The following is a 72,089-nucleotide window of genomic DNA, read 5'->3' as shown; positions in this document are numbered from 1 at the left end:
ACGCGCTCCCCTTCACTGTCAGTCACACCCCCTCTACAGGAGTACTGTGTGGCAACTAAAGATCTATGTCAAGACAGACATCAGAGGTATTCAAATATAGCACGGTGCTTTCCCACCACAGCCATGCCATAGCAGGCCTCACAGACTGACAGGGAGGAGAGTACTGGAAAAGTGATCATGTGATATGAAAGCTCAAGGACAAAGTGAAGTTTGACACACTGATGTGATGTGCGAGCCAGCTAAAGCATGAATGCAGATCGCAGTAATAAAACTGATAAAACACAAAGATTTCTGAAATCAAGTATATCACGCTTTCCACAAAAATATTAAGCAGGGATATGAAAACCTTGTATCCCTGCTTAATGTTTTTGTGGAAAGCGTGATACACTTTTTTCAGAATTCTTCGATAATTAAAAGGTAAAAAGGAAAAGGAATTTGGTACATTATAAATGTCTTTATTGTCTATTATAAATGTTTTATTTGTCTATCAATGTACTTTAATAATCCTTGCTGAATAAAAGTATTATTATTTTTTAATACATATTTATGAAACCAAACATTTGAACAGTAGCACATACTTATTGAATAAAACAAGTTATTTTCATTTGAATATTTACTCGAAAACTGTACTGATAAAGCTGTGAGAAGAATTTGGAACTGACCAAGTGAAAAGATAAACTGCTGTTTGTTGTTAATGAAAGTGGCCAAATATTGTGTGATTAATGTTCCTGGCCGATTAACTTTACAGTAGGTCTAAATCACTAAATCTTTTTTTATTCTGCTGCCTCTTAGATCAAAGCAAATGTGTAACACATTGTGAAAGGAAGGTGTCCAAGTCGTTTCCTCTCTAAACAAAACTAATGTTCTAATAAACTGTACACTAAACAGAGAGAGGGATCTCTGGAGTAAACGTGATGACAGTGTGCAGAACAGAGTCTAGGTGTCAGCATGAGATAAAACAGATCAAGGCTGTTTAAGATTACTGCAATCTGTGAGAGTGAGGAGTAACAAGGGATAGCAAATGAGTGTGTGAGAGATATAGATATCACACAAATAACACAGAGAAAAACACTGAATATGGCTGAGATCGTCACCTGAAAGAATCCAGAGCTCCACCTAGTGCCCCTTCTCAAACCCTCACACAAACATGCAAATTCAACTATTTTTCCTTTTCCTTATTGTCTTCACTTGTGCAAATAGGTCAAGTAAACAACTTATCAGTAACCTTTGAGGAAAGTTAACTTTGGACAGAATTAGTCAACAGCCTCTCCAGCAAATACTTGAATTGTCGAGCTAAATAAAACAAAACATTCCTTTGGAGACAGAATTCATTATATACTTTTTGTAATATTTTTGTAAAAGTGAAAAAAAAGAAAGAAAAAAAATGTATACATAAAGTACTTTGTCCTCATTTAGATAAATAATTAAGTCCTCAAACAGCAATTAAACTGATAATGACTTAATTCAGTTGGGCAAAAGCCAAGACATATCAGTGAATTTCAGTTATAAAAAAATTAAAAATAACATGACAAGTGGCAGGACAGTTTTCCGGTTACTTGTTTTCTACTTTGTGGAGTTGTGTTTTCACTTTTAGTCCAATTACTATAGTGTCTTCGCATGCTTTACCCATAAACCAGTAAATACTCTCAAACCACTCCTAAATCAACAGAATAATCCTTACATAGTAAATTGTGTTCACACAAAATCATCACAATGTAATCAACTGGTTATTTTGATTTTTGTTCTTGGCTCAAAGCAGGACACTCTTACACCGTTCAAAATACTAATATGACAATGTATTTTTGTAGGCAACCTTGGAGCCCTGAATAAACATTTCTCTGTCACTAGAAGAAAAAATAATAATCTTATTAATCTTATAATACCTTATTAAATATAGTATTAGGCAAAGCAAGTTTGAGTGACAATGCATATTTATAGGGGAATTGGAACAATTATGAGTTAAACTCCAACACACAAAAACGCATTCTTTCATATGCCTCATTCAAATTTGCAAAACCAAATGAGGCTTTATAACACACAACAAGAAACAACGATAAACAGCACAAGAAAGAGATCTCTGGATAAGCATTATCTGCATAACTTATCAAGATTAGATAAGCAAAAATATGACAGCATGGAAACAGAGTAAGAAAGATATGTTGAATAAGCACTTTACCTCTCAACATGCTCTCTCCCTTTAGCATTTCTCTCTTTGCACATGGACACCAGAGTGAAATCTAGGATCAGATCTGATCCATCCTACAAAGACTGTAGTCACTGTACACAAGCATGCCAAATGGGATGGTCTGGGAAGGACAAGACAGCTCAGTGAACTGAGAAACACGTGACAGGACAATGTGCCCAAAACCATGATGTGGTTTCACACCAGAGCAGCTTTGATACCACAGAGTGTTTTTGTTAGAGGTTAACTCTTTATGACCGGTAAGATGCGAGAGAGTTTTAGGGTAGCAGAAAACAGACACTGGACCTTGCCAAAGCTACAACGGCTGGCCCAAAACAGGGGCACAAAGGGATAACAAAAACCTGGCCAATTCATCAAGAACTCAAAATGAATGGAGATAACAGTTCATTAGTGCTGCAATGTTGATAGAGGCACAAATCATCACGGAAAACTTTTAATGAGGGTAACAAGTGGGTCACGGCAGGAAAACATTTCGTTTTAAATATCATGGAACGATGCCAGTTGGTCCATCTGGCTAGACACACAATCAGTGTAGCCGCTTTATTCGTTGGGACATCTGCATCTTCCTGTGTCAGCAAGGAACTGAAAACTCAGTCCTTGCCAAAAACAACCAGATCTGATCTGTGAACAAGCCTGATGCTTATTATGAATAAACAAACATAGAGGGACACTTAAAAAGGCACTTACTCTATACTGTACATTTAAAATAATCACACATGAAATTGGGAAAGATTTTATAGGAAAGTTTTATTTTAGGCATAACAGGTGGATAGAGGGAAAAAATGTAAATGACCAATAATATCACAGTTGTCAATCTGTTGTATCTGGGAAAAGCTGACTTGAGTCTTTTGAATTGATGACAAGACATTCTTAGAAAATAATAAATCAACAAATAAATGTTTTTAACAAGACCGACTGACAGATACTGTTGTATATTATGAATAGCAATATTGATTTTTCTAAATATTTAAGTCTGATAACCAATATGCAGAATTGCTTTTTGCTTTTTGACAAGTAACTAGACAATCATTAGACAACAACAGTAAAATGTAAAATGATATTATTTTCAGTGGTGGCCCCAAAGCGTTGGAATAGCTTGCCCATACATCTTAGACTATTTCCCACACTGAGTTCTTTTAAAAGAAATTTGAAATTGTACTTGCTAGAGTTATAGCCTTTGGCTCTACACATTGAGTAAACAAAGCAGGTCTTGTTCTTTGCTATGATGTTTGTTTTACTTGTTTATTTGTTTTATTACTCTTTCCTTCTGTGCTGTTGGTCTCCTTTTACTATTGTACAGCACATTATGGTCAACCTTGTGTTGTTTTAATTGTGCTCTATAAATAAATAAAAATAAAATATTTAAAATTAATAATATATGTAATTTAAGATAATTTACAAATTTAAATTTAACTCTGATTAATAATTTGAATGGATGTTCGTGAAAAAAATAGTAAGTTAATTTACCTGTGAAACACCATTGGAATTTTTTTGTTTGTTTGTTTTTTAATACACAATAGTACATTTTCTGTTGTTGGATATTTTGTTGCGTTAGAACAACTCTCCCACATTAAAAAACAATGACATGGAGTGCAAATATTGGTGAAAAATATTCTAGTCAAACCAATAATAATTAGTGCCAAAATACCAATTTATTTTGATAAAACAAGATCACAACATTCACATCATGTTTTAGCCTTTAAAATGAAAGACACTTTAAGCTAAAACACAAAAGGAGTATTATATCCAGTTATATAAATTAGTACCCCCCTTGTCCGTCCCACCTCAAATGTTTCATGCTTAAATGTTAGAATATTTTTGGGATATTTTAGAATATATAGATTTATAGAATATAGTTAGAATATATAGGGGTGGTGGCGCAATGGATAAGACACATGCCTTTGGCGTGAGAGACCCGGGTTCGAATCCACTGTGAGACACCAATGTGTCCCTGAGCAAGACACTTAACCCCTAGTTGCTCCAGAGGCGTGCGACCTCTGACATATATAGCAATTGTAAGTCGCTTTGTATAAAAGCGTCAGCTAAATGAATAAATGTAAATGTAAATGTAAAATGTTAGAAACCTATTCTATTACTAGATTAAGACAGGTAAAATATATACAGCTTGACATTACTGTATATATGCACAGCATGGGGCAGGAAAACAAATATAGTTAAATGTGCATCACTTTATCTCTGTGAATGCTTTTCAAAAGGCCAACCATAGCAACAGAACAGGAACGGATAATAAAAGAGTGTGAAAAAGACATTTGTATCCACCCGTCCTCTTTCCAAGTCTCTCCTCAGGCAATTTATCCATCTCCGCTTCTCCATCGATCAAATGAAACTTAGAGACTTATCTCTCCATTACAGCATTATGTCTGACAGATATATTGAACAAAGATAAGGCCTAATCTTTTGATAAGCATTACTGGAAGAAAAGACAGTGGTCTCATAAAACTGTAAAGTGGCCAATTTCCTGTGCCTTTTTTTTTTTTTTAGCTACTCTAATGTCAAACTAGTACATTGAAGTCAACATGATTCCAATGTTTTACCAAATTATATTGTAACTTATGGCTTGTATGTTAAGGACAGTATAGAGAACTCAAACATAATGAGGTCAGAAAGTCTGAGACCAACGAAAAACTATAAAAAGACGACAACAGAAGCATTTTCACTAGCGTCTCAGACTTTTAGACAACAAAGTACACTAAATAGAGAGGACATTGTGTAAAGATATATTTACATAACTACGTAATTTACACATGGAAACTATTTTTTGCATATGGATTACTAGTATGTACAAACTTTAATATGGAAACTATGCAAAGGTTTATGCAGAAGCACCTGGAGACACAACACTCTTTTCTGCATAGTGCCAAAAAGCAAGAATTGAATCAAGGAACAGGTTATTTCCAGTAAAAGTGTATTATACTACATAAACTGAAGGTACACTATATGGGCCAATGACAATTAAAGAGCTTTAAAACTACACTGATGTTTATCGAAAGGTTTCAAACAAAATTAAGCCATAGTATTTTATTTTGAACTTATCAAAATATTTTCTTAGTCTGTTAATTTGTGCGGACTGGTGTGCCACCTGACATTTTGGTTTTAGTTTAATAGAATAAAGTGATAGGCCTACATGTCTTGAATATATCAAATTATTATAAAAGAAAATAATGCACTTGGACACAAAAAGATGCACGTCATGTCATTGACCCATATGTGAAATCAACACAACCCTCTTGCAAGTAAATTACTTGAATATTCCTCCTAAATTTCATGCTAGAAGCCTAAATAATGTCTGTCCAATTGCTAATTGTTGGATTTCACTCGGCAGATTGAGCTATACGTTACTGTAGCTCATTTAGGAAGGTGTGGAGAGAGCAGTTCAATATTTAAATAAAGCAGGAATACAGCAAATTGGGTCGCAAGTTCGCAACAATTGGGTTTTCCCTCTCCATATTTACAGAGCACATGTATTGATATCAGTGATTCGGTGCTACTAGCTTACAGGGTTGAATATGAAGTCATTGTCAATATACCACACAACATGAGCTGTGAAATATTTAACATGGACTTGAGACTATTGGCATTCTACTTAAATTATGTTGAAGAGAAAGATTTTAAACACAATGGGGTGGGTTCTTTGTGTGCGCGTGCGTGTGCGTGTGTGTGTGTGTGTGTGTATATAATTTAACATGCACTAACTTGGGTGGAGGTTTGATCTCCCTCCAGATCTGGCTTTTTGCACTCTTACGAAGAAAATTCTGAGGGGAGCCTTAATTGAAAAATCATGTTCGCTCTCTTTCTCTCGCTCAACCACAGGCTGAACCCATCACCTCTGCAAAAAACTGCCTCCTTCCTTTTTTCCTCTGTGACATCCACTTTGCTTAAGCTTAGTGCCATTTGCACAGGCAAAAGTTTGCAGCCGACAAGGCTGTATATCGACAAATCGATATGAAAAACAGAGTTGCATTTAGAGTGCAATCCATCCACAACAAACCATACAGAAGGCAACCAGGAAAAATAAGACGTGCGTCTCCAAAGCATGTTAGTATTTTTCTGAAGTGTGTCCTCATGACATGCAGGGATTACTAGATAACCTCAGGTGCATCCAATAAAAAGCTTGGATCAATCTCCACTTAAACAATACCAAATAAACGATCTCATTCTCATTTTGTGTTTCTTGGCAAACTGATTTAATTGGCATCTTTGATTTACTTCAAGCTACAATAAGTTACAGAAACAAAAACCATCCACGTAAAAGTTCCGCTAATAAAATTACTGCTGACTACCTGCCAAAGTCGAATGATTTCGCTGAGAGCAAAAGAAAGGCTAAACTATCCAGCCAGGAAAAAATTAACACAACTGTGCCTGCATATTCCACATTAAGAAACTAACAAAATGCCATTTGCAAACCACACATACTGTAGTTTAACAACTGTCTGGAGTTGTTAACTTCCATCAAGTGGGCACCAATATTTTAAACAAATGCAATTAGATTTAACCTCCTCAAAGCAAGCATTCAAACAGCTGACGTCGCACACAAAGAATCAACCTAAACACTGCCGTCTCTAAATGAAGTCACAACAGCAGCAAAAGGAACGAGTTGAAGAAAAACAAAGATATGACCCTTCCTAACCTCGAAACGGATGTGCTTATTCTGCTGTGACCCACTTTCACAAACACATAGATTTGAGCAAGCAAATTACTCAAGAACAATAACAGTCGTTGCCCCCATAAGAGGACAATGTCTTCATTAGGCCTTAGAAACAGACTGTTTTTCCCAGAGTTCCAGAACTCATGTGGCCCACAGCCAGAGAACATTCTGAGCGATCAACACATCTGGGATCCTCATGTGAGCACTAAGTATACGTTTTTAACTACGTGTGTCTGGGCAGAAGGTATGTCAGTGTGTAAATATGGTGCCAAGTCAGTCTATGGTCAGGAGCGTATGATTGTGTTTATACTCTGCAATGAGAAGCTTAAAATGGGTCATATCACGAGGAATCAGATTTTCCTTGAAATTTGCAGAAAGAGTTCAGTGTACTGTAAAAACATACTATGTAATAACTATGTATAACTTTCAAAAACTTTAAACTTCCTCCCCTGTTAAATTAAGCTGCATGTCTCCTGCTACTTCTGTAAATGAAACATCAGCAATGGTATTGAGAAGCGCTACCTGACCAAAGACAGAGATGTTATATGGAGAAAGTTGGATAAACTATTGTTCCTAACAACAAATTAACAGAAATAATAACATGTAGCACCTACAGCTCTGCACTTGCTTTTGTTCTGAAGAACAACAGCATTATTTTTTAACAAGATCCCTGATCAATTTCCCAAAGGTTATGTCCAGGAAAAATCTTTCAACGGAGAAACCAAATACAAAGGCACACCCACCAAGCTACAGTTTGGCCTACAAGCAAAACGCAAAAGCCAGGTGCTTGTTGTGCTTCAGTTTATACTATTTCACAATCTTTTCATGCCTCAGGAGCCCCAGCTGCTCCTCATCCCAGTGCAGGGGGAGATTTGATGGCCCCACACCGGTTCACGCTGCCTTCAAACCCCAGTGCTGGGTCTCTAACAATGATGTCAGCCTCTGCGCTTATGCAACAGGGTCAGCCATTACTCAGAAAGAAAGCAGGAGGGTCTACAGAAATGTTTTGCTCTGGTATAACACTGGGACTGTTTAAAAGAAGGCTCAGGGGCACTAGAAAGGGCACTTTTAAGAACATTAAAGTTCAAATTTTTTTTACTTTAGAACGAGCAATTGTATCTGTAACATTGTATGAGCCTGTCATGTTTATATAATATTGTAGGCAAACTTAAAGGAAATATTTATTTTGTAAATGTACTCATTTTATTCCACACTGCTCCTCAGAGTGAGACATTGTAGAGTTAGTTCAATAGTAAGATTTGAAAAGGACAGATGAACAAAGAAACAATGATGTGTACCGTCTTCCTGTCATATGATAAAAAACAATGACAGACTTTGTGAAGGAAATCACAATATTAATCAAGGGTAACAGGAAGTATACTGTTGGCAAAATGAAAACAATTGTCTCACTGACTGGTGCTCTGGTGTTCTCTCCTTGCGCAGACCAGAGCAGGACTACAAGCTGCTATTATTTTGTTTTATTCTGATTAATAAGCAGTTGCTTCAGTAGGCCCTCTGTGTCTGTTGAATGATGGGTACGGGTGTTACTGTGCCAACATCGACACATGGTAATACCCCCATTAAGCAGACATATGGTCTGAGAAGTGTGTGTGAACTGAAACATCAAAGCAAAATGAAACTGATGTATTACTCATGCAAAATATTTTAGGATGGATATTTCTTTTTTTAAGCCATTTACAAGTACAATAAAACAGTTTTGTCAAACATTTTAGGCCCCACTGTTAATTTAAAACAAAAGTAAACAAGGAAAGTCAGGTAACAACAGAAATACCATGACAGTACCATATCAGTAATTGATAGAATTTTTCAGTATCAATAAAGTAAAACTATTTTTAAACAATTGTTAACCGAAATATTTAAATGCTAGTGCTACCGATCCATAATCTGGTTCTGACTTGTGACGTAGCCTGAATCACAAACCTGGTTTCTCCCAAGATTTTTTTTCGGGTTCGGGTTCGGGTTCGGGTTCCTTGACACTGTCGCCTCTGGCTTGCTTAGTTAGGGACACTTAATATTCAACGATATTATTGTTTTGACTGCACTGACACTATTGGATGAGAACTGAACTGAGCTGGATGATGACATCACTGTTTTCTACAGAACTGCTTTAATGAAGTAATTTAATCATTTATGATCTTTACAATGGAACTGAATCAACAGTGAACTGACTTCAGCTGAACAATGACACTATTTTCTTTTAGAGCTGCTGTACAGCCGAAATGAACTGTTTGCATCACTGAATCATTTTCCTGTTCTCACTGTAAAGCTGCTTTGAAACAATCTGTATTGTATAGCGCTACATAAATAAAGGCTAAATATTAGATAAAAAACAAACAAACTAAAGTTAGAAATATTGCCTTGGCAACTAATTAAACATTTGAACTATAAAAAACTAAATCTAAAATAAAAATAAATCAATTCTACTAAAGTAATATAAAAACAAAACTACAAAAAAATACACAAAAATAAAAACGTAAAATACCAATTGAATGTTATTAAACAAATAATTTAAACTGTTGAATTTATTCTTTAGCAAATCTCAAAATTAATATTTTTTCATACTGTTCTTCATAATGCGATGCCTAAATTCACTTTTAATGTTTAAAACCACTGACATAACTTGAATACCAACAGAGTTTGCTGGGTCTCTAATTCAAAGACCATTAAAAAGTTAACCAATTAATACTAATTATAGATTTAAAATGATTTGAAGCAGAAAAGGAATTAGCTTTGAGCAGAACGTATACACTAACAGTCATCTGACTTAAGTAACACAGACGGAAAGTGAGGTTAACCATAGGCTAAACTTACTAGACTAGACATCCTGTTCTGTAATCCACATTATGCTCCTTCCACTGGCTGATTTTGCAGAAATATAACAGCCTATGGAAAGACAACTTTGTTATGAAACATAAGAGCTATGATTAATCACAAGGCAAAGCTCTCCTGATCATCACTAGTATGATGAAAACAAAAATGGATAGACAGTATGATTTCAATCAGTATGATTAAAAATGAGATCGGCCCATTCCTACTGGAGAAAACATTTGCACTAATCTTATTAAAATACATATTTTTAAAAAGACAAGACTAGGAATGATCAGCATATTATAAGATAAAAATAATAAATGGAAACAAAAAAATCATATACAATTTCATATATAACCATTTTAGCCTACTTTCTCCCTGATGGACATGTCAGTCTCTTTGGAGTATTAAACAGACCTGCATTACTGGGCCAATTCTCTGCTTCAATCTACACCAACCAAGCCCATATTTTACCCACTCTCTATCTCTCTCGTTGAAGATCTATGCTAATACTGTAGATGCCAGCATTACAAAACCCATTAAACTCAGATTTTAAAGGCCAAGCAGGAAATCGTTAAGCGGGCTTCCAAATGCAACCCAGGCACACCCTGAAAACAAGAAAGGGAACTGACAGCAATATGCTCTTATTATTGCTGTGCCATTGTTCTATACCTTTAACCTATGCATTTGAGACAGCCTGCTAAAGCAAATAGTGCAGAAGGTAAATTAATGAAATTGAATTTGTTTATTATAGCCTGAATAAATGCAAAACAATGTTCAAATGTGAGGGTATACACTTGCTTTTATTACTGTTTGGTTTACAGTAAGGGCTCTTTGGGATGGGTGGATCACTATCACAAATGTAATTCGGATCACTAACACAAATGCAATTTGTTAACCATGTGCATTTAGGTCACCATCTCTAATAAAATAAAAAGAAATGTAACTTTAAGGAACTTTGCTTGAAAAAAAAAATCTATATCAAGAATTTAGGTTCAAACTTGAAGGTATAATGTAAAGTGCATCTTATGTCCTAAAGTGGTCAACTCTTCATCGATTTTAATTTATTATTTTTATTTAAGTACAAATATTACATACAGTCGCTAAAACAACTTGCCTAATTCTAAACTGATTATCTAGCCTAAATTATGTTTGAAATTATTTTAGACGGACTATAGCATGTCACACCGCAGAACAACTTCCCATAACCAATTCAGGCCGGCCAACTTCTCGCATGTAAAAACAAAGTTGTTTCTTGCAGAACTAAACAGAAAAAGGAACCACAAAAGTCATAAGGCTGCTTTACTGGTGGTGTTATAGCCTACTGCATTAGATCAATGCAAATTAGACTAGATAATAAAATAATCCAGTGCAGTGCAACAAAAGCTGGTATTGTTTTGTTACTCTGTGTGCAAACTGTACATAGCCTAGAGCTGTGCAAAAAGGCTCTTAAACTACGAATACTTTTACATTTAATATACAACTAACTGAGCAACGTTTAGGATTTTGAATGCAAAAGGACACATACATACACACACAAACCGAGGCCGTCACATCACATCATAGCACAGTCATCAGGTGTCACGTTAATTTAATTTCTCTGCTTTTGAGAAGTGCATCTCCTCAGGAGCGCGCTTCATGACCGCGCACCCCAGCTGGGAAACATGTAGTGTATCAAATAACGGGAGCGACCCTTCCTTTAACCACAATGAAGGACAAACAGACCACTGGGTACGCTTTACGTGGCGCTTCGTAACCTCACCCTATACCTACCTTACCGATACACTTCAATAAAGTTTATCACTTCAGTTCACGGTCTATTTTGCACACTTTCCACGTGTGAGCACAATATCATTCAATTACTGGCGCACGGGAGCGCGCATCATGTCCACTGTTATAACTTACTCAAGAATCCTTGATGTGAACTCTTGAAACAATTACAAAATGATAGTCGAAGGCTACTACTGCTCAACTGTAGCGCTTAAAGTTAAAATCTCTCTGAGACCGCTAAACAAAATGACAAAAACAAACTACCAGCAAGCTTGAGGAGAAACAGCTTTTTTTTAAACACTATTTATCTAATTACTCAAGAGAATTTAAACACAAACCTATTCATGTTTTGTTTATTGTCTGGCTAATTGCTAAAAACAAGACAAAACTCACTTGGGGAATTGCGCACAAGCGAAATATGCAAACAATTAATTTAACAACTTACCCGCGGGATACTTGTCACTGATGTTTAGGAGTTTTTTTTCCAAACTGTAGTTCGTTAATACAAAGGCGTCATCAAAAAAATATCTCAACAAACATATCTTGACAAACTGATGAGTTGAGTGCAGAGACACCGCGCGCGCGTCAGTCTGTCATTCACGCTCACTAGAGCGCGCCTCGAACTTGCATTTGTCCTCAGCAGCTTCCGGGCGACGTGAGCTTAATCTTAAAGGCATAGTGGATCCACAAAAAAAAAAAATAAAAAAAAAAAATCTGTCATAATTTTTCTACCAGACTTTTACAACCTGCATAGCTTTATTTGTTCTGTAGAGCACTAAAGAAGATGTTATACAAAATGTTAGGGACTTGTATTTTTGTTCCATACAATGAAGTTGAATGGTTGGTGACTCATTCTTTCTAACATCTCTGTTTTTGTTGCTTTTTTGATTGGAAAAACATAAGGGTGAGTAAATGATATGGCCAACAATTATTAAAGTGAAAGTGTACATTGGAAATCATAATATACATAGCAATTGTTCCCTTATCATCAGCTTTTCCATTATTCATTATTTTGAATGAATACACTAACTGTCAGATATCATTGTGGTTTGCAACTAAATTCCCTACAATACAAATTCAGCTACAGCAATAATGACGTCTTTGTGTTCAGAGAGCTAAAGTTTGAAAAGACAACGATTGTTGGTTGGCGGCGTAACAAATTCAAAACATGGAAAACATGTGGTTACCAAGTGTGAGACAATGGACCCAGAAGAGCTGCGACACATTATTGGAGCCTTTTAAACATTGGTTACTTGTCATTCATCAGACCTGGAAATCTCACAGTGCATTGATTCCAGTATAGTCCCTCTGGAGAAGTTAGAGGTCATGAATACATTGGTGTTAAATCTGTCCATCCAGTTTCTGAGTTAAAAACCATGAGACATGTTATTTTAATATTATAAGACCCACTTCAATCCTCTTTGTGAAAAGCAGAATTCTGCTGTAGAACACTGTAAATAAAGTTTATAAAGTAAATAAAGAATCGTAATTTTACACGCAAAAGGGAAATTTGATTGCAAATCCATTTGGTATTTTGATATGTAGGAAACAGATGTGACCTGCATCAGCGATCTTGCTTTTTATGTCTTGATATTGCATTTCAAGTCTCATGCAATGCACTCAGACCAAGATCTATGAAAATTATGCATAAATATCAAAATATATTCTGTTCTAATCAGTGTTGTTATTGTTAACTATAACAACTAAAACATTTATTGAAAATTGAATTCAAATATCAATAAATACTAATATAATATAACATTGTTTATAATGTTTTTATGAGCATTACAAGGAGTAAAAGAAACAAAACACATAAAATGAAACCACAAACTTTGGAAAAAATCAGGATGTGTAAGGTCAGATCTGGTTTTTCAGCCAAGGAGGGATAAACAATGCTCTTTTGACTTAGGCTGTTGTAATGCCACCAGTGTACCGTGGTGGTCAAAGAGGTTCTGTTCATTGGTCACAGCTCATATCCTCAGTGTCTGATAAAGAGGCATATGAATGAAGTATATGGACAGGCAAACACACAATGCGTCTGACTGTTACCACAATGCATCATCTTTTAATCCCAACACTAAAAGTTTATTAGCCTTACATTTGTTATGAATCAGTTGTTGTTTTAGCCTATACTCTTTCAAACTTTTTCCTATTTACACTTACACACAAAGAAAATGTTTCACACGAGCACATAATTGTTACTCTTTTCATTCAGAACAAAGAAACAAAACTTTATGCATAATTACATCACACATACAGAACACAATTTCACTAAATCATTATTATTTCAGCACAGCAGTGGTGTAAAAGCCTGAAAGAAAATTGCCCAGATTACAACAAGCAAATGTTATGAAGAGGAGGACGCTATCAAACAGGGTCAGCTGTGTTAATTATACAGATGAAGACCTCTTTATCCTGAACTCTGTGGATCTGAAGATTATTTCATGAAACTGTGTGTGGAGATTGTGACAAACTTCCAACTCTGACACCAAAGAATATGTTAATGTAGTTTGATTAAAGAATTTATAACGCAGCTTATTTGTCACGTTTAAGTTTAGTGCCTCAAAAAAAAAAAAAATGCTTTATGATACTCCCTACATTCCTGGAACAGATAAAGTCTATTGACCTATAAACAATATCAGGTTTAGATAAATAGACAGACAGACAGACAGACAGACAGATAGATAGATAGATAGATAGATAGATAGATAGATAGATAGATAGATAGATAGATAGATAGATAGATAGATAGATAGATAGATAGATAGATAGATAGATAGATAGATAGATAGATGGATGGATGGATGGATGGATGGATGGATGGATGGATGGATGGATGGATGGATGGATGGATGGGTGGGTGGGTGGATGGATGGATGGATGGATGGGTGGGTGGGTAGATGGATGGATGGATGGATGGATGGATGGATGGATGGATGGATGGATGGATGGATGGATGGATGGATGGATGGATGGATGGATAGATAGATAGATAGATAGATAGATAGATAGATAGATAGATAGATAGATAGATAGATAGATAGATAGATAGATAGATAGATAGATAGATAGATAGATAGATAGATAGATAGATAGATAGATTGATTGATAGGTGGGTGGGTGGGTGGCCGGATGGATGGATGGATGGATGGATGGATGGATGGATGGATGGATGGATGGATGGATGGATGGATGGATGGATGGATGGATGGGTGGGTGGGTGGGTGGGTGGATGGATGGATGGATGGGTGGGTGGGTGGGTGGGTGGATGGATGGATGGATGGATGGATGGATGGATGGATGGATGGATGGATAGATAGATAGATAGATAGATAGATAGATAGATAGATAGATAGATAGATAGATAGATAGATAGATAGATAGATAGATAGATAGATAGATAGATAGATAGATAGATAGATAGATAGATAGATAGATAGATAGATAGATAGATAGATGATGGATGGATGGATGGATGGGTGGATGGATGGGTGGGTGGGTAGATGGATGGGTAGATGGATGGATGGGTGGGTGGGTGGATGGATGGATGGATGGATGGATGGGTGGGTGGGTAGATAGATGGATGGATGGATGGATGGATGGATGGATAGATAGATAGATAGATAGATAGATAGATAGATAGATAGATAGATAGATAGATAGATAGATAGATAGATAGATAGATAGATGATAGATGATAGATGATAGATAGATAGATAGATAGATAGATAGATAGATAGATAGATAGATAGATAGATGATAGATAGATGATGCATGGATGGATGGATGGATGGATGGATAGATAGATAGATAGATAGATAGATAGATAGATAGATAGATAGATAGATAGATAGATAGATAGATAGATAGATAGATAGATAGATAGATAGATAGATAGATAGATAGAAAATATGAATTATTCAATAGCTTTTTCCACTGTGATTATCACAGTAATGGCCACTTGAACACAACACTCTGTACAGCCCAAGCTCTGAGGCCTTGTTTCTTTTTCTTCTGAGGCCATGAGACAGAGAGCGAGGGATGGATGGTTCACGAGGGACAAGGAGGAACAGGTCTAAACAGAAAGGAATGAAGACATGGAGAGTAAAATGAGAGTGACAACAACAGAACTTATCACATGGGCTAGTGTTGATGAGTCTCTGGGTTAGAGAAGAGAGCGAGAAATATATGTGAATGATAGGAGGTCTATTTTGCCTACAACAATGAATCTCCATGCAGTACAGATTTATGGGAGCTAGATGCTATTAAATCAGACATAACTTGGAAGTGAGAAGAAAAAAAGCCTAATAAAAACCCAATGGACCCAGGTTACACCATACAGTATCCAGATAATAGGGAAAATGTGTCTTTTGAGAGCAAAAACCATTAATCAAGGGTTAAGTTGACTGGAGAATTGCGAAGCTTGACTTCTTGTTGACCGGTTGTCCTTGGCAGTTTGCATGCACACTCATCACCTACTTTATGATTTATTAATCTCACATGGCACAAAGGCTTTGGTTGCTTTGGTTCTCTTTTGTAGAGAAAATGAGATAAGAACTGTAATTAAAACTGAACCTTAAATTAAAACTCCTTAGTCCAAAGATTCAAACTATAAGCTTAACCTTCAGATCGAAGCGTTTTGAAGGATTTTAAGACAAAAAAGAAACAAAATAGCATAGAAACACTGCAAACCAGTTGTGAAATGACGAGTAAAATAGTCCTGACATTAAGTACAACACAGATGCACAATAGCTAAAAAGCAATGCTTTCCACATAAGCAATGTCTCAGATGACTAAAACTACTGAAATATGTATTGTAACGTGTTTTTTTAATAATACAAACCTTTTTAATAATACAAATTGAGAATTTTTTTTTATCTATTAGTGTTTTATGCTTATGCTGAGCAGAGTCAGATATTTTTAGCCCCTGCTGAGACAAAGCATGTGCTAAAAAAGAAAGTAAAGGAAAAGAATACAAAGGCCTCAAATATGACCAACCTCCCCCACCCATTAAGTTAGACATCATAACATTATGGATCAACTATAACATCCCCGCGGCTGTATTGTGTTTATGTCAAACTGTACTTTCATATGACTCTCAGATATGCATTATTCAGTCAAGCCAATTGAGAGGCTGAATACAGAAAGATCTCATCCTGTATATGGCCTCCGGTTACTCTCACTAAATAATTTAAAGCCATCCACCCACCCACTCACTCATATAAACAGAAAAAGTACAGAAGAAGAGAGAGAAACTGACAAATAGGCCCAATAACAGAATGAATGAGTGAGAGAGAAGTAACCCTCTGTCTAGTTTAAATAGTTAAAGGTATTTGTGATCTTTTAACAGAACTATTGCACATCCAACAAACCAAACCAAAATGTGATTAACTGTAAATTTAAGGCTAAGCAATTACATGCACAAAATGTTTATCAAAAAACACTGATTATTTTCACCAAAACTGCATTTATTTTATTTAAAATATAGTAATAACAGTAATATTGTGAAATATTATTACAATTCCCAAAAACTGCTTTCTATTTTAATATATTTAAAAATGTAATTTATTCCTGTGATTGCAAAGCTGAATTTTCAGCAGCCATTACTCCAGGCTCAAGTGTCACATGATCCTTCAAAAATCATTCTTATATACTGATTCTTTGATAAATAGAAAGTTCAAAAGAACAGCATTTATTTGAAAAATAAACATTTACATTTACATTTATTCATTTAGCTGACGCTTTTATCCAAAGCGACTTACAATTGCTATATATGTCAGAGGTCGCACGCCTCTGGAGCAACTAGGGGTTAAGTGTCTTGCTCAGGGACACATTGGTGTCTCACAGTGGATTCGAACCCGGGTCTCTCACACCAAAGGCATGTGTCTTATCCATTGCGCCACCACCACCCTTTTAAACCTTTTGTAACATTATAAAAAATATATTTACTGTTGCTTTTGATCATTTTAATGCATCCTTGCTGTATAAATTGATAAAAAGTTATCAAATAATTGTGCTAGCAATGGAATAGGTATGAATGTGTGTACTGTACATAGATGGGTTTCTTCTTACAGCTGTATGAACAATACATGTTGGCCCACAAAAAAACTATTCACCCATAGACAATCCGTTTTGTTATTCCCTCATTTTATTCAACAGTTCAATAAACAAAAAGGTTAACATTGAATAATATAATATAGCCATAAAGTCATAAAAATGGTCACTTGCAGTCACCTACTGGTGTATTGTTGTAACCTGCAAAAATAGTCACAGAAAAATTCCCACCACTAACAAACCGACTGACAGTCTGCGGGAACAAGCAAACACAGACAAGCGAAGTGATACAAACACTTAAAAAATACAGTGAAAAAAATGAGTTATTTTGGACTGTTGAGATCTGAATAAGATGTGAGAACCAGAATTAACTGTATCTAAGTTAAGATGGTACTGATAGATGCCTGTTTGCTGAATTAGGAAAATCAGCAGGGGGAAGGGACATAAATGAAAAGCATAAATGTTTTTTTTTTCAACAACTATGGGATAGGTCATAGGACTTTCTCTGTGGTATATACGGTGGGTTCTAGTTGACTTGGGCAGGCCAAGCTCATAATAAGGTTGGCCAAACCTTCCTGTGGAGCCAGGCCTGATTCCAAACATGATTCTGATGGAAAGAATTACCAGTCAACAGTTTTAGATCTTTTTACTTTGTGAAGACTACCAACTAGAATGTCTGCCATCTATCCTTGTCACAAGTACAATCACTTTAAACCTTATCCAGAGCTTGGGACAAGAAACCACATGGCAATCCAACATAAAATGCATTTTGGCAATGAACTTTACTGAATCACACTGGACAAGCTGGGTAAGATAGCAAGGATTCCGTTGCATGATCTCAATCTGGATTGAAGAACTGACAGTAAGTAGCTCCTCAATTGCCAGTAGAAAGTGAGTGCACTGAGATTGCTCTGAAAGGTCGGTTAGGTGGTGAAATCAAATGCATTAGACAGACAATAAATGGCTTTTTTCTTTGTTGGTCTAATTGGAATGAGCTCATGTCCGTTTGCTGCCGGCTGAATGCTCAACTAAGGGTCAGTTGTGGAAAAGGCCACTGGCTCTGGCTCAGTCCATGGAAGGGTAATTCTTTAGCCTAACCTTTTCTTTCTGTAACTTGAGACAAACACACACACACAAACACTCATCAACTGACAATTTCGCCTGTGACTGTAATTGAAAATGGCTGGTGATTTATGTTCCTGACCTTTTGAAATAACACAGAGGCATGAGAAGGAGGCAGACAGGCTGACAGAAAGAAAGCTGAAAGATTAACAATGAGCCACTCAGGGTACCATAGTGATACTAAGACTATCTGCATTGAGGGGCCTGGGGGCCCAAGTTTAGCAAGTTTATGTAATAATGCAAATTTTAGTAAATTGCACTTAATTTTAGACTTTTTCTTCTTACTTTTCCCTCTTGTCAAATCTTGGAAAATACAGTTGTAACAAGGTTAGATGTTGTGGGAAGAAGGAGGCGGGAACCGACCAACATACAACAGCTTTAATAATAAAATAAACAAATACAAAACGAAAGTAAAAGACAGCAGCCCCTCACGGACGACTGGCTTTTGGCACCAGTGTAACGAAGTTAGATGTTGTGGGCCTGGGGGCCCAAGTTTAGCAAGTTTATGTAATTATGCAAATTTTAGTAAATTGCACTTAATTTTAGACTTTTTCTTCTTTCTTTGCCTTCTTGTCAAATCTTGGAAAATTCAATTGGAACAAGGTTAGATGTTGTGGGAAGAAGGAGGTGGGAATCGGCCAACATACTTGTTGTACATCTGTACTTGTTGTACATCATACTTGTACATCTTTAATAATAAAATAAACAAATACAAAACAAAAGTAAAAGACAGCAGCCCCTCACGGATGATTGCTGTCACATAAAATAAAACATAAACATCAAATAAAATAGTCCAAGCCTGGCCTCTCTAGTTCTTCACTGTCGTCGCTTCTCATTTTATGCTTCCGCTCCTCCGTGAGAGATATGAGACCGGTGCGTCGCGCAGGTGTCGCTCATCAGTAATCATGCCACCGGCCTCGGCGCCGCTCTCTCACGGCCCTCGGCCTCGTCCTGCTCGCCACAGCAATATTGATTAACTGAAGGAATAGTCCACCCCAAAATTTTAAATCTGCCATGTATTACTCACCCTCATGTTGTTCCAAACCTGTATGATTTACTATTCATGGGTTTCATCAGGTCCCTTTCCACAGGTGTATAAAATCAAGCACCTAGATTATGAATGCAGACTGCATTGTGCTTGATTAATACACCTGTAGAAAGGGACCGGATGAAATCCATGAATATTCTGTGGAACACAAAATAAGCTATTTTGAAGAATGTTGGAAACTTCCATGCAGTGCAGTTATTAAGGCCGGATCCAGAATGTCATCTCGAGCCACCAAAAATATTTCCTTAGATCCAAAATCTTCCCAATCAACCAGGTATTCGAGACGACCTCCTCAGTGTGGGGAGTCCAAGATGTCCCCAACCTCATAAATGGAGTCCCTGTCATCCAGGAGCGGAGGAGGGGTTTCAACATCACCGCATGGCTCTGTGGAGGAAGGACAGGGGTGAAAGGACTTAAGAAAAGAAACATGAAAAGTAGGATGGATCTTATAATATGCTGGAAGTTGTAGTCTGAATGTGACAGGATTGATTTTATTAGTGATGAGGAATGGACCAATGAACCGGGAACTTAACTTCTTCGATGGGAGCCGCAGCTGGATGTCTTTAGTTGAGAGCCAGACCTTCTCCCCGGGTTGATTGCTGGGTGGTGTAGATATTCACACATTAGCCTGACTCTGATGTTGGCATACGATGGCATAAGATGGAGATGTGCTGAATCCCAAACCCACTTGTTTTGGCGAAACCAATGGTTAACAGCTGGAACCTCTGACAGCTTGCTGGTCCAGGGGAAGAGTGGAGGCTGATAGCCGAGTAGCCGAGATATCCTGTGGTGGACTGTTTGAGTAAATTCTGTGCATACTCGGCCCAGGGAATAAAGCGACTCCATTGGTCCTGCTGGTCATGGCAGTAAGTGCACAAGTAGCATCTAATATCTTGGATCTTGCGCTAGCTTTGCCCATTTGACTGGGGATGGTAACTAGAGGATAGACTAATGGTCACACCTAGCAGTCGGAAGAAGGCTCTCCAGACCCGAGAGATGAACTGCAGGCGGCCCATGGTCAAACACAATGTCTTCAGGAATGCCGAAGTTTCTGAATATGTGTTGAAAGAGAAGCTTTGCTGTCTGCAATGCCGTGTGTAAGCACTTCAGTGGAATCAGTTTGCAGGCCTTAGAAAATCTGTCCACTACAACCAATGATCATTGTGCAGTCGTCTGATGGTGGAAGATCCATAATGAAGTTCACTCCTAGGTGTGACGAAGGGTGCCGGTAGAGGTAGGAGCTTGCTGGATGGTAAGTGGTGAGGACTCTTGGCCATGATGCAGGCAGGACATGACCTGATGAACCGTACACCTTCTGTGTGATCTTGTGGCCACCAGTACCGGTTGCAAAGAAGCGAAAGGGTTTGAGAGACTCCAGGGTGACCAGAACCAGGTGAAGAATGAATGGATTCTAGCAGGTCCTTCTGCAAAGATGTGGGGACGTATGTTAGCAGAGGTGGACAACCTGGAGGGTGGCCTGGGCAATCTTCTCGTCCAGAATCCATTGCATAGGACAGAAAAACACTGAGAAGGTAAAATCAGTGGAGGCAGTCCCTCACATTGCTCTGGAGCATTGAACCGGTAGAGGGCATCTGCCTTGGTATTATGGGACTCTGGGCAATAGGAGACATACAAAATGAAGCGAGCCCACCTGTCTTGACGTGGATTCAACCGTTTTGCCATTCTCTGGTATTCTAAGCTTTTATGGTCTGTGATCACGGTGGATGGAGGACGGCCCCCTCTAGCCAGTGTTGCCACTCCTCCATGGCTAACTTGATAGCTAGTAGTTCTATGTTCCAGATGTCATACTTTCTCTCTGCCAAGGACAACTTCCTAGAAAAGAAAGCACATGGATGGAGATTAAAGGAAGCTTTCATCCACTTAGATAACACCGCCCCCATTCCTGTGGCAGAAGCATCTACTCCTACTACAAATGGGAGTTCCGGATCAGGATGTTGAAGGATGGGGGCTGTAGTAAAGGTCAACTTGATTGACTCTAAAGCTCGGTTATCCTCTTCCATCCAATTCAAACTTTTGGGTTTACCCTTGAGGATATTGCTTAGAGGATTGGCAATGGAACTGAAATTCTTAATGAATCTATGATAAAAACTGGCAAACCCTCGGAACCTCTAAAGCTCCTTAATGGTTTGTGGAAGAGGCCATGACCATAACGCATCTAACGCATCTTTCTCGGGTCCATCTGCACACCCTGAGGGCCAATGATGTAACCCCGAAAATGTAAGTTTGGTGGAAGGAGCATTTTTATTGGCCTTGAGGAACAACCGATGCTCACAAAGATGCTGCAGGGCCTGGTGAACGTGCCTGCGGTGCTCTGAGAGAGAAGAATAATAGATCAGAATGTCATCAATACAAATTAGCACACATTTAGATGAATAGTCACAGAAAATTTCTGGAGAAGCTGGCTGACAGGAAATGTAATACAGTCACTATAGCAATCCTGGCTCCATGGAAGAGTTTCCACAGTTTTCCATGAAAGTTGAGGAGAATGCTGAATTAACCACGGTCTGCCTAGGATGATGGAGGTGGTGGAGGATTGGAGTACATAGAAAACGATGGTTTCCTTGTGGCAAACCCCCACATGCAGTTATAATGGTGGTGACTGATGGGTGATTTGTCCTCTACCCAGGGGCTGTCCCACAACCGACTGAATGGCCAACAATGTGTTCAAGGTGATGGGTCAGAAGTGTAATCTCTTGCTGAGCTCCTGGGAGATGAAGTTGCTCGCCGACCCTGAGTCAATGAAGGCGCCTACAAGATAAGAGAAATTAGAAGTAGTAACAGTCACTGGCATATGCAGGGGAGACTCACTGAGACTGTTTGATGAACAGAACTCATTATAACTCCAGGTGGACAGACAGGACACTCGGCGAGTTAGTGCTGCGAGGAAGCATCGAGGAAGTTTTCGTTCTGAGACAGGTAAATGTGAACAATCCACTTGCATGGTTGAATCAAGGCTAATGGAAGAGCTCCAAACGCTCCATCCTGTTCTCATAGGGGTTTAGCCCATTGTAATGCATGGCCTGAAAGACAGGAGATAATGAAGCCCACTTTGGCTTTCTCTGTTGGAAACAGGTGAGGATTCATTTCAATGCGTGAGTGTTAGCGGATGTAAACAAACTAGCTGGAGGACTACCGCTCACCTTAGATAAATCAGTAGTGGTGGGGTTGGTAGAAGTCAACAAAGAGGGGCGCAACTCCTGCACAGCTTCGTCCATGGTGGCAGGAAGTAAATGGAAACCTAAATATTTTGGTTATGAACATTCTTCAAAAAACCTTCTTTTGTGTTCAGCAGAAGAAAGAAATGCATACAGGTTTGGAACAACAAGAGTGAGTAATAGAGTTCTGCAGCCGTGACATCAAAACCCGGAAGACTAATTCGCCAGTGGTTCCCTTGAGATTTTCCAATGGGCTTTTATAATGGGGGTTTTCAATGAATGAGTAAAATCAGATCTGTGGTAAAAAAAAATAACTTGACAATACTTTGACAGTGGACATATTGTTTTACAATGTAAACTGCAAACACCCACACCCCTAATGTTCTACTGTAGTTACTTATTAGAAACATGTTTTTAAAATAAACATAACAGCTTCAAAATTCACGTTTTCGATATGGGTGTGTGTAATTTACAAATAAGTTATGTTTACCACAGTATTTTACCCAGAAAAAAAAAGAAAGGTTAAATCCCATAGGAAAATCTCACTGGAAATAGTCTTCACGACGGCAGACATCACGACTGCAGCACACATGATGACAGAATTTTCATTTTTGGGTGGACTATCCCTTTAATTGTACAAAACATTAAGCATAAAAAGTTGAACGGTTTTAATTTCAAAGTAAACATGAATTTTAAGTGACAACAATGAATGTTTGATGAATTTCAACTTTATCACAGTATGGCAAAACTTCCAGACTTCTGAGTGTGAGAAACAAAATAAGTTCAAAATAATGACTCAAAATAAAGACTTTCGAATAATGAGAAAAAGGTTTTCTTTATTACTTGGCATTCATTTGTTCAACAAATGTGTTTGATTATCATGTATATTATGTTTGTTTCTAGGAACACTTTATTTACACATTAATTAAATGCATTGCAAAAGAGAATCATCCTTTTTTTTTCAGAAGAATGCAAGCGCTGTTATAGTCCAAACATGTAAATTGTGTTTTGTTTTATATGACTCTTTATAAACCTGTTAAAGAGGAAACAAGCAAATTGTTTCTCCTTTCCATGTTACACATAAAATTATTAATAGATGAAAATAAAACAAAAGTCCATGCAAGGAGTTTATTAATGAGCAATCTACTATAATGTACAAAGGAGTTTCCTCTCAAATATTTCATTCACATTCACCCAATACTTCAAAGACACAAGTACTGAGGTGCACAGTAAACTTTCCGTAAAATATTCAAAAATAGCTTGTTTTGAATTTAAATATTGTTCAAAGCTTTTTTAGCAGGATAAAAATGTGCACAATGTAATAATGAATATATTTTAATGTAGTACCAAATGCAATTGTATGCAAAACATTTTTCCTGACCCCAGTTTACATCTTTTATCTCATGCAGAGAAGGCAAATCAGTTCCAACTCAATACAAAATAATCATGTACAGTTTCTGTATGAAAATAGAAAAAGATATTAAATGCCATATACGTTATATGCAACAATATAATCATCTGTTTTGAAAAACAAAATTGTACAAAATGGTATAAACAATCAAGGACTACTTACAACAAAAATGTGATACCAACTTACAAAAAGTAAATGTGATTAATGCTAAGTCTTATTGTTTCCCTATCCACTGACTACAGAACATCTTTTTTCATGAATTCATGGTTTATTATAATTATGCTTATGGCAAATATCAATAGTAATATTACTATAACATTATGGTATTTGCACACTTTATCCACAACAATAACTATATTCAGAGTAAATGGAGGCAATGACTTTACTGGAGTTTTTGGCAGAGACCACTATTTCTGTTTTTTGGATGCGCTAATTTGTTTTTACTTAAATTAATTTTAGTGCACTTTGGACTGCATTTATAAAAACCATGTGATGGAAATATCATTGGGCAACTGTTGTCCACCTCAACTATGCAAGTACAGAGTCATAACAGAAAGTAACCAAGCAATTACAAGGGTAAACTAGTTAACAAACACTACATCTGGTAGGTATACTGACAATATAAGTTTTTAGAACTGAGATGGACTTAAGATTTAGAATACTTCATTTGTGCATAAAGAAACATAACAATTTCTGACATCTGTGCAACAAAAAGCACGCCACACGGCACAATAAAAGAATCATTCATTGCCAGAGTAATACAGGATAATAGACATTCAGATATGATATATCCATAATGATTGTAATCAAGCAAACAAACTCACAAGGTAAAATAAAATCCACTTTTTCAAATATATTTTCATCTGTACAGATTGTTGATAGCTTGATAAAAATAAATACATTTTTCTTCTTTTTTTTATTGCATTTTGTGGTGAGATGATACATTGTCAGATTGCTACTCTGAAAAGCTCAAACTGCATACGAGATGTGAAAACTCTTAAGTGCAGGGAGTAATTTTAAAGCAATTACTATGGAAACTAAAATCACTGCAGTTAAGATTAAAGTTGCTGAAGACCAAGATTTTACACAAAATATCTTTAAATCTTTGCCTCTCTTCACCTTTCTTCTTAGCTGCCTCTTTTGGGTAAAAGCATCCTTTTCCATAATTTGCAAATAATAATAATAATAATTTTGTATTGCAGTTTTACCACAGTGACATACATGGTTTCTTACTTTCCTTTTAACATTTCTTACAAAAATATTTTTCTGTGATTAAAAGCACAGTGTAATGTCACTGATTCAGCTGCTACCTCGCCAGTCCAGTTCATTGCTTTGTTACATCAAGGCCTCTCTCCTTTCATTCATTGGTAATACTGCAGAAAATGAGAAGTGCAAGCTTTTGTGTCTTTCTTGTTGCTGTTGGCACAATGACCCTGGTGTGTTCTGTGAAAGCCAAACAGAACTCCAGCATTTGCTGGTGCAGAGAAACTTTAGAAAATTATTAAGTCTGTACAGACTGATTTGTAGCTATATTTGTGTAATATCTGAGCTTTACTTGATATACATTATACATTCATATCTCATCGATAGACATCTTAGCTATTCCAGCCATCAACAGGTCATAGAAATTCCCAGGATTAATAGTCTTAATAGGTGACATGAAGTCCATCTGCCTGCTTATAAACTTCTCTGACTATTTTTAATCAAATGAGAGGTTCTAGCCTACACCATTTTCAGTTTCAGATGAGTGTTTGTTTACAGCCTGTATTCTAGTAAAATTCACAGGGTTTGCTCTGACCGTGTCCAAGTTCAGACTCTCTCCACATGACTGGGGTCGTATCCATCTGAAAACAAATACAAATTATATTAATTACTTTGACTCAAAACCATAACATGACATTTAAAAGGAGAGCAATATCAATTTAGAGTAAACTTCTTTTTTGAAAAAAAAATCGTTTTTATAATAATATAATATAATATAATATAATATAATATAATATAATATAATATAATATAATATAATATAATATAATATAATTGTTTTGGTCCATTATCTATTCTCGCCTGATTTGTTATGGCAATGAATACAAATCACACCACGCTTCCCTCTTGTGGTGAAAAAACTCATTGCCCTCAAGTTTTAAGGCCAGTTATTGTGGCTTGGCAACTCATAATGCTACAGAATATGCCAGGAAAAATTATCATTATTTCCACTGGAAGTTGATTGTCTGTCCATTTTTTTTTTTTTGTATTTTTTATTTTTTTTGTATACCACACCAATTAAAACATATTGCTTAAAGTGACCTTTCCTAGTAATGGACTTCACATAATAGACATCACACAATACATAAAGCAAAACTGTAATATTGGAAGCAGACTGCTATGAAGTGTTTAACTATTACAAACTAAACAACAGCTAAGCTGACTGTTTGCCAACTGTTATCAACATCTTTAATAGGAACTATTATGAAGCTAAGAATGTATCTACTCTTTAATGAAACTGAGAAAATCTTGTTTTCATATATGATTAAAACATTTTATATAGCATTTAATTAAAAAAAAATTTTAACGTTATGAATGATGAATTTAGTGTACTGACCTGAAATAAACAGCTTGTCATCATCCTCTATTGCAGACATTGTATTATCCATGTTGAATCCTTGTGGCAGAGTGATCTCTCGCTTGGCTACCATGCCACTACGGGGTAGTGGGATTGGACGTGCCATAGTCTTTGGTTGCTGTGTTGATCTGGCTTGTATCAGCTCTTCAGCCAACACTTCCTCCTGAACCCTTTCCTCATCCTCTTCTTGCATATAACTTGTCATGTCTTTGCTTTCTCCGACTGCATTCTCACCATATTGATTCTCTTTCACTAGAGTTTCATCCACTTTTGTTGATTCTTTTAGTTCTCCCTCTTCTTCCAAGTCTGTCTCTTTGGCCAAGGTGATCCTGGTGATAGTTCTCACTAATGACTGAGAGCTTTCTTCTTTTGCATAGACATCATACTCCAGGGATGCTTGATCATTTGTGAATGGGAGCGGCAGAGGAGATGAGCAATAAACCTGAAACTGGTCCTGTGGCGCTTCTGTTATCTCAGCATTACCTGTCTCCTTCTTGTTTCCCATACCTACACTAAGAGTCAATTCCTCATCCTCGGCCAGTGGAAGCGACAAGCATAAGTTACTCGGAGGAAACTCTGGCAGCTCCAACACTGAAGAGACTCTCTGGCAGTGCTTCTCAGCACTAGGTAAATCTCCAGACTCCTCTCCTAGTCCTACCTCTGACATGTCTCCATGACTTTCCATAGACCTATCTAGTACCTCCTCAAACCCTCTACTGGCATTCTGCGTCTCCTCATTTAAGCGCATCTCTTTGGTTTGTGTTGCCAAAGCTGGAGCATCTGTGGTTATCAAATTACTTTCTACTGGTTTGCCATCAACCAAGGCTTCAACTGGCACAGCAATGCCGAGAATCCTGGCAGCCCTTTGTTCAATAGATTCATTTTCAGGAATGCCTTTGGCACACTGGACTTCGTACAGATTACTAAGGTCTTCTGTCTGCATACTGTTGGCCTTCTCTTGACTCAAAAGAGTCTCAAGATGTTCATCTGCCAAGGTCTTTTCATTACTCCAGCTCATATAATCGGAATAAAAATTTTCGTCATCATCATCATCCTCAAAATTTGGCTTAAATCTACAATGAAGACTCTTGATCACATGGATGCGTGAGGACCTCCCTGATCTAGCAACCTCTGTGCCTTCTCTTCCAGCTTCCTTTTTGAGGGCTTTGGAGTTGAAGGCATTATTATTGTTCAAGCTTTGAGTACCATCGGTAAACTCAGGGCTGTGCCTGCTCAGATCTCCGCTACTGTCTGATGATGTAATCTGCAAGGTCTCACACATCTCTGAGTTATCTGAAGGGCTGGTTAACATAGGTGACTCAGGACTCAGGCATGTGGGGGATCCAGAGGTCACAGTGTCTGGAACGGCAGTGTATACTGTTAAACCAACATCCTTAAGCATACACTCCTTTGGCACTGGGATATCCTGCCTATGCATCTCTGAATCTGTGTCCTCACTGTGCAGAATCTCAAAGTTGACATAATTATCAGTTTTGGTGACAGGTATCTCTTGCGTATGACTGTCCACCTTTGGCTTGGACAAATAACTTTTTGTTCCTTTGTATTCTGGATGGCCTCTGCTCTCTGAATTGGACATTACATTTAAGTTATTGCTTTTGAGTTGTGTCTCTGTGACCTGCACTATATGTGACTGCTGAACAGTTTCTTTCTTCATGTGAACTGGGGTGGTTTCTTGTTTTGTATTGTTGACCTCTCTGCTTGTGTCACTCAGCTCTAAAATACTGTTCAATGCATCATCCAGCTCCTCTATATTCTGGTCAACATTTGGAGACTTCCCAGTATGATCCTGTATTTCCTTATTAAAAGACTCAAGCTCCCCAATAGCATCCCATTTTCGTCTGTTCACTGGCTTTAGCAAGAACTGTCCAAAAACTTCTTGACCATCTGCTGTTTGCTTGGTCTTTCTCAGCAAAGGTTGACGGTCTGGAGATGGTGGAATTGATGCTGACTGGGGTAGAGTCGGGCTCCTTATACTTGAACTACTTCCAGTCCCAGTTCTGGAGAATGCACTGTTGCTGGAAGGATTGAGATCCTTTTGACCTATCATGGGATATCCGTAGCTGGCACTACAGTCGGTTCCATCATCATTGTCAGTGATTGCGTAACTGGAGGGATGGTCATTTGCAGGAGGATGGGTATTTCTGGACACTTCCGGAGAGCCCGTCTGAGTTTCCTGGTTTCTGTACTGATCTCCAGGCCAGGATCCTGCATAGAACAATTCATTGTCTTGACTTGGATCAAGTGTCCTAGTATCTACAATCTCTTTTCTTAAAGGGGAACTTTTAATTGACAGGGAGTTGCTGGACTGTATATGTGTCTCTTTGCTTGATGTTTTTATAAGGTTTTGGTTGTCATGCTGCACCACTGTGTTTTCTATTGAATTAGTCACTTTTTGATTGTTATTTGGGTCAGAGACACTTTTGTTTGCTTGCATACTAATAGGGACAGAAACCAGGCAAAACATTGTCTCTTTCAGCTTCTTCTTTGAGTTTTTCTTGTTCTCAGCCACAGTTTTTGCCTCAAATTTCTTTACTTGTGTCACTGTCTCAATCAAACCCTGGTCTGAGTTGGAGTTTTGTTGCATTGTCATCTGAATAGCAACTATATTGCCATGGGCAGCTGGATGCCTGTTGCAGTTTTTGTCAGGTATTGTGTTTGAATTTTCTGTCTCCTTCAACACTTCCTTGTGCATACTGTCCTCATTAACAGAGACACTAATATTGCTTTTACTTGGTTCAGTGCGGTCAAAGGGTTTCTCTGTGAGAGAAAAGGCACTGTCATTAGACTTCTCAGATATGAGGTTGACCGGAATCTCATTTCTGATGTTTCTGATTTTGTCTGCATCTGTTAAAGAGTTCCCATCTATCCCTGCTCCTGAAATGTGCCTGACACGGGGGTCATCAAAGGGAATGTACTGAATGTTACCCATCCGTTCTTCACTGTAGCCTGGATACGCCTGTCTCCTGCAGGGCATACTTCTTCTTCCGTCTCTGTAATGGTCTGGCCAAGCCATTCCAGTTTGCCTGATAAACCATTCCTGCACTTCTGTCATGGCAGAGCCCTGCATAAATGGGTCACCTCTATACTGGTGGTTAGTCATTGAAATAGGATAAGTTCTGTGAGCCCCTTTAACTACAGACTGCCTCCTGTATGATGGAGGAGGGATATAACCAGGGGGCTCTACACCAGAACCGCCAAGTTCTTGTACAAAGTACTCTTGCCTTGAGAAGGGCAGTGGAGTTCTGTCTCTGGCACGAGGAACAAGCTCCCCTGTGAGCATCTCTGCGCTCCCACGCATCTGCTGGTGGACTTCGTAAGATGGAGGTCTGAGAGGTCGGCTGAATCTGGGTTTTGATAATGGTGCGGACTGTGCTCCTGATCGGTCAGTCCACCGCAGCCTGCACTCTTTATCATTAAGATGCCGTCCATGAGGGTCTCGTGTGTGGTGGCCGTTTAACTTATAGCTCCCATATGAATCTTGTCCAGCAGTTGGTATGCTGAAGTACTGGTGGCTTTCAGATTGCAGAGCCATTCTGGGCAGTGACTGGGACTTGTTTTTGGTTCTGGGTGGAACGGCTCCTTCAGCAGTTCGTGGCCTACGTTGCTCCTGTGCCACCTCGTTTTCAGATGGATGACGGCTCATGCTGGTCATCGGACGCCACTCCTCTGTTCCCAAACTTTGGTACTTTCTTTCAGCAGCAATTCTCCACTGGTGGAGGGCCATCTCTCTCTCTCTGGCACGTGCGCTCTCTGCCCGCCGTTGTCTTTCACGGTTATGTTCCTCTGTGCTCAAGGCGGATTCTGGCCTCCGCTGCATGCCCTCTGGTTTGTTGGGAACCCCTCCTCCACTTCCACGTGGGTCCCTGAAGTCTGCATAATCCAGAAGCACACTATAGTCCTGACCTCTTCTCCGCCAGTAGGACACATCCTGCTCAGATCTAGGCTGAGAATGTATTCCTCTGTGGGTCTCAAAAAACCTGCATTAAAAACACACAGATGGAATTAAATAAATAGAGGTCAGCTGTTATATTTGATAAGCCATACTTTGGCAGGCAGTATTTATAGGACTTGAGGATGTGAGATGAAGAGATTTAATGTACTTTTTTAACTATAAATGTCTTATTTATATTAAGAAATATTAATAACAACATATTGATTCATTATGTCAGTGGTTTTCAACTATATGTCAGTGGTCCAGACACAAAAATCATTTATACAAATAATAAACTGACAATGAAATTGTTTCTAGTTATATACAGTATAAAAACATGAATATACTTAAAAGTGAAGTAAGCGAATTCTGAGAAAAGCTACTGAAAGTGGATCGAACCGAGCACCACAACACGCATGTAGTTAATCAGCAGTAGGGGGCGTATACACTCATGATGGGGAGGAGAAAGAGTGAGCAAGAGGAAGATTTGAAGAAAGATTGTAGAAAGAGAGATGGCTGAGAGACATTACAAAAGACAAAATTTAAATGAAATTTCACTGGAAAAAGAAGGGTTATGATCAGAGCTTTAGGACCTGCATAAATATTAGAAAAGCTTTCCAGCGCTGGAAGGCCTGGGTGCAGATGCATAGGCTGCTTTGTTTCTGCTCCATACATGAGTAACATTGGTTTTGCTATGTTTCATGGAACCAAGAGAGTGTCGATGTTTGTCTGGAGCTGGTGTCCTGCTGACGACTAACAACAAACTCTTACTTGTGTACTTACTTACTCTTGTGTACTGTATGTTAATTTTTTATCCTTCCTTCTCCTTTTTTCCTCATCTTTGCTTTATTTTTCACAAAGCATTATTTTGCATTGCTTCAGCTATGATAGAGAAGCACCCACTCTTGCAATGTTTGTGCATTTTGAGGGCGGAGCAATGATGACTGTTGATTTCAAATATGATTTTCAAAAATGTTTCTCAGGACACATCTGTGTTCAAATCCCACTATGCCAACACACAGGCAACATCACACTAACATTAAAAGAAGGAGGTGCATGCTGACAATGATGTCAACAAAGCAGAAGACCTCAAAGACCCCAATAAACTGGGAGGTTTTAATGGTGCAAACACACCAAAATAAATTAGCATTTTATCTTAAGCAGGAACATGACTAACTTGTGTGGTGCAAAACGTTGAGTCAGCACTGAAGGTCTGTTCTCTCATCCAATATCTTGGCAGCAGAGAGCATATGATCTGCATGTTAAACAATTCTGACCTGCACTCACGGAAGGATAATCTAGCTTAGTATCAGTCACAGCAGTGGAGCTGCTCCCTGCCCTGAACTGCTGAGTCTCAAAACATGTGACATGCAATTACTTAAAAGTGCAGAGATGCACTATAGCTTGATAGTATGCCAATAATTGTCAAAAGAGACATATCTATCTATGACATTTATGACATTCATAATCTATGACAAAAGGACATTATGACTGACTAACTGATTATAGGGAAAAAATGACATTTTGCAAAATTCGTAAGGAAAATTAAGCATTCTCATGTAATTTTTTTCTAAAGAAAATTAATATTTGAAGCTGCTCTGCGACAATGCAGCAGGCAGAATTCAGATATGCACCATGTTTTATTAATAATGCTGTTATATAAGAGATTGTTATAAGGAATGGAATATTGATCTGACAAAGGGCTCATGGCCATGGGGCATGTGGTTTACTGCTGGCTCTGCTTGCAGAACTGAGCATGCTCAGCAGGGGGTGCTGCGGGCTTTCAGACAACATTGGTGTTTATTCCACTACAGTCCCGTGTGAAATGAGAGGAAATAAAAACCGCACTGCACTAAACATATTAATGAATTCATCTGCTACAGGGGGAGTGAGGTAGGAGAGAGTGCAGGGAAATGAGTGAGACTGAGGAAACGGAGTACATAAAAATGTAGGAAGTACAAAGAGGATGACGTGAGGATGAAAGAAAGTGCAAACAAAAAATAAGATATGGAGGGAGAAAGGCGACAGGGGAGGAATTCAAAAAAAAAGAAAAAAGGGAAAACTGGGATATGTCCTGGTGCAAAAGGGAAGTCCTTGACAGCTCCTACCTTTACGTAACACTCTTCATCATGCAAGACAGCTTAAACCTCAGATCAAAGGAACGAATGAAAAAGAAAGAAAGACAGCAGCAATACAAGAATGTTGGACAGAAGATGAAGAGGTCAAAAACAACTCATGAGCACAACTCACCCACTGTCCGTGGTCATGCTGTCTTCTGGCAAACGTCCATCTCCTAGGTTACCGTTGTCCACGTCTTGTGTCCTCTGCTTCCTGACCCTGTTTTCAGTGTCACCGGGGAATCCCCTGGCAGGAGCTTGTCTGATAACTCCACCGCTGTAAACATGGTCCCCCTCGTAGCCATTCACGCCGCTGTGTCCTTTCCGCTTCTCAGCGATTTCACACCGGCTGTCGCTTCGTGACGGCAGACATTTCTCATAGGTTGCAGGGTGGGGGGAAGACGACTGTGAGACGGGGACATTGTTGCTGTTCCTTTGTGGGACTTTGTATCCATGAGAGATGAGAAGGTCTTCCACGCTGTACATGGCTACGCGGTGTGTTTATGCTTCTAGTGGTGTGTGTGTGAGTGTATGTGTCCGTGCGAGTGTCAGATGAATTCCACTCCTAGTCCAGATGAGGCAAGCTCATGAACAGCTGCACAGGAGAGGCCATCGCTGTGAAAGAAAACGGGACAGAGGGGAGGGAGAGAGAAAGAGAGAGAGAGAGACACAGATGAAGTTAAAATGATTGTCTCTCACAGTTTTTTTCATAAGAGGATTGCTGCTCACAGCCAAAACAAAAAGGTCCTATCTTGCCACGAGAGAAACGATTCGTATTGCTGTCGGTCTGTCTATCCACTGACCCAGTCTTCTCTTCTCCCATCTGCCCCCTCTTCTCTTCTTTCCTCTGTTCTTTATCCAGAAGGAAAATCTCTCCAGGATGACTGACTATCCATTCTTAGAAACTTTATCTTACCTAGGTGTGGAAAAAAATCTTGAGCCACTATACTGACTTTAGCAATCGAGTAGTTGTTATAAAGACTTTATAAGAGGCCCTTTGTGTCTTTTATTTTAATAAGATGACAATTAGCAATCTCATTGATCGAAAATATAAGCATGAGCAAAATTTTATATGTAATTATTTGAAGTAGCTCAAAAGCAGTTTGTTTGGATATTTGAATATGTGTGGATCTTTAAATATACAAGGATAGACAAACCTGAAATCACTTACAATGGAAAGAACTTTGAAAGAAAGAATTTCCCCTACGAGGAAAACGGTTTAATAAAACTATTAAATAATGTCTTTATGAATATATTTAAAAAATGCAAAAAGGTTTGCATGAATGTTAAGTTAAGTTAAGAAAATATCAACTACATTATTTAAAACCCATTACAATGATGGTAATTCAGATTGTGATGAAACCTAATCTCATGAGATCAGATTTACGTATGAACATGCAACAGATTAAACAGTAGTAGGCCTACTGGTGTAGACAACAGGTAACCAAAACAAAACCTGCCTTGAAAAGTCTGAACAAGACTAAGGAAAAGACCTAACCTGTCCTAAACACATCCACACACACACTGAGAGAGTAAGAGAAAACAAAACTGCCTGCAATCTCCATTGTAAGTATTACAGTTATTTCATTGATCTGCTGAGGGTGAAGTCCAAATGGTAGCTTAGACTTCCACAATACCTGAATGTTCTCACAGCTTTGCATGCTGACTGATTCTGTAATCTCCCTTAAACAAGCTAAAGCAGAATCTTTTATGGAAAAAACATGATTAGGCCTAATTATAAAAAAAAGTAGTCAATGACAATTATCACCACAATCGATAAAAAGACCCACAACCTTGCGATTATGAATGATTCATTTCTACCATGTTACAATTTTACATGTTAGAAGATATGGACTGAGATTGAGATTTTTCTTACCACATTTTTCCAAAAGAAAATGTCTGTTTTGATCTAAATGATGTTTGTCAGAAGTTGAAGGAAGCAGTTAGCAGAGGTATGACTTTCACATTTTCACACTTTCCAACCCAGATACTCCAGACTGATCCACATTCACCATTAAAAGCCCTTAGAGAGAACTGCCTCTCACAGCATCATCTAGCACACTCAGAGGTCAAAATGGTCAATAAAAAAGCGTTCTTTTCTCTAGCTCTTTACGTCTCCTCTTGCAGAAACTCACACTGACAAATTTAGCACAAAAAAAAAAAAAAAACACTAAGGAAGAGTTTCCATCTCTACTGCCACATGGAAAATTCTTAATGTGAATTTTATCAATGACATTCATTAACACTAGTCATGTCTTTCAGAAACATTTAGTCCACCTGCAAACACGCACACACACACACACACACACACACACACACACACACACACACACACACACACACACACACACACACACACACACACACACACACACACACACACACACACACACACACACACACACACACACATTTACTGTACATCTCACTAGTCAAATAATTACATTTGTGGCACTGATCATGTGAAATCCTTTGTACAGTCGTTCAGATGTTATTCAATTGAAGCAAAAGATGCTCTTTGCGTAATTCTCAAATAATGCTGGATAACACGATCATAGGCTTTACACAAACTTCTGTGGTTCATATCAGCTGGTCAGCAGCTGTCAGTAAATTCTTATATTTAAATATTTATAAATAATTTATCCGTGCACATCATTACTTTTTCATTCATGCACCATATTAATCTTTAATTAAAAACATTAACTTTCCCTCCCCCTCGATGGCATCTCTTCTCTGATGACGTGTGCACCGTATTGAGAGGAGGGCAATAATCCCTCCCCTCCAGCAACCTGTCACTCACATGACATCACAGCAATTAGCAAACGACAACAATCCAATCAATTCCAGATGGACAAAATCATGTCACGCACTAAAAAAAAATCTCGTTCGAGAAGAAAGAAGCAGTTTCACTCTGATTTACGTCACAATACAAAAGAAAAGACCCAAAATATCTGTCTTCATCCCATTGCAACACAATAAATTCAAAAGCCAAAGACTTCAAACAATTCAAGCCAGGTCCATGGAGACTCTAAATAGCATAGAAATGTCTGCCTGCTTCAGAGCACAGCTGACGTTTTCTCGATGACAAACTGCCTCTTAGAGCATGAGTAAATTCATAAAATTGCAGATACGTGATCTAGACTACATTGCTTTTTTTTTTTTATTAATGACCTGCTTTTATGGCTAACACATGTCACAAGCTAAAAATGAACAAAAGCACAGACAGACCAGTGATGTCATGAGGCTGCTCTGAGCCAAAACGCCACAATAGCAGTGAATCATTTAATTCCATGCAGATATTGAGAACTTTAGATTTCTTTTTCCAGCAAGAAATGCTGAAGACCACCTCCTTGTGTCACCCACTTCGTGTAAAATCCCTTATTTGCAGCTAAATGCTAAAGATAAAACCCATAAAGGTGGTGGGCCTCTTACCTCAGAGCAAACTGAACTCTTTTTCCTCTATAGACTGCAAGGTTTGCCTGTGGAGCCAGCACTGCCTTCCCTCATAAATGAATCACACATTTTTAGGTCTGGCCTGCCTCACACCCCCCTCACCAGCAGTCCTGCAGAGCCCAGAGCTGCCGCCATGACAGTTTGGTGTCAACTCTTTATTCTTAGACTTAGTCAGATTTGTGGTATGTGTTTGTGAAAGAAAAAAAGAACAAAAGGGAAAGCCCAATAATAATAATAAAAAAATATATTAAAAAAAAAATACATTTTCACTCAGAATCGGACAATGTACTGAATTTTTGCTAAACTTTTTTATAAAAGTTATTATGCAAAATTGTGATTAAGATGTACAGAAAGCTTCATTGACAGGGAATTGAGTAAAAAAAAAAGATTGACTTGCATGTCAGACGAAAAAGAAAGTCAGAGGTGGATCAAATACAATATTTTGTATTCTTTGAAATAACATAAATCAATGAATCGTGCACATTAAGACCAGGAACATGTATTAGAGAGTAAATAAGGTCAATTTTGATTTCATGTTAACTTCCAGTCTCTGGAGTGACAGAACAACTGCGATGAAGCTCATGATGAACGACCTCATCAGACTAATGTCTCCTCACAGATTGCCTAATAAGTGCCATAAACATGAACGTAATGGCCAACGGAGTTTTAAGCCTGAGAGCACAACCACTGTACCATGACACAGCATCATCTCATTCACTGAGTCAAATGTAAATAGGGATTCTGAGTGTCTATGGTTAACCAAAATAATATGTTTCATAACAAACAATACAATGTCCACCCTGTCCTATAAAAAGTCCTTTCAGTGCCTCACCCCTTCATTGTTCAGTCCATCCACAAGGAACTCCTACACTGTCCCTTAACAGGCACGTGTTCACACTCGGACAACAGGCGCTTCATCGTAAACACTGTGACATCATCATCACTGTTGACCTCTTCTTCCTGAGGATGTGTGCACATTTCAAGAGACAGGGGCAGATGGTTTGAATAAGCCTTTAACATTTACATTACAGTAATTTAATAGATGCATACACACAATATATGTGTATGTGTGTATATATAGATATACATACATAATATATGCATACATAAATGGGTGTGTACACACACATAACATATATATAAACATAATAATATAACACACATATTATATAAACAAAAACTTTTATGTAAGATGCGATTGATCGATTTGACAGGACTAATTTAAAATAAATGCTGTTCTTTTGAAATTTCTATTCATCAAAGAATCCTGAATAAATGTATCACAGTTTCCACAAAAATATTAGGTGGCATAACTGTTTTCAACATTGATAACAAATAGAGATGTTTCTTGAGCAGCAAATCAGCATATTAGAATGATTTCTGAAGGATCATGTGACACTGAAGATTGGAGTAATGATGCTGAAAATTCAGCTTTGCATCACAGGAATAAATTACATCATAATTAGAGAAAACAGTTATTTTAAATTATAATTATATTTTATAATATTACTGTTTATTTTACTGCATTTTGATATAAGAGACTTATTTCTGAAACATTAAAAAACTGGGTGAACCAGAGCAGTACAAAAGCTAATGCAAAAGAGAATAATGGAGGAAGTGAAGAAAGATTTATTTAACGTATATTTAATGTAGTGCTTGCTGATGATGTCTATGCCTTCAGGGTTTTTTTAAAAGTATGTGATGGTCATAGTTGCCACCAAATTATTTATGCCTCTATTCTCTTAGTGACAGACCAAAACTACAGCTTTTGAGGAAAAAAAACATTAAACGGCTCTTGTTTTGTTTGAGCTGTGGTCATGGAGCCATTTTGCTTTCTTTGAAAAGCGGGGTTTCAAACAATAGCCTACAAGTATCATGGTGTCACTGGCAGCACTAAAGAAATGTTTTCAAAGTCTGGTAATTCAATTGGCAGGAGGACCAGAGGATCATCAAAGTAGGAAGTAATGCTTTTCCAGGCTGGAACTAACCACAGCTGAACAGTACAGAGTCAAACCTACAGTACAACTCAGTTCTCCATGTTCTCCTACAACCCTGAAAAATACTACATTTAGAATTTACCAATAGACAAAGTTACAATAGATTGTGTAAGATCTAGATCTACATGCCATCTTTATCAAATTTGTTCCAACAGATTTTAAAAGTTCATACAGAAATGAGATTTTTGAGCCAAGCTGGGTTTATTTACTCGTCATTTAAACCTAACTAAACATTTAAAAGCATGAAGTGCCGTTTCTCTCCTCGCAGTCCTGAAATGTGCTGGCTCAAAATGAGGTCTTTGCATCCATGCTTGAACATACTGTCAAGGTCAACTGCTGCTCTGTCTTGTGCTGTTAATGTGGCAATTTAAACTGAACAGAATGGTCAGCACTTGAATGAAACAAATCAAAATTTATATGTCTATTAAAATATATGCCTGTGACTGTCACTAATTTTCAATGTCATTTGAGACATTCGTGATTTGTACGCCCAATCTTCTTGTTTATGTCAGGAAGCACAAAGGCCTTGAGAAAGATGATCCAAAACCCACAAGAATATATAACAACCTAATCGTGAGGGGGAAAACGGTTATGTTAGGCCTTGAAGGTTCAGTGATTTGACCGAGGACGTCTACAAAAGCATGCTTATAAAAAGCAACAATCAAACAACACGTACGACTTATTCATGGTCTTAACACACTGACGATAAGTATGACTTATTCACAACAGGGTTTCTAATGAACTAACCCGCATGGCTGTACATAATTCGAGTGAGGAGACTTGACTTACAGAGAGACGACAGTGACAAGGTTTATCAGTTAAAAACACTCTGATCAAAGGACTGGCATACACAGGCATTCTGCTAATTACGCTCTTATCCTGCCAAAGAATATGATCTCAAATGAAGGGGAAGAAGCTTAGAGACGTTTCAAAAAACACCACTGTGTTAAACAGCACAGACAGGAAAACTTGGTGACTATAGACTATCACTGAAACTGCAAGAGCAAGAGCAAATAAAAGCCTACAATTTAGTATTAATAAATAAACGGCAAAGTAATGACACTTAAAACTGAATAGGCCACCTAATACCAATACATAATGCTATACTTCTGCTCATTTACCCTTCAAACATTGAACAGTGAAGAAGGTTACTGTTATAATCAGAGGAAAAAAGCTGACCAGTGATTCTTATCAGTTTCTATTCCTCCCCTGAGCTTAATCATCTCAGGCTAATGTATTTGACCAGAGGAATCCATACAGGAGCATTGGAAAGTTCAGTGGTCCATCTGTTTTCCATATGAGTTTAAGGCCTCTAATCTAATGTATGACATCATCATATGCAAGAGCTATTACCAATCCTTTACCCTGGATCTCTTTTAATTACCATTAGGCCGGTATTTCATTGCACAGTTTCATCTGCAGATGGTTGCACTTAGCTTGTTAAATGTTTATCACAACCAAAATGCTTCTGATCTTAAAGCAGTTAAATTGTTGATCCACCAGCTTTCATTACTATGCAATATATAAGGAATTTGTGGGGGGAAAGCTCGTCTTTTACATATTATTGCACCCTAATGTCGACCAATATGCAACTCAAACTATTGTAATTAGTTTAGTAGTATATCTATCAAAATTGTGTTTTTGATAAACTGAGGTGAAATTTAAAATAAAATAAAATAATAATAATACAAAACTTTTTTTTAATATTATACAAATCTAAAAACTGTCATCCAAGTTTAAAAGAAAAAATACTTTCACAGATTTTCAAATGCTGAGTCAGAATTTTGGAACTTCAGGTATCTTCTGTTCTCTTTCTGTTTTCTTTTCCAATACAGGCAAGAATTGAAAACAAACTTATACTTTAATGTTATCTATTCTTTTAATAAGCAATGGCCATTTGATTACATTCATGATCTGAATGGGAACCTGTGCAACGATTTGCCCTATGCTACTAAAAAAAGGGAGATTGTAAGAACATTCTCTGTTTTTTGAATGAGGCAACTCTATTCATTAATCTCTATTATGGATTAGGTCTTGTACGCTCTATGCATGTTTACAAATGAACACGCCACTGTAAAGTGCCTAAAATTCCACTGAAATCTGAATGATTAACTGAGCAGTTTTTAAAATTAGGAAAGAATTATGTCATCAGTCTGTTCAGTAATGAACAGCCCTCACCACTTAAATGTGACCAACTGCATGTGTGCATCAGCGGTATCAGCACATTTCCAGGAAACAGACTCCAGCCTTTTCTCCACGTACCACTAGATAAGTGATTCTCTGTGATTCAGCTCTCTTCCTCTTCTGTCCTTCCATTGCCCTCCCTTTCCTTTAGACGTAAGGAATACTTAAGTAGACTAAACTTTGGATGTACATGTTCTTAGTTCAGTGTCACTTGATGAAGATAAAGTTCTGTGAAAGAAAAAAGCACATCTTGAGGTCAACCAATATGGATTTTTATGGATAATAAGTGATATTGACTAAATACTAAATTTAATTACAATAACTGCCTTCAAAATAGGCCTGATTTAATAGGCCTTAGCTATTTTGAAGTCTATTATGCTCAAGCCTGCATTTATTTGATAAAAAAACAGATAATATTGTAATATTGTGAAATATTATTACAATTTTAATATACTTTAAAATATAATTTATTTCTGCGATGCAAAGCTGAATTTTCAGCATCATTACTCCAGTCTTCAGTGTCACATGATCCTTCAGAAATCATTCTAATATGCTGATTTGATACTCCGTTATTATCAATGTTGGAAACAGTGCTACATATTTTTTTTGGAACCTGTGATACTTTTTTTGGGATTAATTGATGAATAAAAAGTGAAAAGAACAGCACATATTTCTAACCATATAAATCTTTTTTTATTCATCAAAGAATCCTGAAAAAAATCACAGGTTATATCAATCAATCAATCAATCAATCAATCAATCAGTTTTATTTATATATAGCACACTTAAAACAACCAAGGTTGACCAAGGTGCTTCACAGGTAAAATACAATAACAGGTCACTACTCACACAACAAAAATAAAAATAAAAATTATAAAAGGTTATAAAAAAATATTAAGCAGCTGTTTCCAACATTGATAATAAATCATCAACATATTACAATGATTTCTGAAGGATCATGTGACACTGAAGACTGGAGTAGTGATGCTGAAAATTAAGCTTTGCATCACATAAATAAAATATATTTTAAAGTATATTAAAATAGAAAATATTTTAAATTGTAATAATATTTCACAATATTATGTTTTTTTCTGTATTTTTTTAATTCAAATAAATGCAGGCTTGATGATCATAAGAGACTTCTTTCAAAAACATGAAAATAGTAATATATATAGGGGGGAAAATATATAAATTGTTTTCCCATATACAGTATATATTTATATTCCCCCCACATTACAGCTTTTTTTTTATTATTTGATCCTTTGGCCACAAAAAGCTGTAATGTGGTTGGAAAATATATCGATAGACCAATATATTTTGTTAAATTTTGCCAATATATCTTTCCCTCACATTAGACCTTTGTTTGATCATTTGATCCTTTTGGCATTAACTTGACCTATTCACACTTTATTGTGATCAACCATTTGTTTTGTTTCTTCACCTTTTACAACAGCTTCCAACATGCGAAGCTTTATAACAAATGGCCCACATTCTTGCTTTTGAAAACAAAGATCTGTAAACCACATGAAGACAGATATGCTTGATTACCGGTCCTTTCCAACAGCCTCTTAACAGGACCTTGGCAATCAAAAGACCTGTTGTACATTGTGCCTACTCTGATCACAAAACATCCCTTCACATAGATAAGGGCTCATTCTAAACCAGACTCCTCTGCACTGCTGGCATCTAAGTCAAGGTCAACCAAAAGCAGCCCCGCTCTTGAACAGTAGCTTCCCAACTGAGTGGAGTTACCATCCGGCGCAGAGTTGTTGACCTCGCACCTCACTGTTCGCATCCCGCGAACTGACACAGGTCGCTTCCTCTGCACGTGAGACACATGCCCTTTGATGTTATTCACTATAACCAGCCAGTGTCAACACAACAGGAGGCTGTTTGTCTGAACAGTTTAACAACAACTGCTGACACAACCAATAGAAGCTGCCTGATCTCCATTCACACAGGTATAATACGGGAATAGGCTATTATCGTTTTCAGAGAGGTCGACTTTTTTTGGGTCCCCAGTCAACTTGGTAACTTTTTTTTATTTTGTGTAGGCTAATAAAGTGTTGTTCACATCCAAGAAGGATCATAAGTATAACGATAAAGATATAGTTTTAAAAATCATTCTTAATTTAAAAGAATAGCAGAGTCCACGCAGCAACTATAACGATAACGGTACAGAAAGATGACCAGATAGCCTAAATTAGAATCAGGTTCACAATGATTTTTTCTAGCTAACATTGACAGCCAATAAGAATCCATCCTGCTTTAACCCCTTAAACCCTAAGCGTCCCGCCGGCGGGACGCCACCCCATGAAAAATATTCATAATCAAATTACTAAGCAACCACTGAATGGAACAACACAAAATAGGTATCATTTTAAAGCTTAGAATCTCAGCTTTTTAATGCATCTAATTACTTCGATCAACTTCTAATGATTGCAGAGTTATTCCACTAAATACGAGTGTACCCGCCGCAGGCGCCACCTAGCTGCAAAATTAATAATCATAATTTTTTTTCAAAAATATTACCTGGATCAACTTAAAATAGATGTCATTTGAAAGCTTAGAGTCTGAAATTTACAATGAATGTAGCCAATTTGATAAACTCCAATGTAGTGCTGAGTTATTTGCTGATAAATAGAAAAAAAATGTTTTCATAATTTATAAACTACTTTTTTGTACCACATACTGCAATATGTCAAAAACATCATACAGCTCAGATAGTCCTGTGTCATATGTCATTTGAAAGGTCTCAATGAGTAGAATACAACAAGCATAATTGTTCCAGGGTTTTTAATAAACTTGAGCAAGGTTTTTGTAAAATAACCCCTTAAGAGACCCATGTGTAAACCATATATGGATGCTGCATTTTAGACACATTTCCGCTTGTAACTTCATGAAACATGCTCCAATTGTGGAAAATGACACATCATTATTTACAGCAGATGCTTACAATTAAAAAGAGTCCAAACTCAACATAATCCATCACTCAGAACTAAAGATATTCCTCATGGAGTTCTAAACCACAAAAAATCCACTGATTCACGTAGCCTAGCAAGGTAGCTTAGACTTGGCCTTTTTACTCGTATCTTCATGAAACATTCGCCGATCATGAAAAATTATACATCGTTATTTACAGCAGGAGCTCACGATTACAAAGAGCCCAAACTTAATATATTCCATCAATCAGATCTAAAGATATTTCCTCATGGCGTTCTAAAACAAAAAATACCTCAGACGCGCCTATCCTAGTATATACTCATGAAGCACTCGCGTTTGGTTTTCACTTATAACTTCACAAAGCATGCACAGATCGTAGAAAAATGCACATCATTATTTTCAGCAGACTCTCACGATTAAAAAGAGCCCAAACTCAGCAAAATCCATCACTCAGATCTAAAGATATTCCTCGTGGGAGTTGTAACACACGAACCACCACCGGCGCGCATAGACCGTTTATTATAGATGTAGCACTTGTCGCGTTTTAACTCATAACTCAATGAAGCATGCATCAATTGTGGAAAATGGCACATCATTATTTACAGCAGATTGTTAAGATTAAAAAGAGCCCAAACTCGCCATAATCCATCACTCAGATCTAAATATATTCCTTATGGCGTTCTAACACAAAAAATTCCACAGGCGGATCTATGAAGTAGCAATAGCAGTGATGCGATGTTGTTTTGATGTGACGTTTCAGCTCATAACTCAATGAAACATGCATGGATTGTGAAAAATCACACATCTTTATTGACAGCAGATTCTCACGATTACAAAGAGCCCAAACACAACATAATCCATTGCTTTGATCACGAGATATTCCTCACGAAGTGATGCATACTTGGCTAAAAAACAAGTCTCTCATCCTCCCGGGGTGCAAAGTGTTTTCCAGTTTTCCCGGAACCATCCGTGCTCGATTTCAAACGTGGAATAACACAAAATATGTATCATATTAAAGCTTAGAATCTCAGCTTTTTAATGCATCCAACCACTTCGATCAACTCTGAACGAGTGCTGACTAGTCTCTCTCAACCGGAGTGTACCGCCCGCGGACGCCCCACAGGCGCCACCTAGCTGCGAAAATATTAATTATCATATTTTTCCAAAATATTGCCTTGATTCAAACAAAATTGGTGTCATTTGAAAGCTTAGAGTCTGAACTTTACAGTGAATGTAGCCAATTCGAAAAACTCCTAAGTACTGCTGAGTTATTTGTTGATAAATAGAATATTTTTTTTCATAATCTATAAAATAGTTTTTTGTACTATGTACTGCAATGTGTCAAAAACATCATACATCTCATGAAACATTCAAAAATCATTGAAAATTGCACTTAATTTTTTACAGCATATTAATACAATTCAAATGAGCCCAAAATTTACTTAATCTATTGCTTTTATGACAAGATTTTCTTCATGGTGAAACAATTTTAAAAATGCCCATGAGGGGGCGTCAAGGTCTCAACAAAAAGGCTATCTTGGTTCCAAATGCTATAACTTTTGATTGCTTTATCCAATCACCACAAAATTTTATCGAGATGCAGCTCATATGTAGAGGGACTTCCCCAAAAAAGAATTTTCCTTCTACCTTATTTCCTTCCTGAGTTATTCCATGTCAAATAAGAAAGATATGCATTATCATAATAAAAATTATATATATTTTTTGTCTTTTATCAGCAGTTTCTCGGCAGGAGAATGTCCAAATGTAATGTAATGTATATTTTCAAAAAATTTGAAAAGTGTTCTTTCAAACGATACCTACCTTTAGAATCTCCTTGCTATAGTTTTGAAGTTATGAGTCTTTAGTTTTGTGTATGTCACTAAGAAAACTCATTTTTTTTATTGCCTTCCAAATGTGTGAGGACTTAACAAAAAGGCTCCCTTTGTTCCAAGTGCTGTAACTTTGGATTACTTTATGCTATCATCATAAAATAATGATCCAGACGCAGACCACACATAGGGGAACATCACAAAAAAAGAATTATTTTGCTACCGTATTTCCTTCCGGAATTATTGCATTTCAAATAAGAAAGATATCTAAATTATTAAAAAATAATATTAATATTTTTGTCTTTTATCAGCATTTTCTCAGCATTAGATTGTCCAAAAGTAATAAAAATTTATATTTTCTAAAAATATAAAAAGTTTCCTAACAAATGATATCTACCTTTTGACTCTCCTCTCTATAGTTTTGAAGTTATGAGTCTTTACTTTTTTGTGTGTCACTCAGACAAAAAACTCCAAAAATGGCCTCAGTGTTTAAGGGGTTAAAGAGCTCATTTAAATCAGCAGATGACAGAACTGAAGCGCGTGCTTAAAATAAACAGAACCATATGGTGTGTTAATGTGGACGATAAAATCGTTCTTGGTGTGAACGGCCTTAACGCTAGTTCGGAACGATGTTGTTATGGTTATCTCCCGATGAACGCAATTTGCGAGCGCCTTAACCGCCAGGTGGAAATTCGCTAACTTATATTGGCCTAAACAAACTTATATGGTTATTGAAAAGTTTGAAAACACACAGCCTGTTAATATGTACGACGTATGCTATTTGGGGGTTACACAACACCCCCTAATTTTGGATTGTGCGAGTGACACCAAAATGATGGCTCCAGGCATGCGTGTATAGGCTATAGCAAAACATGCATGTTGTTTTAAACATTAAAAAAGAAAGAGTTGTTGTTAGCTGTGGATTTGAACACTTCTGAAATAGGATACAGAAAATCCGTCTGCACAAAACTTGACATCAAAGTTATAATGGCATGCTACGTGAAGCCCCTTTCTCCTCTGCACTACACAATCTGCTCACTTCACCCTTTACCTCTCTAATGTAACACACATCTTGCGCACTGCGCCCGACCCCTAAGCACACAATTTACAGACAAGCAGCAAGCTGTCTGCCTTCTGGACTATTTTATTTATTTATTTATTTATTTATTTTTCACAGCGGAAAGCAACAAATTAGCTGATGATCATCAATGCAATTCATCTCAGTCCACAATATCATTCCAGCCGTATTCGTGGTCATTTATTCTGTGATAGATGCAGGGACATTAGTCTAAGGGACGATAGATGCATGAGACCGTTATCTCACAAGTTCATCCCTTAGACGCTTCATTCCCTGCGTTTATTGAACGGCCCGGGTCAGTGTAACTAACGTCAGCAGCTGAAATCGCGTTTAATTCGGCAAGGTCTACAAGAAAGCCTCGTCAATAAGCCCATTTTCGAATATGTTAATCAATTTCAGTAAAACGGAACGTCCACGTACCTGAGATGTGCTCTTTTCGAGGACCGCGTTTAGTTCCTGATGTAGTGTGCTGAATCCGCTCTGTGTTGAGCATATCTGAGGGAAAGGTTGTGCAGAGGAGAGCGAGAGAATTGAGCTCAAATGTGTCTTGTGTGGGTCGGCTGGCGAGGGGAATGGTTCCTCCCAGCGTGTGGGTAAACTTTTACTGACGAGACTGTAACATTACCCCACCCTCCCCATCCCATCCCATTCCATTCCACTATTACACAAACCCAAACTGAGGCTTATTCATGCTGGACATGATAACTACAACTGTTGATTAATGATGAATAATGCACTGTAATGCAAACATTAAGCTGGAGTCGGAGACCAGCTTAACAAGGTTTCTTAGTAGGGAGAGATACACTTTGAAATAATATTATTTTTCAAATTATATTCACTTTGGTAGGCTACCTACTATTTTTTTTTTTTTAACGTCACCATGAAATCCAAGTTGGCAGTTATTGTTTTTATGGGATATTTAATAATAATAAAAAAAAATTTTTTTTTAAAGTGTGCCCACGTAATTTCTAGTAAAAAAAAACTTCACCTATCGCAACAACATCTCTTCTCTGATAACGTGTTTACTGGCATGAGGGCGGGACAACCTGTCACTCAATTGACATCACAGCAATAGGAAACGATCCAACCATCCAATAAATTCCTAATCGACAAAACCAATTCCCGCCCTACATTTTTTTTTTCACTCGGATATACAGTACATTACAATAGGAAAGAAAAGACTATCACAACTTTTTATGACGTCTTTAAGTTCAATACTCTCAAATGCATTTATAAAAAATCTGCATGTTTTTACTTCATTTTGTACAAAATAATAATACAAGTGCTTCATCTTTGCTTCAATTAATTTAAATAAAAAGTTCATTTATAATTCAGTAACTAAGATACTTTATTGTCATTGTACAAGTACAACGGAAAGCAAAAATAAAACTTGCATCTATTAAATTAAATTCATTTGACTAGCATTTAATCCAGCTTATTTTAATAGTTAATCAACTAACCATATATCTATTAATTTTATATCAGAAATGACAAAAAAAATAGATGTCCGAAACAGTATTGCAAAAAAATAGTGAGTTAATATTACAGTATGTCAATATATTGTTTACCATATACATATTTACAAAGTGTGTGTAAGCATTTGCAATTAATTAACAGAGTATAGAAGGATAGACTGCCAAAGAGAGGAACCAATGACTATGTGAAAAGGTCAAAAAGGTGAATATCATATTGAAGGCTGAATCAAATCACTTTACAGTGTGTAATGTGTAATGTGTAAAACAAAAATCTTACCATGTGGAAGCTGGCAGATTACTGTAATTTGCCCTTGAATTTGAAAAAGGTCAACAGCAGTATTAGTTCAGTCATACTATCTTTAAATGAACAGACTTTAGTAATCCGTAAATAGTAAACATATAGTGTACAGTATTACTCTGTTTTACTCTAAATTGGCACTAAACTTCATGGCGGTTTCATAACACATTGGATGGATATTATGATTACCTGATCAATTATTAGTATATTTCTTGCTTTAATCCTTAAAATCAAGGCCTTTTAGTTGTTTGTTTGCAAACCTTCAATGGTTCAAGGCAAGTTCCAGGAAAGTGTGGGCTAAAATATTTCCTTGGACGCTTCAAGTAGTTCAGTAGCACACACACACACACACACACACACACACACACACACACACACACACACCCATACCTGAGGGTTTTCATGGCTGACCATTCTCAGATGGAAAGTGGTTTGCTTTGAGCAATTTAAAAGCACAAAAAGGCTGACGGATCTAATAATATTGACACAGATGTTCCATATAACAGAATCCACACAAAGTTTTTGGAATGGGAGTGGGTTGTTGGAGTTTTGATACATGCTTTTTTACTTCTCATATTGAAATCACCAGAGTTGATCGAAGCTGTGGTTTACTTGTGTTTCCAGTGAAATCATTAGGTTTGTTTTGTGAGGTCACCTTACACTTACACATCTGCTGAACTAACTCTGACTGAAGGTCATGGACCTTCAACCGCTTCAATGTTTGCGATAATTCCAGCCGCCATTAAATTGCCTAGTTGCTGCTTATCTGCTTCCTGTAAATCTAGCCATTGTTTAAGTCTGCCTCCCTTCCACTAAAGTTTGGACAAACAGTATTAAGGAAAGTCATAGCTTGTAGAAAAAGAGGCAGTGTCCGGTCTACTGGTGTCCGTTTTGCGAAACAGAAACAATACAAAGGTAAAAAAAAAAACATCTTCCAACTGACTACTGCGATTGAACAAATCAAGCCAAACCTATACAAAAATTAATGAATATCAGTGCACCTGGAAACCATTATAGTAGGATTTATTATAAAACAATATGATACATCACTGTTATATCCAATAAAAACAGTATCTTAATACATATATTCAAATATTTTAAGTCTAATGTGAATCAGTCTCTCATCGAAAAACAGCATTTTTTACTTCTTTGAAATACAAAGGACATACCATCTTTATAAAACGAGGTATTATTAGCATAATAAATTATATTAAATACTGGGTGTGTGTGGTATACGTATTATATTAATTTATATATGACACACAGTCTAAGTGATTACTAATTGATATCAGATGAAGTGTTGAAATGTTTTCCTTAGCCTGTGTGAACGGGAGCAAAAGGGGAGATGCTTGGCAGCCTGAAACAGAACACAAGGTAATGGGCTTTGGAGGACAATCAATCAGCTGTGATAGCTAGCATAGCTCCAGCCCCTTTAGCTCAATCATACACATACACAACTTGGCGTGGTGAACAGAGAGATTGTCTACCACTCAAGGTTTCAGTGCCTCTTGGCCAATGTGCTTCACCTTGGACTGTCTGCTCAGCTCTGATCTGGTTCACTTGGCATTTACAGCCTGTCAACTAGAAACTGTCAGACAGATTATTTAATTGGCTTCCAGTTAATCTGTAAATAGATCAAGGGGGCGCCTTTATAAATATGAAGCATGAAAACCTCAACTGCTTGAACAACTGCTCAATTCCTATATGCAATTAACATTAAATACAAACTAAATACAAAAGCAAATAGACTAATCTCAGTTTTACATTTTAAAGATAAAGTAGGTGTTTGCGGGCTGACATACCTTACAATGCTGTGGCTCTCCCATAGACATCTCATTATTCTGCCAGACTGAATAAAACACCAAAATACAGACTTGTGGTTTTGAGATGGAAACCATTGCAGGGGTTTGCTAGTTCCTTAATTGCATAAAAGAAAGTTTCCAAACTCAGATCTGCTGGAATAACCAATAGTGTTCGTAGACATATTCTTAACATACACTGAAATCAGGCTCTGCACTTTTTGGGTCCAAAGTGAACCTATAATTTAGAGTGACTATTTTAGGGATTGCAGAGTGGCTTGTGGTGACTGGACCCATGCCACCTCAGAGCCAAATACCAGGTCGTGGAGTTATCCATTCCTCAGACTTGTTTGACCGAAACGGGTTGACTGTCTCCACATTGATTGCTGTTGACACACAAGTCTGTTAAAAAGGAAATTGAGAAACCAGGGGGAACATTTTTGAGATATTTAGGCGTAGTTGATTTGCATACAAGGTTGAGCAATGATTGAAGGCGGCAATGCAGTTATTGTTGACAGAACTGAAACTGTGACACAGTTGGCGTTAAGAACACTTGGAAAAATACGGTGGACAAGAGAGCTGCAATTGAAGAAAACACATGCAAATACAAAGAACACCAGCAGATTAAGAAAACATCTTCATCAGTTTGACAACAGATGTGCTGCAAATACTCACAACGCAACCAAAAACAGAAACGTTAAAATGAACAAAAAACTCACCTTTCAGGTCATCGACAACACCACTGATGAACAATTAGCATGTCCCAGCCAGGTTTGTCACTTGTTGGGGTCCCCTTGAAACATTTCCATTGTGAACTGTGCTATTTACAGCAATTTTCAGTTTTTTGTTGCATTGTGAGTATTTGCAGCACATGTGTTGTCAAAGTGATGATATTTTCTGAATTTGCTGGTGTAAAAAATGTGCCTGTGTTTTCTTCAGTTTCAACGTTTTGAGCTCTCTCGGCCACCGTAGAAAAAAATCATTGTTATTTGACTGGAATTGGAGATTTTCCTTTAGTGTGTAATCTATCTGTTTGTGCATTCTCAAGGTTAAAAAGTGTATACCCTCCCACAAAGGGATTTAATCTATCTAACAGAGAACACTGCTCTAGACCTGCCTACCTAGAATAGACTGAAATCCAGATATTACGTCCTCGAACGTCTACATAACAATGTTAAATATTAGCATAATACCCGCCAAAAGGCATAAACAAATAAAGAAAGTGAGGCTAAAGAGAACTGTAGTGTTGTCGCCATGTCACAGAGACGCTGCGTTGCTGCGAAAGCAAAACCCCTTTGTGTGGCTTTCCGAAACTGGATGAAATTAGGAATCAGTGGTTAAGATTTATTTATAACAATGGTCCTGAGCAAAAGTGTGATTGTTGACCACCCTTGGAGAGTACAACGCTGGCAATACACAAGTCATGCTTGTGTACAAGTTGGTTCCGACTGATCTGCTTGATTATCTGCATATTCAGAATCTGACCCGGACTCGAACTGATACGATAAAAATGACGATATTAACTGTTTGTGTTTACAATTGCTTTAGAAGTCTTGAAAGCTGAAGCTCATGATTATAGTGGGGCGATGCATGCTTGAGGTGTTTAGCCAATAACAATGCACTAGGTCATCTGGCCAATCAGAGCACTCTGGGCTTTTTGGATAGAGGGGCTTTGTAGAACTCAATCAGCAAGTTCCATACAGACTGGTAGTAGAGGTACTGCAATAATGTACAGTATGTGAAAAATGTTTTTGAACATTAAAGCCTATTAATCTATTCTATTACACCCAATAAACAAAATGATGAATATGTTTTGCTTTAATATGTTTACTTAATTTCTAGCTACTAATCACTTTTAATGGCATTTGGCAACAGTGTAACTTATGTTGGTATATGGCACTTGAACATAAATCATTGGAAACTCTGAAAGTTCTCTATCTAGATAAAGCACAATACTACTGCTGTCTGAACAACAAGCATTGTTCACTCCACTTCTGTTATGGTGATCCCATTTTTATCTCATGTACTCAATTTTTCCTTCAGGTCAAAAAAAAAACAAAAAAAACTTGTGGGATAAGATTAATGCCCTGATACCCTGTTCAAAATACCCTAATTAATGGCACAATAGTCTCTATTGACCAAACTGAAATATTAAATGATAATGTATTAATGTAGTTAAATTAAATATGTAATTATATTGAATATTAGCCCTACTTAAATGATTTATTACTTAAATAAATTATGTATTCATGTTTATTAATGTATGGGTGAAAGATGAAAAATAACAAAAACAAACAGAAGAAAAGGTTGAAGAAAATTGTCTATAAAAAAGTAATGCTGTGTTAACAGGGTGTAATGGGAATTGTATTGAATAAAGAATCTAAATAAAATAAATAAAAATCACAATTAATATTACTGAAGACTTCATAACTCAAAGTGTATAATCAAAATAATTTGAACTGCATGCAAACACCAGTATTTGCCAAACATATATATTTGACATCCTAATTAGACCTTCTTCATAGGCAAAGACTTTCTCAACCTCAAACATGGCAGATCTATAAAATGACTAATGCTTTGGCTACCACCTGTGCTGACAAAGAGCAATACGTATTACAGATGCATCACTTCAGCCAGAAAAGTGGTGCTTGGTGCGGACCAGGGCATCAGATCAGAGACTAAAGGCCGGGCCTAGTTTATGTTTCCACCTCAGCTGTGGCATCTGGATATCATGAGGTAGGATGGACCACTGGTGTGGCAGAGGGGTTGCATTAAACATATAAGGATCATGTAGAACCCACTCACCTCTGAACTGCCTGTGCGAACAGCTGCCAGCTGTTGATATTAGGGCTCATGCTGATCTTCTTTGATGTAGCACAAGCCCACAATCTCATACTGAGAACTTCTGTTCAAGAGCATTCTATAATGAAACCCATCAGGGAAGTGCGGAGATGGCTTAGTTTGAATTTATACAAGGAATTCCAGATCAAATCTCAATTGCAGTTGAACTTCCAGCTGAATGTCAGCTAATTAAACATTGCATTGTATGTCTAACGCACACAGAGAGTGAAAAATAGTAGAAAACGTAAAAAAGCTGACCTAGATCCTCAGCACATTTTGTCATGTCTTGTTAAGCGCACAGACACATTGAACTGAGAGCTAAGAGAGTGATCGAAGTCCTCGGGGATCCGTCATCTGCCACCGTGAAATTCCGTGCCGGTGCGAGTTATTACACAACTGCCATTCTGCCGTGGAATATGAAAACCCAACTGCTGTCCTTGATAGACAAGCAATGAACATCAAAGGCATATGCATGAAAATGTGCTGTTTGTATATGTGCAAAATAATCACAGACTCTCTGAAACTAATACATCTCCTTATCGTCATCCCGTCAAATGTCAAGATGAGCATTTTTTTTGACATATTTGTCAAGGTGAAATCATAAAAAGGCCTGTTCATTTAGAGAAATGAAAATAAGTAAACACAATCATCCCAGTGGGGAGTCTGGAATGGGACCAACAGCCACGTGCCAGTGGCTGATTACGAAATCCTTCCTGTTTTTATAGGCAAGCAATGCTAAGCATCTGACAGCAGTTTGGCCTGATGTAAGCAAAGATGGCTATCAGGCTGACCAGACAGAACAGGTCAGTTAATATATCCCACACATGAGTCCACCTGCCAACATTTAATATTATATTACAGTAGAAGCCATAAAAAATGGAAGTTCCCAATTCCAATGCAATTACAATCTAGAGACAAAACAAGTTGAGTGCATATGAGCTTTCTCCTCAGGGTCTAAAACAATTGCAGTGTTTTCTTAAATTGTTGCTGGATTTGAATGCAGTATATAAAAAAAAAAAGATATTAATTTTAAGATTTAAAGTTTTTAAATCTTAACTTTAATTGAGCATTCAATGATGGCAAAAGTAATCTAAAATATGAGAAATTGGCATGCACAAACAGTGGGTAGTAACTGATTATCTGGATTACATAATCAGATTCCTAAAAAATTAAATAATTATCTATCTATCTATCTATCTATCTATCTATCTATCTATCTATCTATCTATCTATCTATCTATCTATCTATCTATCTATCTAAAAAAAACTTTGTTGTCATGTTGTCATGGCCCAGTTGAGTTCTGTGTTATTACTCAGAACGTGCCCTAAACATATTGTAATGGAAAAACAGTCATGTTTCATAGCTTAATTTCACTTTGCATGCAAGCCACATCCATTTTATGAGATTTTAACAAGACTTTGCAGTGTGTGTGCTTGTATCTGGTTCATGCCCTTTGTTTGTGTGCTCTGACGTATGGGTGCGGAACACCATCATGTTTACAAGGCAGTCTAGATCCCCAATACCACTGCAGTGTTAAAACACACTCACCGCCTCATTTCAACTCGAAATCTTATTAACAAGAACACACACATTCACAAAGACCACTTTTTTAGCAGACTGTGAAATATAAACATTAAGCTCTTATCTGTCTTTCTGTGCTTGACTGCTATAAACACAGAATAATAATGCCATCTACAAAATATTATAAGCCCACTGCTTTGTCTTGTATTTGATGAGACAGTATCTGTTAAAAACATAAAAGTAATTGTGTAAATGTTTACTGTAGAGTTAAACTGACCAAGGCTGAATGCGAGTGATGCCTCACAGTCCTGTCACTCCCTATATGCAGGTTACAGCAAAGCAAGAGAAAGGGAGGGTAGAAGGAAAAGGGGAAGAATAGATAGTGAGCAGGGTGAATAAGGGAGTGTATTGTGAAGGACTCGAAAGCCAAATGACATTAAGATAACCGCCATCTGGAGCCTAACAATGTTAATTTAAACAAAACAGGCACACAAAAACATTGCATTCCATGTCGGTGAAAAATCGAGAATGTTGCGTTTAAAAGTTAAAAACACACATCGGAGGACTTTAGCACAGCTGTGTGTTTAGAACGAGAGATAAAATTCCAGACCGTCAAGAGGGCTGATGACACATGCTAGCATGACTTGCTAATAACCCCCGTGGCTTTCTTGCACTGAACCGTATGTTACCCGTGACAAATGGGTTTTTTCTCTGGTGGACTGATCCTTGAACCTTAAGACATCACCATCATTCCTTCTGTCATCATTAAATGAATGAAGAGAGAAGGAAAGAGCATGAAGTCTGCCTTCACTTTCAGAGAAACCATGTTAAAAGAAGTACAGTAAGTACGAGAAGCAGATATCCTCGGGTAAACTTCAAACACTCAGATATCAGAGGTTTGACAGTTTAAAGATGCAAGATACATGTGCGCACACAAGACTTTTTTGAGCGAGGCTTCATTTGACCATGCGCTTAATTTTCAGGAATTGGTCTTTCTGCAGCCACTGTTTTCTTTTCCTGGAAGTGCTCTTACCAAACAACTTGACCATAATTCTCCAAATCCACACCCAAACACTCCCTGCATCACACTCAACACATGTGAAGCATCTGTAGTGTAAGTGCATGTGCTTTACAGTGTGGTCCAAATGTCATATATAGAAAATATATCGAATTTTTTTCCCCATTTAAACCTAAAGTTTCAGGATTTAAAAAAAACTAGAAAAAGAAAAGTTAATGTAAAAATGTTTTTTATAATAAAATATATAAGCTAAAAGTTTATTTTAGAAAGGTTTAAATATAACATATAAGCCAAAAAAATATATAATATAATATAATATAATATAATATAATATAATTAATATAATATAATATAATATAATATAATATAATATAATATAATATAATATAATATAATATAATATAATATAATATTTTAAATATATACTGGCAATTATTGGCACCCTTGGTAAATACTGTATGATCAAAGATGGCTGTAAAAATAAATCTGCATTGTTTATCCATTTGATATTGCATTAAAAAATATTCACCAAAACCTATCCTTTCATTTAAGTAAAACATTTTTAAAATCACATTATGAAATAAATGTTTTTCTCCAAAACATGCTGGCCACAATTATTGGCACCCCAAGAAATTCTTATTAGTAAATATCTCTGAAGTATATTTTTTAGCACACTAGGGTGAATATATAGGACATGAAATTGCCCAGCCATGACTTCTTGTTTCACAGGAATATAAATATGAGGAAACACAAAGGCCAAATTCCCTTATTCATCCATCACCGGGTAAAACCAAAGATTATAGTTCTGATGTGCAGCAAAAGATTGTTAAGCTTCGCAAAATAGAAAGTGGCTGTAAGAAAATAGCTAAAGCTTTGAAAATCTCCATTTCTATCATCAGGGCAATAATTAAGAAGTTCCAATCCACTAAAGATGTTACAAATCTGTCTGGAAGAGGACGTGTCTCTACATTGTCTTAATGCACGCTGAGGAGGAGAGTTTGAGTGGCCAAAGACTTTTCAAGCATCACAGCTGGAGAATTGCAGAAATTAGTTGAATCTTAAGGGTCATAAAACCTAAAAAAAAAAAAAAAACAGCACATATATCATCACATGTTGTTTGGGAGGGTTTCAAAAAAGATCCCCCTCCTCTCTCATCCAAAAACAAACTCAGCAAATTCAGTTGTCATACACGGGACTTTCTGTGGTCAAGTGAAACAAAAACAAAAAAAGCTTTTTGGCAGCAAAGTCACCAGATGGGTTTGGTGCACAGAGGAATAAAAAATACCTCATGCCCACGGTTAAATATACTGCTGGATCTGTTAAATTTTGGGCTTATTTTTCTGCTGGAGGTCCTGGACATCTTGTTCAGACATGGCATCATGGATTCTATCAAATACCAATAGATACAAAATCGAAACCTTTGCTAGAAATCTTATAATGGATGGATTTTCCATCAGGACAATGAGCACAAAATGAAGCTTCTGCCATGACCATCCCAGTCCCCTGACCTGAACCCTATAGAAAATGAGTGGGCTGAAGGGAAGACGCACCAACGTGGAGCTGGGAATCTGAAGGATCTGGAGAGGTTCTGTGGAGGAATGGTCTCTGATCTCTTGTCAGGTGTTCTCCAAACTCATCAGGCATTATTGAAGAAGAATCAAGAGTTGTTATCTTGGCAAAAGGAGGTTGCAAAAAGTATTGAATAAAGGGTACCAAGAATTGTTGCCAACCTGTTTTGGAGATTTTCCTCACATTTTCAATTATTTTACTTTAATGAAAGGTTCGATTTTACAGAACACTTTAATATATGAACTATCACATAATATAAATAAATATTTTGGTGACATAAAAAAACAAGACATTTTGGTCCACTTAAAAGTATCTGAGTTTGGTTCATATGGACATTTATGACACTGACCATGTGAAAACCTTTTGGAGTTCATGTAATATATATCAGCAGGTCCATTTCAAAACAAACCAACAAAAATAGCTAGCTTCATTCAAAAAGATATTTCATTCATATAGTAGACATTAGCATTGGTATGCATCAAACACAGTCAAGTTCATAATAGAACAAAAATAGGCCTTATGGTAAACAGTGAGCCCCCCCTCACGGCACTCAATCCAGAGAGAGTCTTTGTGTCGGGACGTGCGGTTGACTGAAATATGATGAGATAGACAGTGTGTGGGGGGAGAGCAAAAACTAAAGACAGCACATTCGCCTGCTCAAGGACTGTCATAACTCATAGTCATTCTCAGACATTCATTTCTCAACTGCAGTGTAAAGAACAGCTGGGAGAAGTTTAGAAAAGGGTGTGCGAGCGAGATGGAGAGATAGAGATAGAGATAAGAGTAATTCTACCTCCTCCTTAGTGTGATCCTAATCTAAAATAATATCATCGTTATAAATCATAGTTGTTTTAAAATCATCGCATTATAAACAATTTTAAATAACACGCTTTGCCCAAATAAAGATAGTGGATCTGAGCTATAAGACTTGCCAATGTAATCAGCACTAGAGGAGTGATTGCTGGATTGTTCTGAATGCGACTGAGAGGGAGAATATGTTGCTGCTCCACTTTAGTCCAAGTGCAACACGCTGGTCTGCGGTCTGAAACCTCCTCCAGCTAAGCGAGACAGTGTAAACAATGAAGAAAGACGGAGAGCCAGGAAAAAAAAAAGACAAAGACTCCATCCTGACATCTCACCCCTTTGGCATAGTTATAAAAAGGGCCATTTTTTGTTCTAAAAAAGAAAGAGGGAAAACAAACGTTTTATGGAATTTTATATTTGGTGTGCGTTTAAAAGCTCATTTGGAGTGGCATGAGTTTATGGGCTTTCGGGGCATCGTCTGGTTCAGAGGAAGAGTTCTCTCTCTCTGCTGCTCCTGCAGGTCATAAAACTCTCTAGAACTCCCACTTATAAACATCCACACAGGTAGATCAAGAAAAACCTTCACACTCCAAACAGCGCTGTGCGGTAATCGCACACACATGGGCAGGTTGAGCTGTGGGAATGCGGCTCTTAAAACCCGGTAGGATTTGGGAAGTCCTTGTAAAACCTGATCTCTCACACACAGATAACAGTAAGCGGTGCTATCTCTCGCATTTTAAACCTTCTTAATACAGCTTTCTCATGGCACAGGCACGCTATCTAAGCCTGCATGGACTCATACAAGCATCAAAGCTCTGGTTCCAGCTGCTGTTCGGTGGTTTACTACCGTATGCCGTTCCATATCAAACATCTAATTATAAAGGTATTACTCAGAAGGGTCTCGTCGATGATAAAACCACACATTGGTGGAACTGAAATCTGCAAAGTAAGGATATTTATACGTTATTTTACTTTTATGTTAGGAGGTCTAATCCCAGAAGTGAGCATAGCTCTGATGCCAAGCTTATATTATAGCGTATGAGTTTATACTCCTTCAGACCCACCTGCTGGGTTGCCCAGACTACACCACAATGCCAAACTGAAGCCAGACCACCAACACACAGCCTAGCATCACTGCTCTTAGATGGATTTTCCCCTTTCTCATTCTCTTTTTCTTTTCTTCTCATAGCAAGTCAGGTATTTAGGATGCCGATGTCGAATAAACAAACTAGTCTGGTCCACCTTGCAGACAAGACTACAGGATCTGATGGACTCATAACATTTGCTCGTTTTTATGCGCTGTTTAGTGGACAGGTATATATGAAAACTAATTCTATAATAATTCTAATTCTATAATTAATTAATTCTATAAAAAACTATTATTTATATAATATAATTATTTATATAATAAATAATATTAAATATATATCTATATATTGTTTTCTATTATGATTTAATCAAATAAATATTTCATAATAGAAAACAAATAATAATAGTAGAAAATGTTTTGGGGGATTTCAAACATTCCAAAAGTCACAAATATTGATAATTTTAGAGACAAAATTTGAAAATTAAAAAAAAATAGATTATATGACAATAATTCATTCTATGACAATAATATAATTCTACATTTTTAAATAATTGTTCAGAAGTCTGTATATGAAAAGTTGCTAAACAAACAAACAATGAATTATATGACATTATTTATATAATTCAACAATTAATTACATGAAAATGTATTTAAACATTTTTCAGCAGTCTTCATGAATGGTTGTAGGCCTACAATAAATAAATAAATAAATAAATAAGTAGGTAGGTAAATAGGTAGGTTGACAGGTATATAGACAGACACACAAAAGAAAATGTTATTGGGAATTTGTATCCATCCAAAAGTTTTAAGTATTGATTATTTTACAGACACAACTTTTAATATAAAACTATAGCACACAAAGTTTAAGCAGAGAGATTACTGTGTATTGGAAGTTTCTTAAAAATACAATAAGACCAATCATTACAATTTTTGTGCACAATATGCATCAATGTCATCGAACGAACTGTGGGCCTACCATTTGCAACTAAAATTCCTGCGCGAGAAGAAATACTGCATTTATTGTCCTAGAATGGCCACGGGAACAGGGTACAATGAATCTTTAGATTAAACAATTTGCAGACACAGTGTGCTTGTTTGTACGTGAGAGAGAAAAGGAGACAAAGAGAGAAAAGAGAAGACATAAGTTCTAAATTAGTCTAGAGAACATCAAAATATGCAAAAAAAACAAGTTTAAGGCGGGGATTCTCTATATTAGCACTTACAGAAGTTTTCCATCATCTACAGTCTCCATTTGTTTGTGCATCTATTCTCAGTCCAGTCCATTTTTCCACTTCTTGAAATGACCTCAGAGTAACACTCCCCCTCCCATTCTCACTCCCATTCCGACATACTCACTGTGGGAATAACAGCCAGTGACTGCCCCGAGTCTGGGAATTCCTCTCTGACAAAGTGTGACTTTTACATAACTCTGACCTAACAATCTCATCCCCTCCCAAAAAAAAAAAAAAAAAAAACTCCTGTGACCACAGAATTCCCAGTTCGCCTCCAACCCCGGTGTGTCTAAATGTTGCTGCGTTTGATAGCATGTTTGCATTCCAACAGATAATGAGCAAGAGAAATGAGATATCTGCATCCTTATCATCAACACAGATACCAACCAAGAAAACACAACACTATAAATAGAGCCAATCACAGGACAGTAGCATAACCTCTCCTTAACACTGTTCATTTTAATTCCTGGCTTATTATACTGTATATGAAAAAGTATGATGTGATGTGCAATAGTTTGTTTCTCACTTCGAGAAATACAAAATCAGCTTTGCTTTATTCACACAGGGATTCAGAGATCTGGTAAAGCTGCAGTCTTTGAGGGCCACCCATTACCCACAGTGATTCATTTATCAACAATAAAAGACCAACAACAAATTTAAACTTCATTGTAGATGATTTCAAATTGTTATTTGGATGTAATTAGGCTTTATTAGATCTGGTTGTAAAAACAATTTCTCAAAGCGATCAAAGCCAAGATAAATGTTGCCGATTTATTGCTCCTCCCCACCCATTCCTATCTCCATCATGTCCCTTTTCATAGATTATGTCTCTTTCATCTCTCAAACCAGACCTGGAAAAAAACGAAAAAAGTTGTAGATCGGTGTGAAATGCATGAGATTGCTGAAGCACGCAACAATCAGCCAGGACTCTCCACACAAGCCCGACCAGGCGAGAGCACATGACCCTGTGACCTCTGCATTAACCTCTGAACTTTTCTAGCCTTCATCTCTAACCTCTCTGGTTGGGTCAGGCCTGTGCGGTGGTGGCCAGGCATTAGGATTACTCATGATAGCGATGTAAAAGACAACACATACAAGGACTGGGTGTGAGCTTGTAGTGAGAAAAACAAAGTATACCACAGTGCAAATGTTTGGGGTCTGTAAGAGTTTTTGAAAGAAGTTTATTATGAAAAATACAGTTTTCTAATTTAATATATTTTAAAATGTAATTTATTACTGTGATGGCAAACCTGAATTTGCATCATCATTACTTCAGTGTCACCTGATCCTTCAGAAATCACTCTAATATGCTGATTTGGTGTTTAATGCTGCCTTCACGTGCGATCGGAAATGTCCTACAGTACTTCCCCCTTCTGAAGTCGTGATTAGGAGCTCATCGCATTCAAGTGCTTTATTGTCGGAAAGAACAGGAACCGAAGGCCACAAGGTTTATTCTTGCCTAATTGGGAAGATCGTAAAGCAAACATGATAGGCCATTTAGCTTCCCATTCACTGACAACAATATAAACATTCACTGCACTTTCTAGATAGCTAGCTTGCTGACAAATCTGGTATTTCAGTCAAATACAGGCTATTTTTGCTGTGTGTAATTCATACAATAAGCTTAAAATGATTGTTCATATATGTAAATATGCATTAATTTAACGACGAGACAAAGGGGATGTAACGGTTGTGGAAAAACCTAATAAAGAATACCAGTCACGGCAGCAATTGTTCTCCCCTCCGCCATGTTTAAAGTATATGGGCCGCCCATCTCAGGAACGTGGGTATGAAAATTATCCCTAAACTTCCCAGTGGTAAATATGAATTGAGGACGTTCATGTCCAATTTTTTTTTTTACTAAGAAATATTATCGTATTTACGATAATTCTGATAGCATGTGAAGGCTCTTAGAAACATTTATTACTATCAATGTTAAAAACAGTTGCTGATTAAATGTTTTCGTTTTTCAGGATTCTTTGACAAATAGAAATAATAAATAACACTATTTGAAATATAAATCTATTGATACATCTTTACAGTCACTTTGTACAATCACAGTCAATTGAATGTCTGTGACAATTGAATGTCAATTTATTTCAGGGAAAAATTATAATATTACTGACCCCAAACTTTTGAATGATACTGTTCACATGGATCACAGGGTTCTTACAGATGCTCTAAATGTAGTCTATCAATGTGGTCTGCAGCTGCAAATTTCCATTCCGGAAACCAGAAACAGAAAATATCAAGGCTTTGGGTGCATATGAGAGAGAAGAGAGAGAGAGAGAGAGAGAGAGAGAGAGAGAGAGAGAGAGAGAGAGAGAGAGAGAGAGAGAGAGAGAGAGAGAGAGAGAGAGAGAGAGAGAGAGAGAGAGAGAGAGAGAGAGAGAGAGAGAGAGAATGGAAAATGGTCAACGCACATCCTCCTAACTAAACTTTTCACAACATAAGTCTAAATCTTACTAGTAGCTGACAATGAAATTTACAGTAAGTTAACTGCATTGTCATTTCCACAAAACTACAAGTGCTTACAGCGCAGTGTAAAGATGTAATATTGTGGTTAAATATTAGGAAAGTGATGATTCAGTATGCAGATGCATGCAAGTAAAAACTAATTGTAATTCAATATGCAAATATTGGAATGAATCATCGCTAGATTGAGTATTGAATTTCAAACCTTAATCTTAAAGAGATAGTTCACCAAAAAAAGGAAATTTTGTCATAAATCATAAATCATATGTTGTTCTAAATCTGCATGACTCACTTTCTTCTGTGGAACTCAAAAGATATTTTGAGTAATGTATCAAGGTTTTTTTTTTTATTTATGTTTTTTTTTTATACAATGGAAGTCAATTCCATTCCAACATTCTTCACAACATCATCACTTTGTTCTGCAGAAAAAAGAAAGTCATTTTGGAACAACATAAGGTTGAGTAATGGATGACAGTAGTTTCATTTTTGGGTGGACTGTCCCTTTAAATTCATTTGCAGACAAAAATTATTTTAATAAAGTTTAATAGATGAATTTAGAACTAATTATATTTCATTGAAAATAAATTTCTGAGGACTATCAATACCGTGCTGCTTTGCAAGCACAGCAAATATGGACTTCATACACTGTAAAAAATGTCCGTAAAATTAACTTTGAAATGCTGTAAAATAGCTACATGGAAATACTGTAAATGAGAATACAATTGAACATTGTTAACTTAACAATAATATGTTGTAAATTAAATGAAACATTGTTAACTTAACAGTAATATTTTGTAAACAAGTAAATCAAATATATCTGTTAATTTTACAGTAAAACTATGATTATAAAAACATATATTTTTGTAGAAATTATCTATTTCTGTAAATTGTACAGACTAAAATTGTATATTCAATTACAGTACAGTTTAAAAGACAAGAGCATAATGTTAAAATGTAAAAACAAATATTGCATCACAATAAGTGTAATTGTCAAAACATTTGGTAACTAAATACAATTTTATGAAGTTTAGTGACAACATGTTACAATGTTTACATTGTACAATGACTGGTAGGATACAGTTTTTATTATTGCTTGACAAAAATTTCAAGATTTCAATTCCATTCTTGTGATTTGATTCCGATTTTGATTCAATATTGACTAATTTGGATACATGTTTATTTACAATTTTATTGATTTTGCTGTAAACATAGAGGGTCCAATCTGCTGGTATTATTAAAGGTTAAAAATTAAATTAAATATAATGCAGTTTTTGTTATAATAACAATTATTTAATGACATAAGAAAAATATAATAAATATGTAATATAGTGCTCAGCAAAATCTCCTCTCTAGCTATTTTTTCTATTAAATTAACATGGACATTAAATGGCTTTCCTGAGGTAAATGTAACGTTATGTGACATAATTGTTCTCCTGCTATTATATATTGACCTCTTTCCGTGGTTGAAAAACACTAATTGGTCGATATTATGTATACTTTCGGTAAGTTGTACTGCATCTTTAAATAAAAGAGTAACAGATGATCGGTTCACGTGCACTTGAACTGAGGCGCTCAGCGATCTGGCACGTCACATTTACAAGCGCCAAACGTATTTTTGTCTGAATTTCGTAATAAAATTGACGGAATCTAAGAGCTGAGAATTAGTTTAATATTAAAAGTACCTCCTTGCTCTGCAATTTTTCTGTGCGTGAGAAAATGGATGTGTGGCGTGAGAGCGTGTGCAAAGTGTCAATTGCGTGAGTCTCACGCTCAATGCGTGAGAGTTGGCAGCCCTGGTATCATACTGTAAAAGGCATTGCATTGTGGGACTGATTTCTTTCGCGCTCAATTCAGTTCAAATGTGACGCGAGCAGACAGTAGCTATACAGGCGAACTTGATTTGTCAGCGGGATTCAACTGAACAGAATAATCATTCATGTTATCAAGATAAACAGTGTCTGCGAATCTGTGAGCTATTTTTAAGCTTTTGTGAGCTTCGGTTCATGGTTCAAACAGTTGCCTGTGACGCAGCAGAAAATGGACGACGTTAATGTTAGCTGCTACATGAAGACGGATGGAAGAATTTGTCATTAAAATAATCTAACCTGCGCCTGTGACGATAAGTGGGATTTAGAGTTTGAGAAGATGGAAAACTGTTCAACTGAGTGATACGGTAAGCCAATATTTTTTTGTGTGTTCGCATTTCTGCATTGTTTCCACGTAACTTATTTGGTTTGATTTTGCGGTTTACTACCGCGGCCGCGCAAGCAATTCACTCTGTTCCGCCTGTTTACCAGTAACTTCGATATTTCATATAATAGGCCACATTTACCATGTTATTTGCATGACGTGCTTTTATATATATTTTTCGTTTCAGGCTTTGTAATCTGATGACGGTCCAGTGCTAATGTAAGTGATTTTAAGTAACTGTTAGTGTTACAGTTATAGTCTATCTATGTGTATGTATAATCTATGTGGTAAAAAATATGCTATCAAATGCTGTCAGTTCTGTGATCGTGATTTTGTTCCTAATGTTGTTTTCAAATGTAGTATTCCTGATTGCCATGCCATGGTCCTACAACTACTCCCACAATTCAAAGAGAAGTTAGACGGTGTTATCCTTCAAGCAGATAAGTAGAGATTATTCAACAAATCTCATTAATTTGTAATATGTTTTGGTTCTGTTGATCATGGTTGTGCTGTCCTTTTTAAAAATTGTTTCAGGAATTTGCAACGCTGATGTCCAGCAATCTACATTTGCCAGAGAGTCCACGCCTTATATTTCTTGGTATGTAAACATTAAAATGGTAATTTAAACCTAAAATGAAAAGCCATAATTTACTCACCCCACTGCAAAATATGTTTTTCTTAATTAGTGTTTTTTTTTTTTATTGTTTCCAGTCCAGATATCTAAAATTCTTATTTGAAGAAGCATTTAATAGACAAGTAAAAATTGTCTTGTTTTCTGAAAGAATAAGTCAAAATTAAGTGAGTTTAAGCTTAAAACAAGCAAAATAATATGCCAGTGCGTTTTAGCGTTCTAACCCTAATCAATTTGAATTTTTAGGTGAAAATTTAATTCATATAACTATGAATAGACAACTACATCGAACCACAGTGGAACCCACAATAGTTATTTTAATTATTAATATTATTTATTAATTTTTTATTTATTTTTATTTTTATTACATGTCAATCTCTAAGCAACCAGTGCTGGATATTACGTTTGGAAGGTCAAGGTGTGTTTGGAAAGGATCACAGCCTAACTTCATCACTGGCCTGGCAGCGCTGTTTGCCTCCTCCTATAACTTCAGCTTGCAGTACCAGGAAGAGGCAGCATGCACCCTTGAGTTTGTTCAGAGGTTAGTCATTATCATATTTTCCATTCATATAAACTAACTAGTGCAAAATCAGTTTTTGTGTGTGTTTTTAGTAATTGTTGGTTTGGTGCCCGTGAAAGAGACTGTGAACACATTGAATTCAGGGAGCAGGCTAGGTTACTACAAATGATGGCTGTGAATAAACTATAATATTCAGAAGTAAACATTGTAGCTGACTGAGTGTTTATGTATACCACAACCTTCTAAGTGCTAGTGCAAAATGCCCGTGCAAAATCAGTTTTTGAGTGTGTTTTTAGTAATTGTTGGTTTGGTGTGTTTGAGTGTTCATTGTTACAATTACACAGCAAAAGTTCAGTGACATTTTTTATTTGTGCATGGTAGAAAGCACACAGTGAACTCCGAGAAAACAATATGCTTGAGGAAACAGTTTGTGAATAGGCTACTACAAATGATGCCCGTGAAAGAGACTGTGAACTCATTGAATAGGATATGTTTAGTTGGTGAATAGCATAGGCTACTATTACACAGTATTGATAACTTTAAGCGCACCAGAATGAAATAAAATATTCAGAAGTAAACAGCATAGCTGACTTACAGATTCAGTTAACATCCACAAATGAATAAGCGCGTTGATTCAGGGAGCAGTGCAAAGTGCCCGTGCAAAATCAGTTTTTGTGAGCTGATCGCCGTCAAAAAAAGTTCAGGAGATATTTCTTAGTGATGGCTGATTTCAACAGTTTCAATATGATAGCATTTTGAAAAAAAAGTGTCATGAATTTATTGCATTTTTGGGGGGAAATAATCCGTTTTTATAATAGATCTTTGAAAATCCAAATCTGGATTTGACGTTTTTATAACCTAAAGATGCTATGTGAAAGTTTGAAACAGAAAATAGTGGTTTTCATCTTGCCACTTTCTTGGTAAAGAAAACACATTTTTACTCAAATTAATCTAAATGGATTTATCACGTTCTGGGACCAAACTATAATATTCAGAAGTAAACAGTGTAGCTGACATAGTGTTTATATCAGAATGTATATCAGAATGTTTATTTTTAAACCACAACCTTCTTGGGGCTTCTTTGACCGATACAACCCTCTAATGTCAGAATGTTTATTTTTAAACCACAACCTTTTAAAAATGATATATTTAACGATATCTTTAGCATTTCAGCCATCATTTGTAGTAACCTAGCCTGCTCCCTGAATTCAATGCGTTCACAGTCTCTTTCACGGGCACCAAACCAACAATTACTAAAAACACACACAAAAACTGATTTTGCACGGCCATTTTGCACTAGTTAGACTGAATTGTGACTTGTCTTGACAGTATTTATTAAGCTGACTACTGGTATGAGTAGTCAGAACACAAAAGTCTTGAGACAAAACAATGGCAGTCACATATTGTAAGATATGTCAGTGCAAGTTGTTATCAGTTAAATGATTAGTGAAAATTCTGTCATTAATTACTCTCCCTCATGTTGTTCCAAACCTGTAAGACCTTCGTTCATCTTCAGAACACAAATATTTTTGATGAAATCTGAGAGGTTTCTGAACCACCCATAGACAGCAACGTCTTTGCAACTTTCAAGGCCCAGAAAGGTAGTAAAAACATTTTTTAAATAATCCATGCAACTACAGTGGTGCAACCTTAATATTATGAAGCGACGAGAATACTTCTTGTGCACAAAAAAACCCCAAATAACGACATTATTCAACAATCTCTTCTTTTTCACGTCATTCTCCTACGCTGTTGACGTAGTGTAAACAGTGTCAAGTCACCTTCATTTATATAGCGCTTTTAACAATATAGATTGTTTCAAAGCAGCTTTACAGTGATAATAGGAAATTACAGTAACATAGATTTTGGGGTTATTTTGCGCACAAAAAGTATTCTCGTCACTTCATAATATTTAGGTTGAATTACTGTAGTTATATGTACTATTTACCGGGGTTTTTTTTTACCACCTTTCTGGGCTTTGACAGTTGCAATGACATTGATGTCAATGGAGGGACAGAAACCTCTCAGATTTCATCAAATATCTTCATTTGTGTTCTGAAGATGAACGAAAGTCTTGAGGGTGAGTAATAATGACATAATTTTCATTTTTGGGTGCAAACATGCATTTTAGTCTGGTAAATGTCATGTTTAACATTATCATGTAGTCGTGTATGCAATAAACATTGCAAGGCTTGCAATTATTCCATTGTTATTATTTCATTGTTTTTTTCTTCTTTCTTTTCTGCCTTTTAGACGCATTCTTGACATCAATCCTGAACGTGGATCAAAACAAAGAAAGGATAAGTAACTTGTAACCAAGTAACCAAGTTGTGCAAAAAAAAAGAACACCACTGGCGAAAACTTGCAGACTTTGAATGGGATTTCGTTTGCACTTTTATGGACTTCAAAACAGAAACAGCAATTCAGTTCCATTATAAAGCTTGGAAGAGCAAGGACATTTTTTAATAGAACTCCGACTGTATTCGTCTGAAAGAAGAATGTCGTATAGACCTAGGATGACTTGAGGGTGAGTAAATCATGTGCTAGGCTAATTAAAATTTTTGGGTGAACTATTCCTTCAAGTGCTAACTGTTACCTGTTTGTTGTTAAGTGTTAAAATTGCATTTTATGTTAAAAAAATTATTTAGCCACCATGTTCACAGAAGGCAATTTTCTGATCTTTGCTTTTAACCAAAATAAATGTTTCAAAACCCAGAAAATGTTGTTCTCTTTTTCCTAGTGTGACTACTTGGTGTAATGGTGTATAACATTACTATGCTACATGGCAATATGGTGCATACAATTGATTTAGAATGGGGGGGGGGACCCCCCAACAATGATGGAACATTGTTCATTAACCATTAATTCATATTTCACATAAATTCAGTGAAATTAAATGGGTTTTTATGTTAAAAAAACAGCAGCTGAATGTAATTCTTACTGAAGGAATGTGTTCATTAACTTTATGGCCATGTCAATGTTGCTGAAATCCATTGTTAAAAATACCAGTTTAAAATGTTAAACTTACATGCTGCTCTGTAAAGGTGATTACAGTTTTAATGTATTTTTTACAGCATTGTTCTGGCAACCAAAGTTGCCAGCATTATTCCGTAAAAACTACAGGATTTTTTTTACAGTGTACATACATAGACAGCATGCAGCTAAAATGGAGAATAGCTCTGGAAAAACAAAACAATTTGCCAGTTATATGAACAAATGCTTTCCGTACCGGACCTGAGGTCATTAAGAGCTCCAGAGAGCTGTTCACTTTACTGGACATGAGATTAATCAGAGCCATGGGGTTCTGGCTGCTCTGGACATCCTCAACAGCCAAACGAGAGAAGAAGAAAAAAAAATCTCTTTCATAATACTTTATTTCCACAGCACACGCCTATGTTTTGATTCCTTTGCCACTGGTGAGAGTGTGCTTTCTTAAAAACAGACTCATAATGGAATGATACCAGGACATTTTTGAGATTCTTGATTTAACGATGCATGTTTCATTTAAAGATTTCTAGAAGACAGCGGAATAGAAGCTATCATCATGATATAAACTTACTCATTTCTCTGTAACTCATCTGATAATATTCTATTGATAATAAAGGCTCTGTTGTTATTAACAAGACCACTTGTCTGCGTATTAGCAGCTGATATTAATTGCTTTCTGTATTAATAAACTCATTATTTGGCAAATAATAATAACAATGACTCAAGCAAAAAGATGCAAAGGAAAATGAAAGTGCACTCTCAGTCCCATAGTCTCACACACTTTTATCTTCTTTCAACATAAAAGCCTTTTTTCCAAAGACTGCAGTAGTCATTACAAGCGAGATCTTTTTTTCTTTCTTTTTTTGCTGCATTTCAATGAGGTTGAGGAAAGAAGGGAGAACCAGTTCTGTCTGCAGTATCGTGCAAATCAAAGCCCCCTTTAATTATTATTTTAACTCTCAGGGATTTTCCTCTCCCACCTCAGTATTCACTGAAACACTACTCTAAAGCTGACTAAAACTGCTTTCTTTCATCACAGGTTCAGCTCTCTCTTTCTATTTAAAGGCAGATATAGCCTGGTGGAACCTGAGGCACCTTAATAAAATAACTTTAGGGAGAACGATAAAAAGTCACATGTTTGCAGAGAGACAAACCAAAAATCATCCAAGAATCCAAATTTTGTAATTTACTCACACTCATGCCGTTTCCAAATTCATATGAATTCTTCGGGACACAAAAAGTAAATATTTGAAGAATATTAAGGCATTTTTTTAATATACTGAAAGTGAATGGTCACTAGGTTTGTAAAGCTCCAAAATGTCTAAATAAAATACAAAAACTTATACATTTTCATGGGTTATGTGATGTAAACATCTTCTGCTCATCAAGCCTGCATTTATTTGATCAAAAATACAGAAAAAAATTTAAGATTGTGATATATTATTACAATTTAAAATAACTGGTTTTCAATTCATTATATTTTAAATTATCATTTATTTCTGTGATGCAAAGCTGAATTTTCAGGATCATCACTCCAGTCTATCACATGATCCTTTAGAAATCATTCTAATATGATGATTCATTTTCAAAGTTGGAAACAGTTCTGCTGCTTAATATTTTTTCATAACCTGTGATACGTTTTTAGGATACTTTGATGAATAAAAAAAAAAAAAAAAAAAAAATTAAAAAGAAGCAAATGTTTTTAAAATAGAAATATTTTGTAACAACAATATACACTACTGGTCAGTAATTTGGGGTCAGTAATTTTTTTCTTTCTTTTTTTGAAATAAATCAATACTTTTATTCAGCAAGGATGGGTTAAATTGATAAAAAGTGATAGTAAAGAAGATTTATATTATTAGAATTTTTTTTTTTTTTTTGAATAAATGCAGTTCTTTTTAACCTTTTATTCATCAAATATATTAGGCTGCAGAACTGTTTCCAACACTCATAATAAATCAGAATATTAGAATGATTTCTAAAGGATCATGTGATAGACTGGATGTCACATGTGACACTGAAGACTGGAGTAATGATGCTGAAAATTCAGCTTTGCATCACAGAAATAAATAATTTTTTTAAGTATATTCAAATTGAAAACCAATTATTTTAAATTGTAATAATATATCACAATATTATATATGTTTTTCTGTATTTTTGATCAAATAAATGCAGGCTTGATGAGCAGAAGAAACTTCTTTCAAAATCATTAAAAATAGTAATGTGTCCAAACTTTTGGCCTGTACTGTACATTTTTGAGTTCTGCCGTTTTTTCCACTGAGTCGAGGTTGGGTTTGAAATTATATGAGTAAAATTTAATAATGACAAACATTTCATTTTTAGGTAATACTTTTCTAGAAACAATTTATATTGCATAATCAGGTCAGTTAAGACTACACCAGTCTTTCTGTAGCCTACTCTATCTCCTATGGGAATTCTAACAAAAATTTGGATGGAAATTATTACTTCTGTCTGCCACCTCAACTCACTTCCTGTGGACTTTGAGACTATCATTTCGGTTCTGATTTATTCCACAAAGACTATAATAAAAACAGCATTGTAATTTGTAACACCATACCATTGACAATTATTAGAAAAGCCTAAAATGTCATCTCAGATTCAGTGCAATGTGCAATGATTGTTCGTGACACATTTTCTTGTGCCATTTCCACCTCTCACCCTCATCACTTCTCCACAAGCGCCCATCCTGTTCCATTTCACCCTCTCCTCCTTTCTAAATCACTCAATAACCTCATCTTTTTCCAATCATTTCCACATTTCTTCATCTCAATCTACTTCTCTTCCCTTTCCATATCGCTTTGATGACCTTTGCACCACCTTCATTTGATGGCAACTCACTAAACAGACCGTTTTGGATCTCAGCAAAAGGGGGTCGGGCTGGGCCGCCGATGGCCCCACACCTCCTTCTCCCTCCGTTCTATCAACGTATGTTCAGATTGGAGGGAGTGTGGAAAATTCCTGAGCTGTAAGCTAGCTGAACTCCTGGGCTCCCTCCCTCCCAAATTAAAGGCATGTGTGGAATCTCGAGCGGAGGTTCTGACAGCAAGGAAAGAGGGGAATGAGGGAAAGGCGAAAGGCGAAAGGGAATTAGATGATCCTCGAAAGTGTGGATGACCAAAAAAACGATAGATGAAACACAGGAGTTAAAAGCAGATGAGAGTGCG

At 36.7% G+C, this 72,089-nt stretch overlaps 1 protein-coding gene and 1 long non-coding RNA gene across 5 annotated transcripts; one reads left to right on the top strand and one right to left on the bottom strand.

The window, feature by feature from the left end:
• Positions 1-23,982: 23,982 nt before the first annotated feature.
• On the bottom strand, positions 23,983-47,046 carry LOC309485484 (junctional cadherin 5-associated protein-like). Of its 3 annotated transcripts, none has more exons than XM_082152340.1 (5): positions 46,873-47,046; positions 40,597-40,830; positions 33,102-33,583; positions 26,879-30,897; positions 23,983-26,123 (listed from the first exon to the last, which is right to left on the bottom strand). In XM_082152340.1, the coding sequence occupies exons 3-5, from the start codon at positions 33,452-33,454 to the stop codon at positions 26,089-26,091; spliced, it is 4,407 nt and encodes a 1,468-aa protein (XP_082008466.1). In that variant the 5' UTR covers positions 33,455-33,583; positions 40,597-40,830; positions 46,873-47,046; the 3' UTR covers positions 23,983-26,088. The 3 variants fall into 3 exon arrangements, with proteins under 3 accessions (XP_082008466.1, XP_082008465.1, XP_082008464.1); XM_082152339.1 differs by having other exon boundaries at positions 40,681-40,830; XM_082152338.1 differs by lacking the exon at positions 40,597-40,830.
• Positions 47,047-64,587: 17,541 nt separating this feature from the next.
• Positions 64,588-65,819, top strand: LOC309485107. Of its 2 annotated transcripts, XR_014201065.1 has the most exons (4): positions 64,588-64,748; positions 64,953-64,984; positions 65,126-65,363; positions 65,780-65,819. It is a non-coding gene; the product is annotated as an uncharacterized lncRNA (long non-coding RNA). The 2 variants fall into 2 exon arrangements; XR_014201066.1 differs by having other exon boundaries at positions 65,126-65,813.
• Positions 65,820-72,089: the final 6,270 nt, after the last annotated feature.

Source organism: Leuciscus leuciscus (genome assembly GCF_965113295.1).
Source record: "Leuciscus leuciscus genome assembly, chromosome: 21".
Taxonomy (NCBI): domain Eukaryota; kingdom Metazoa; phylum Chordata; class Actinopteri; order Cypriniformes; family Leuciscidae; genus Leuciscus; species Leuciscus leuciscus.
Note: the sequence above shows the minus strand (reverse complement) of the source record. Positions and strands in the feature narration are given on the sequence as shown.

Coding starts and splice junctions, on each gene's coding strand:
- LOC309485484 (XM_082152340.1), bottom strand. CDS start 33,454: ATGTACAGCGTGGAAGACCTTCTCATCTCTCATGGATACAAAGTCCCA. Junction 30,898..33,101: donor AGCATGACCACGGACAGTGG/GTGAGTTGTGCT, acceptor TTTTTAATGCAG/GTTTTTTGAGACCCACAGAG. Junction 26,124..26,878: donor TGACAAGCTGTTTATTTCAG/GTCAGTACACTA, acceptor ATTTGTTTTCAG/ATGGATACGACCCCAGTCAT.